Here is a 72,089-nt window from a genome sequence, read left to right on the forward strand (position 1 = left end):
GTGCATGATAGCCAAAGGTGCCCAAAACTCTAGTGGAATGAAGACGAGCAGCCATATGAGGGTCCTGATTTGAAAGTTTAAAATCTGCAATCTTGGCTCTGAAATCCTCAAACAAGAGGACATTACTAGATCTAATATCTCTTTGAATAACTACAGGGAAATCAACTTGTAACAAAGTAATAAATTCCATAAGGTAAGTTATGCTAAAGTATGGTTCAACATATCAATCAGATCCTTTCCCCCAAACCCAAAGATTAGACCTCTAGAGACCTGCATATTTTCCAAATCAAAAGAATGGACCCAACCAACTCTTGGTTGAATCCTATCCCTTGCTATGTCAAGACCATACAAAATTTCATTGGCAATCTGAATGTTTAGAAATAAAACATAAGTAGTAACAGTTTTTGAATAATCGCCTCAACTGCAACTAGTGAAGTGGATCAACACAACCTCATATCGCAAAATGCAAATTATTTGTTTCAATTTTGGTATTTGCCAATTGCAATCATATCAAACCATTACAAACAAATAATAATTAAACATCAAATTAATCATAGTATTCACTTTCACATTTCAATATTGTCTATTCAATTAAATGAAATCAGAATCAAACCATATCCCTCTTGTAAAAGCAATCAATTACAACAAAATTTCTAAAATATGAAACTCGAACAAAATAAAATTTCTATCTAATTGATTCAAAAAAAAGTAATGGCAAAATCGGGATAAGAGCGAGAGAGAAAACTTACTGACTCTAGCAGATCTTCAGGATTGGAGGGATGAAGAGCTTATCAAATCGTCTGAACTTTTATTGCCAAAACCGATCAAATCTGTAAGCGATTTCAACTAATCGTCAAGCAACGCTATCAAATATGCAAGCAATTTGAACTAATCTTCAAGCAATTCGATCAAATCAACAACCAACTCAAACTAAATCTAATTTCGATAACAGTTAACCTAATATTGCATATTGAAACAAATTCGCAAATTCAGAAGGAAAAATAAAATATATTAATGTTTAATCGAAGAACAAAATTGCGACATATTTTACGAATCGGAGTATGAATCACAAAATTCGAGCCAGAAAAATGCTAAACATCTACCGTTGTAGAATAATTGCCTTAACATAATTAATTTTAGGGAAAGAAAAAGAGATTCGTACCGTGAAAGAGATTTTTAGGGCAGAGAAAAACTTTTTTTTTTGAATCTGGAGTTAGAAGAGAATGGGAAATCAAGTTGATGTGGATCAAATTGCTTAAAAAGGAATATGAAGGATTAGAAGAAACTGGGGAGGTGAAGACGAAGCATCCCTCGGACCCTCACTATCTGAACAGGGAGTGCAAACACTGCAATTCATTAATTTCGCCATGTTTGTTAGTATTATTAAAGGGCAAGCAACTTATTTCGCCCTCTTTGTTAGTGCGGAATATCAAACACGGCAATAAAATAATGTCGCCCTATTTGTTCATATCAACAAAGACAATAAATTTCGCCCTGTTTGATTCGTTCTAATAAGACAATTTAGTTATCGCCTTGCTTTTTACAAAAAAGTCGCCCTCCTTGCTTCTGATTCTTGTAGTGCTTAGAAGAGCCTCCTTTTAGCTTTAGAACAACCTTTACACTGACTTTTAGATCTTTCTCTTTCCTTTAATTCCGGCAGAGTTTCCTTTGAATTCCTAAGTTTAGGCTTGGAATACGGTAAAGACTGCGGTAGTATTTGAGGTGGTCTGCATGCTTATGCGGACAAATTTCTGCTTAACAAGAGTTAATACGGCAGAACTATTATGAATACAGGATGGGACTTCAACAGGGATCTTAGAATACCAGAGAGGGTAGAAAGATTTCAGAATACCGGAGAAGAGACTGAATTGATGATGAAAAACGGGGTGCAGAATGACCATATTTATAGTGTAGGTAGTCGAAATAAGATAAGAATTCGACTTTTGGTGAAAATCGAATGGATGCGCCAGAAAAAAGTGGCGCATGCCACTGTAGCGCTAGAAATTTCTAGGGCAAAAAAGATAGAGTTACAAAGAGTTTGAGTTTAAGGGAGAATCAAATAGCAGCGTCAGAAAAAAGTGGCGCTGGCCTTGTGTGCGCTGTAAATTTCCAGCGCATGTTCAGCAAGCGCTAGAAAATTCTAGCGCAGGCAGATCTGCAGATTTTCAGAAAATTCGGTCTTTAACAACTTATAACTTCTTCATACCAACTCGGATTCTTAGAAATGTTATCTTGCTGGAAAGATACGGAATCCATCTTTCCAATGATATCAGTCCCGGATCAATGACCTTTATAAATCTCAAGTTATTTCCCAAAGAGTGGAGGTTGGTCCGTTTTGCCAAAGCCCAAGTAAAAGCCTTATAACTTTCGTTTTAAATCGGATTTGGGCTTATGATAAGTCTATGGAAAGATTATTCCAGGACCTATACAATCATGTGATGTGCATGATCCAAATCATAATTTAAAAGACAGACTTTAACTTCGTAAGGACGTATCATTTGCTAAATGGGCTAACGAGCGTACTATAGGTGCTCCCAAGCTTGTTTAAGTAACTTGGGTTAACATTTACATGTATTGTGCCCAATAAGTATGAGTTTGTGAAGTGTTATTATCCGAGCTATGTTATTCTAGAGCCTGAAGGTAAGCATTAGAACATTGTGGCGCATAAATGTGTGTTGTAATGCGGACAATGGTATTCTATATTTCTAGCGATGCAAACACATATTAAGCCGTACCGGGAAGCGAATTCAACTAAGTTAGTGTCCGGTCTATTTATGGAAGTTACTATATTTAGTAGGTTCTGCTGCGGATGGTCTTTTCAGTCAGTCGAGTGTCGTTCTTCGGCTAATCAGAGTGCATAGTTGACAAGTGGGTTATAGTTTCCTCATTGAACACACTGTTAGGTTATGATACATATGAAAAACATAAATCATGCGGAAAAACCTTAATGCCAGGAAACATATTATTTACACATAATCAGTTAGCATAATTTAGATGCATACACTTTGTAGCGTGCCCTCCCTAGCTGCGCCCAAACCGAACAAGAACAAGTCTTTAGGACTCCAAGTGTTGTCCCTCCGTAGATAGTCCACAGCACGTCCGGATCCGCCTTAAGATTGACCAACTAGAATCGCCCTTAAGGTACTATTATTTTCGGCTAAATGGGCAAGTAATGTGACTGATTTTTCTGCTCAAAAATCACAGCTTTTATTGTATGAATACTTGTTGAAAACTCGTGTATAAATTTATGACCCTAGGCATATATTTATAGAATCATGGAAAAGGATTTAGAATCCTGTTAGAATACTAATTAATTAATTGGAATCTTTTTAGAACTCTAAATAATTAATTTCTATCTTCTAGGATTAGGATTTAATCATAGCACGAATTCCGATAGCTTTAGGATTCGTAAAGCACGCACACGAGCACGAGCACCGCACAGCCCGCACGCATGCCTCGCGGCCCACGCGAACTGCACGTCGCCTTGGCCCAATGCTCGCAGCCTACCTGATCCGTCCGCGCGCCATGCCTTGCAGGGCCTGGCCTTGCGCTGGGCCTGGCGAGGCTTTGGCGTGTGGTTTTGATGCGTATGGCTTGCTGGGCGACGGCCTGGCTTCGTGCTGGGCCTTCGTCTAGCAAGTCTCGTCCGATGCTAATTCGTACGATACGCTTCCGATTAAATTCCCGATTCCGGAATTCATTTTCGATACGAATTTCCGATTCCGGAATTAATTTCCGTTTCGAACAAATATTTAATATTTCCGTTTCCGGAATTATTTTCCGATTCCGATAATATTTCCGATTCTGACAATATTTCCGTTTCCGGCAATATTTTCGATTCCGGCAATATTTCCATTTCCGATAATATTATCCGATACGTACCATGTTTCCGTTTCGGGCAACATCTACGACTTGGATAATATTTATATTTCCGATACGATCCATATTTCCGTTTTCGGCAATATCATCGTTTCCGGAGTATTCATTTACTTGCCTTTGACGATCTCAGCTCCCACTGAAACCAAGATCCGTCGATTCCGAATATCCATATATGGAGTATTTAATGCCATTAAATACTTGATCCGTTTACGTACTATTTGTGTGACCCTACGGGTTTAGTCAAGAGTAAGCTGTGGATTAATATCATTAATTCCACTTGAGCTGAAGCGGCCTCTAGCTAGGCATTTAACTCACTTGATCTCACTGAATTATTAACTTGTTAATTAATACTGAACCGCATTTATTAGACTTAACATTAAATGCATACTTGGACCAAGGGCATTATTTCCTTCAGTCTCCCACTTGTCCTTAGGGACAAGTGTGCATTTCCTAATTCCTTTGTCGCTCGATGCTTGCTCTTGAACATAAGGTAAGAGTTGTCATCCTTATTATGTCCAGAGGTGTTTCTCGGTTTCATAGTTCAACTGATCAAATAAACAGATAATCATAGCCTATGATTCATCTGAGCACGGCCATGCATTTTACAGTTTCTAGCTCTCCGAGTGGCATTGTACAACTTTCAGCATCTCATCCCGATTTATGGGAGGACAATCCCAATCTTGCAATCTTGAGATTAGACTTCGTTTGATAGGTGATTACCTGAGCGTTGCCTTTATAGCCTCCTTTTACGGTGCGACGGTTGACAACGTCAAAGTAAGCAGTTCTCAAACAAGTAATCTCAAATCACTCAGGTATTGAGGATTTAGTGTCTAATAATTTTAATGAAATTTACTTATGACAGATTTTCATCTCTTACAGTAAAGTTTCATAGGTCTGTCCGATACTAGTCTTCCCAAAGTAAGTATCTATGCAAATGATTACGACATTTCCATGTCCACATAGTTCAAGAAACAGAACTACTAGTCATCTTGCATTCTAGTCGTCTAACATTTTCTACGCGTCCATATTTATAGAAAACTCCGACCAGGGACCATTTTCAACTTTTGACATTCAAGTTCACTTGATAGACATTTATTAGTCACAGGACTAGTCCTGACAGTCTATCTTGAATATTTCGTCAAATTGAAGGGACTCATCATTTAATACTAAACCAAGATTAAATGGAATATGAAAATACATTTCATATATGATAAATGTTCAACCCCAATGTTCTACAACCATGGGCCTCAAACCCATCTTTAAAACAGTTCATAGAATTCAAAGCTATGCTTGATTTCCAGTGCTACAACGTGAGTGTTGCTTCTCACTTGTTGCACAGGTTTAGTTATCATGCTTTGCAAATCTTAATATCCTTTTCATCGAATGTTCTTCGAGATAGGATGATAAGATCTTTTGAGTTTGTTTATTATGTGATCTAGTCTTTCTTACTTCGATAGTGGTTCTACGCATTTTGCAATGAAGAACCATCAAGTCAGCAAACATGTGATCCACCCAAGTTCAGTGAAGAACTCTTTAACATAAACAACCCTGTTTTATTGCTTCTTAGGCAATAAGTACTTTTACTTCAACTGTATAGGTTGCTAGTGATGCTTTGGTTGGATTTTACTTATCCGGGCAGTTACAGATATGCGAAAGACTTTCCAACTATATCTTAGAACATAGAAATTAATATTTAATATCCCACGCAACAACTCATGGTCTCCAATCCATGTTGCCATTTCAAAACACGATGCTCTATAGCTCGTCCTTGCCAATGGTTAACTCCAAAGGGTCTTGCTTGATCCTTTGGCAGTGTTTATGCGTGTAGCATCAATATTTAGCATATCTTTATTTTCTTGAATCAAGAACTATTCTTATGTACCTTTTCAAGTACCATAAAATTTTCTTGATCTCAATCTAGTTGATCTTCACTTAGATCAATAGAGATTGGTATATGTTCGTTATGCCTAAAGCCATACGATACATTTTTTTTTTTGGCGATCCTCATATTATATCATACATGATAAATTCTTTTGCAGAATTATTCTCAATTGAATTCTATTCATGTAACTTTAACTCATTCAATTTCAGTAGATACTGAATCCAAATAAATTCTTTGACATATAATATAGGTGAAGAATCTCATTAGATTCTTTGATGTTTAACTTTGTAAATGCTTATACATAGTTCAAACATTCATTACTTAGATTTATTCATATGGGTCGAATATCTCCAATGGAGTCTTTCGTGTTTGATTTAGTAAATACCATTACTTAATCCAAAACAATAATATAAGGGAAAATTTGGTAATATTAATCCAACCTTTGACCGATTTTCTTTTATTAAGCCCACCTACGACATATTTTTTAATAATCTCACATTTATTACCCAACAACTTTTATTGGGCCCAACATGTCATAAAACTGTTGTAAGCGGCATTATTTCTCTACATGGCAGTACTCTCTCTCGATATATTCAGTCATCATCATCAATTCATCACCATCTCGTTGACTTTTTCACCGATTACCGGCCACTTAAGCCCAATAAAAGTCGTCGGGTAGTAAAGGTGGGATTATTAAAAAATATGTCGTAGGTGGGATTAATAAAAGAAAATCGCCCAAAGGTTGGATTAATATTACCAAATTTTCCTAATATAAGATCTTTATAAATAGATCTTAATACCCATTATGTACTAAGTTTCGCCTTGGTCCATCATTGATAAATAATTTCAAATCTAAGTCATTAGCATTTGAATGTTATTTCACAATAGAGAGATATGTGTGTGATACACATAGGACCAATTGAGTTTTACATACTCCCACTAAACTTCTTATATATCTATAAGAATCATGTACATTTTATGAAACTAAAATACTTATTAGTTTCACTAAAATATAGTTCCAATTCCCAATTGCTTGCTTAAATCTGTACTTAGATTTCATAAGCTAGCTTTCCTTTTCAAGCATTTATTTGGATCCACAAATCCTATGACATGCCATGTACATAGTTTTCTTCCAACATTTTATTGAGGAATACGTTTTGTCATCCAATTGCCATATGTACCAATATGCAATCATTGCTTGAATTATAGACTTAAGCATTACGATTTTGCATGAGGTTTCAACACAATCCACACCGTGAATTTGCTTGTAACCTTTAGCAACTAATCTAGCTTTGTGTTTGAACACAATTCCATGTTTGATGGTTTTTATCCTTAAAACCAATTTGGGTGTAAACCATTCTTGCAAATCAACAAAATGTTAATTTTGTCATCAAAACATTGAGTATGTTTTATGGCCTCTAACCATTTAAAACATTGAGTCTATATATGGCCTCTAACCATTTTAGGGAATCTATATTTCGTCATAGCTTTTTTTTTTACAAGTCACAAACTCATTAATCTACATGATAATAGTTTGACTGCAAGTTGTAGGTTTCTTCACTATCTAATAGAAGAATCTCATAGCTTTAGTGACCTGAACTCCATGTTTCTTCACTATCTAATAGAAGAATCTTATAGTTTCAGTGACTTGAACTCTATGCCTACTTGGGTATAGAACATCAAACGATAGAATATCAACAGCCACTTGAAAGTCCTTTGAATATTCTGTTCTCCTTGAAACACTTGTAAAGTCTTCTAAGAGATGTCTATTCTTTAAAGCCACTTCTAAAGTCCTTAAGGAATATGTGTTCGGATTTTCTGAGGAACTTTGAAAAGCCTCCGGAATGTCCGTTTATGTTTGTTGTTCGCCACGAATACTTTCGAGGTCTATTTTCTCCCACTTGTCATTTTGGAAACGAATCTCCAAAAGGACATTATTTCGAGCAAACAAACATTATGTTCTCAAAAATTCGTGGTAGAAACAATATCCTTGTGTCTCATTTGAATAAATCACAATGAAACATATATATATATATATATATATTCATGGGCCTTAGTTTGTTGAATAACAAACGCTAAGCTCCCACTGAGTTTAGGAACTCTTTAGATATATTATGAAAAGATATTCTGAAATTACTTTTCAATAGCTTTGACGAATTTGGTTTAGTTTGGTGGTAGTTGAGCATTTTGTTTAGAAATTATAGGAAAAGTCTTTATGATTCATCATTGATTGAATTAAGTACTAGTTGACTTCGATCAATCCAACTTAGATATGCCATATCTTATGGAGCTAGATCGTGAAAACACAATAATTGATGATCATTTTTGGACTCAAGTAATCACTAACATGATCTATCCTAGATCTTTATGATTTCTTACCAAGTGGATTTTATACTTCTGAATCTTTGAACTTAGCCAAACAGATTCAAACTTATATCACTTTGAGTAAATAAACCTATATTCACTCAAATCTATGTGAAATAATAAAGTCATAAAATCTTTCTTTAGCTTTAAACTCTATTGTCTAGGCGTTCTAACAATAGTTCATATCTTTTTTTTTGAGAAAAACAATAGTTCATATCTTTTGTTACTTTCAACAAGTAAGACTAGCTTGTCTTGAATTGATCCAGAAATCTACCAACTTTCAAAAGTCCATAAAAATAGAGCTTTTGAATGTTAACTTGTTGACATGGTCTAAGCAACAATGCTAAAGGTTTGTGGAACTCAAATCAAGAGATTGATTTGAACCTTAGTAAAGTTTTTATTGTTAAAGAGTTTTTTGTTTTAATCAAGCATATTGACTCAACCCGTAAATGACCATTTCATTCAAATAAACAAACAAACATTGTTTTTGTTTTTCTTGAATGCGAGTCTTTCTGTGTTTGAAGCAGAAATTTAGGTATGCTGATTATGGAAAAAAATAGCCATTAAGTTCCAGCCTTTGAAAGGACTTAAAACAAACTAGATGACCCTACAACTAATGTAGCATTGCCATGCTCCATTTCCCACTTGTAGCCCATTAGTGTAGCCTAGCTTCCATTGTTTGAGTTATTACCGGAGTAAGAATCGCAAGCGGTATATGATACCAAGGAAGTTTGATTGCTAGGTCACTTCTCTTTAAACATAAACTTATAGGTAGAGACGGAAATCGTAAATTCCTTTCATTTGTTCCTTGTTTTCCTATTTCTTGTACCTTTTCTTATAGCCTTAAGAATTGAATTCTCTAGTGTTGACTTTTATACTTTGTTTAGACATGTCCAATGTCACTCCAACAAAGTTCTTACCATTTATGTTGAATATTCTGTTTTAACTAGATGATCTTACCAGAAGCTTCTAAAGTTCTCTAAGAATCCATCTATTCGAATGTCTAGGGACTAGACTCATTCGAGAATTAAATGGAAAAAGATTTTAGGTTGTTAACCATTGGTAAAGCTGAGCGTTTAAACTCGATGCTTTATGATCTCAAAACTACATTGTATTTTGAATTCACAAGCACCAATCGGTTCGCCATTCGACTTTGATACTCGAAAACAACCATAAAAGTCGCTAAAAGAAACGTACATTTTAAATTGCTCATTTTCTCTCATTTCCGTGAATCGTTCTTAGATTCACTACCAATCGAGGAAATTTACTGTTACCTTTCTAAAAGGATTTACTGCAGTGCAAGATATTTAATTATAAACAATAATTAAAACATACATTGAAGCATGCAAAGTCTAAACATTTATCATGAGTAATAACTTGAAAATTAAAGCAATCATGCAATTTGAACAAGTTATTGGCATTTTATTCGAATTTATTGTTCGGGCAGGTGTGACTAAAATGATTCCAAGATCCTTAAATCATTGAAGAATTAAGCATATTATGTATTTTGACTCAATTCTAAAATATTTTAGGTAAGCAAAAACCTTTTGCTAATAGTCTAGAAACTACTCTTGGTTGAGAGGTACGTCTAAGAACTTATTAGGTAAACCTATCGATTTTGCCACGACATAAAAGGACTCCTTATTTATATCATTGAGTTTCACCAAAACTAACATGTACTCACAATTGGTTGTGTACCTTACCCCTTTAGAATCAATAAGTAACACCTCGCTATGGCGGAAAACTATTACTAAGATTGATGTAAAGGTTATCCAAGTAAGTGTTATTTTGGCATAGCACCTTTTAACTCAATTTTTAAGTTTAGAACTTAAGGCTCTTACTATGTTGGTTAGATTTTAAGTGAACTAAAATCCTTAATCATGCAACATAATCAAGCCACAATCTCATGCATATTTAAGACATATTTAAAAGCAATAAATAACTTAAAGCATGCATAAGATAAATGTGATCTAGTATGGCCCGACTTCATCTTGAAGCTTCAACTTCAAAGTCCGTCTTGAAAATGGATTGGAAACTCCGTCTTGAATTTCACCGTGGGAAGCGCCATTTTCTTCAAATAGGATCAGCTATAATTAAACTAATTACAACTATTTGATGGTACGCAGACCATATTTGAATTGAAAAAACAAATTTTGATGAATTAGACCAATTACATTCAAATTAATGGTACGCAGACCATATTTTCTATCCTATTTGGGCCATACTAGTCACTTCATAACCTGCAAAACAGTACATATACAATATATACCATTCACCCATTCATTATCATGAATGGCCCACATAGCTGGTTAGTAAAACACATTGTTATGCATTACATAAATATTTGCAGCAATTAATCAAGGGCACCAATAATCTACCAATTATTCAGTCCTTATTAATTCTAATCAAGTTGTTTAACCTTAAAGGATTTGTAGACCTAATCAAGAGTTTATTACTAAAGGCTCCCACTTAAACCAATAACTTTATATGCTTTACTAATTTTAAACATAAAAATGTATTTCTAGTCTAACCGGAAACATACAAGTTTAATGAAAATTTAAAGCTCATATAAAATTATAATCGAATCCATTTAATTTATTTTCAGTTGAATTTAAGAATTTAAATTAATTCAAGGTTTAATTTTAGTAAAATAATTAGTATAAATAAAAATTTATAATAATTAAAATATTCAAAATTTAAATCCGAGAAAACAATTTAAATTATTAAATTTAAAATTAATTAAAATTATTTCCGAACTGAAAATTCAAATTAAAACCAAAACGTGTCAATCGTCGCAAGACGAGGCACTTGGGCTTGCGCCCAAGCCCCATCGAGCCTTGAGGCCGCATCGCCCCTCGACTGACCGTTGCACAAGGCACGAGAGGCAGCAGCCACGCGCAAATGCAGCAAGCCAAGCCACGCTTGCGCGTAGCCTGCTCGTCGCATCGCATCGCAGCAGCTCTCCCTCGCGAGGCATCCCTCGCTGCACGCGAGGCAGTGCACGCTGTGGCGCAGCTCGCTTGCTGCCCACACGCGACTGCTCGCATTGCCTTGTCCCTCGCCCATCGCTCATCGCATAGCACACACGGCCAACACCTTTGCCTTGCGTGTGCGCCATTGCTATGTTGCTCGCTGCATTCGTACCGCACGGGCGACGAGCTCCCTTGCTCGTCGTCGCGTGCCCGCACTATACAACACCCCTTAAGGGTAACACGTAGCGTCCTTTGCTTTGTGCGTGCAACGTTTATGAGCGTTTTTCATAAAATTTAAAATTTTTAATTTAAAATTATCGACAAATTAATAAATCATATTAATTTCATAATTTTAGGGCGAAAAATCGAAAATTTATTAATCATTTAATTTCCGATTAACATGGATTCAAATCTAGGTCATAAAAATTTAAAATTTATCACAAATTAACAATTTTTATGGTGGTTTTTAATCATGGATACCTAATTAAATTGTCAATTAATTATGAAAATTAAATCAAATTCTAAATTATTCGAATTTCAACAAATTAATTACAATTACAAATTAGGTTATGATACATTTGAAAAACATAAATCATGCGGAAAAACCTTAATGCCAGGAAACATATTATTTACACATAATCAGTTAGCATAATTTAGATGCATACACTTTGTAGCGTGCCCTCCCTAGCTGCGCCCAAACCGAACAAGAACAAGTCTTTAGGACTCCAAGTGTTGTCCCTCCGTAGATAGTCCACAGCACGTCCGGATCCGCCTTAAGATTGACCAACTAGAATCGCCCTTAAGGTACTATTATTTTCGGCTAAATGGGCAAGTAATGTGACTGATTTTTCTGCTCAAAAATCACAGCTTTTATTGTATGAATACTTGTTGAAAACTCGTGTATAAATTTATGACCCTAGGCATATATTTATAGAATCATGGAAAAGGATTTCGAATCCTGTTAGAATACTAATTAATTAATTAGAATCCTTTTAGAACTCTAAATAATTAATTTCTATCTTATAGGATTAGGATTTAATCATAGCACGAATTCCGATAGCTTTAGGATTCGTATAGCACGCACACGAGCACAAGCACCGCACAACCCGCGCGCATGCCTCGCGGCCCACGCGAACTGCACGGCGCCTTGGCCCAATGCTCGCAGCCTACCTGATCCGTGCGCGCGCCACGCCTAGCTGGGCCTGGCGAGGCTTTGGCGTGTGGTTTTGATGCGTATGGCTTGCTGGGCGACGGCCTGGCTTCGTGCTGGGCCTTCGTCTAGCAAGTCTCGTCCGATGTTAATTCGTACGATACGCTTCCGATTAAATTCCCGATTCCGGAATTCATTTTCGATACGAATTTCCGATTCCGGAATTAATTTCCGTTTCGAACAAATATTTAATATTTCCGTTTCCGGAATTATTTTCCTATTCCGATAATATTTCTGATTCTGACAATATTTTCGTTTCCGGCAATATTTCCGATTCCGGAAATATTTCCATTTCCGATAATATTTTCCGATACGTACCATGTTTCCGTTTCCGGCAACATCTACGACTTGGATAATATTTATATTTCCGATACGATCCATATTTCCGTTTCCAGCAATATCACCGTTTCTGGAGTATTCATTTACTTGCCTTTGACGATCTCAGCTCCCACTGAAACCAAGATCCGTCGATTCCGAATATCCATAGATGGAGTATTTAATGCCATTAAATACTTGATCCGTTTACGTACTATTTGTGTGACCCTACGGGTTCAGTCAAGAGTAAGCTGTGGATTAGTATCATTAATTCCACTTGAACTGAAGCGGCCTCTAGCTAGACATTCAACTCACTTGATCTCACTGAATTATTAACTTGTTAATTAATACTGAACCGCATTTATTAGACTTAACATTAAATGCATACTTGGACCAAGGGCATTATTTCCTTCACACACCGCTTTGGGCCTAGGGACAAATGTAGGCCTCTATAATTATCCTCCACTTTGATTGAGTTTGGGCAAGACGATAATCAAAGTATTGGTAGACGGAGTGCGTCTGGGAACTTAGTCTGATTAAGACTAATTGAGGCGAGGGTCTCACGAGCCCCCGAGTGATAACATCTGACTTAAGGGTAATAAGTTGGATACCAATAGTTCCCTCACGAGTCATTGGGAATCTACTGACCTGAACTAACTTCTCATAGAGTCATTGAAGACGTTCAGAAGATGAATGGAGTTTTTAGAAATACTTGACCTAATTTTTGATGACAAGATACGGTATTTCAAAAAATAGAATACAGAATAATGATCTTTTACTAATGGGGAAGGGATAGACCTCAAAACGGGAATGGGAATAAAGAAATTTTCTACTAATGAGGAATGAATAAACCTCTACTGGGAACGAGGATCGGGACCCCTATTGGGAACTAGGATTGGGACCTCTATTGGGAACGATGATTGGGACCTCTACTGGGAACGAGGATTGGGACCTGTACTGAGAACGAGGGTTGGGACCTCTACTGGGAACGAGGATTGAGACCTCTACTAGGAACGAGGATTGGGACTTCTACTGGGACGAGAATTGTGACCTCTACTAGGAACGAGGAACGGGTAAACCTCTATCTGGGAACGGGGATCGGGTAACCTCTAACTGGGAACTTCTTGGATTTTTTAAAATTCAGTAATTTTTTTTAGAAAACCGTTACCTAAAGTGGGGTACGGTTATTTCCCGAAAATATCGTTGCATGATAGTGGGCTTAACGAATAATTTAATATTTTCTGAAAATAATAAAATATTCTTTTGAAATACCGTTACATTTTCCGTAGGAAGGAAAATAGAGTGGAGTTTAACGGTTATTTGGCGTGCGAAGGGTGAAATGGCCCGACAGTTTTCTGAATGAGAACAGTTATGCCAGAATTTTATGGCGCGTGCTTTAGTTGCGCTTGAATTTTTCAGCGCGTGCATTTATGCGCGGGAAATTGTTGGCGCATGCATTCTTTACATATGGGAAACAACAATAGCTTCTTTTCCGTTTATATAAGGATTGAGGTATAACCAGCCGAATAAGATTGACATTTGGAGAGATCGAAGTTTACTGTGAAGCAACCAGCAGCGCCAGAATCTAAAAGCACTTTGATCAGGAGCGTTATTATTTTTTGGCGCCAGATGTGATTCATACTGAGTCATTAACAGCGGTTTAAAACTTTATCTTTGTCGTGATTAGGTGAGAACCTAACTGTAGCGCCAGAACTTTCTGACCCTGGCTTTGGTGTGCTGGAATATTAGTGGCACATGTGTGCCTAGCGTTAGAAATATCTAGCGTTGGTGTTTCACTTTGAATGTGACAACTAATATGCCATATCATAATAATTTACTTTAATTGAAATTGGTGATATTTTAGTCAAGTAGGTATGTCAAATGAAAAATTCAATTACTTAATATTCAGGTCAAATTAGCATATTAAGCGTATAAAATTATAATACGTAGTAGGACGAAAATCATATTAAATGTGTATATAACTGATTTATTTATTATGCATTCGCTTTATGAGTAGAAATATATCAGTTAAATATTTTATATAAAAAATGATGAAACAATCGTTATAGATAAATCTAATCTAGCTAGTTGTATAGTAAAGGCTAGTCAACTAATATATACCTAAAGCAAACATATAATGCTCAAAAGGACAGTGTCTACACTAAATTAAATGAGTATGTGGTCCTTATGGACAAATCTAATATATATATATATATATATATATATATATATATATATATATATATATATATATATATATATATATATATATATATATATATATATATATATATATATATATATATATATATATATATATATATATATATATATATATATATATATATATATATATATATATATATATATATATATATATATAGGAAGGTTCATGTGAGAACACCCCCTCTATGTGAGAACACAATCTTATGTGAGAATAAATCTGGGCCTTTGGATATTTTCTAATCTAACATCTCAAAATCAAGGGTTTAGTAATGGTATTTTTGTAAATTTATTGAACAATTACCCAGCCATTTTCCTCCTTCACGCTCACTGCTTCTCTAAAATCTACAGACCTCTATTTTCTCTCTCTTCATTGTGCCGCCATTAGAGGCTTAGAGCTTCAATTAAGGTTTGAGTACACTTTACTTTTGGCCTAATAGGCGCAATTTCACCCCAGATTCTCAAATATATTCACCACATTTCCAGATTTCGTGAGTTTAAAGGTATTATTTCATTTTTGTTTAATTTTTCAATTTTTATTTTCAGGATTATATGTGATTAATTTTGTGATTTTAGAACGATTTTGTTGAATTTGATTGTATTTTGGAACAATTATGTGTACTTTGATTCAATTTTGTTCATAAATTTTTGTTTTTTTATTTGAATTCGATCATATTTTGCTAAATCGTATTGAATCCGAACACGGATTTGCGAATTCATATAATTGTGCGACATTCGAAATCATGTTGTTCTTTGATTCGATTATGTAAATTGTTTGATTATTGTTGTGTTTTTCATGCTTTTTAATTTCACATTAATCATTATTCTATCTGTTTATGCTACGTAATTAGAAGTTTTCATAATCCACTATCGTTAATCGTTGGATCTGGTGCGTTTTCTGATTAATATGTTAATAGTTTAATGTTCTGGATAATTGTTCATTTTGTTCTGAATAATTGTTTTAAATGTTCTGAATAACTGATGTTTTTTATTTTTGAACTAAAATGAAACTGACAATGTTGATGTTTTGAATAATTGCTTATGATGTTCTGAATAATTGATCTTCTTGTTCTGCACTTTTATTCATATGTTCTATGTTATCATTATATATATGTTATGAACTGCTTTCTCACATTCTTTTGTATCAGTTATGCAAAGGACGCGAGGATCTTTGTTACCATGATATCTGAAATTTTCCGGAAAAAGTAAAGTGAACTTTATAACTTTTTATAACTTGATTTGAATATTTAGATTACCATTTTTATTTCTTCCATGATCTGAATAAATGTACATCATGTTCTGAAAAATATGCATGTTCTAAAAAATATACAACATGTTCTAAACTTTACACAACATGTTCTAGGAAACTTTGCATTGTGTTCTACACAATATGCTTAATGTTCTAAACAATATACATGATGTTCTAAAATATGTACAGAATATTCTAATTTATAGTAATTTTATTATTTTTTGTTTAGTTGTCTTGACACTAAATCCTTTTTATTTTTGTTATTTCAGGACTTCATCGAATATGTTTCTTCAAACAATACTCGATTTCAATATTTGTTGTGCAACTAGAATTGATGATTTTATTTGTTACATCTTTTTTTTTACTTTTGAAGAATTATGTAATGATGTACTCTTTGTTATATCATTTTTTATATCTTATTTTTAGTGTTACATCTTAATTACTATTCTGGATTAACACAGTGTTACGATTCAAATTGTTATATAAATTTATATGTTGTATTCTAAAGGTATTTTGTTTTGCTGACCATGTTCTAAAATTAAACACCTTTTGTTCTATATATTGTTGATCATGTTCTAAATTTTTACATATTTTGTTCTACATAGAAAATAGAATATAGTTTTTACTAATCTTTTGAACATAGTTGAGCTAGTAGATTTGCAAAGTATATGACTTCTTCTTTAATCGATTCATTAGCATGTCACATCAAAAGTAAATCGTGAAACTTTCAAACAGTTAAATCTTCAAGCAAATGAATGTATTACAAGTTGATCAAAACCATCCAAGATAGAAATTAATTCAACCATTGATGCTAAAAAATATGATCCCCTCAAATTTGATTCTCTGTTGCGCATTTACTTTGACTTTGAAATAAAATTATGTTCGAATTGTCATATAAATTTATATGTTTTATTCTAAGCGTGTTTTGGTTTTGTTGATCATGTTCTAAAATTAAACAGATTCTTTTCTACGTATTGTTGATCATGTTCTAAAATTTTCATCTTTTGTTCTACATAGAAGAATAGAATATACATTTTTTACAGATCTTTGAACATGGTTTAGCTAGTATAATTGTGAAGTACTTGACTTCTTTTTAATGGATTCATGAGCATATACATTACATGTTTATTCGTCAAATTAAACTTCAAACAAGGTTAAAACTTCAAGAAAATGAATTGAATCTATTACAATTTGATCAAAACCATCCAATATAAAAAATGTCGGTTTACTAATTTTACGAACTCAACATAAAGTATTTACAAGAAATTCAACATTTGATTTTACAAAGACATTATGATCCCGTTAAATTTGATTCTTTGTTGCCCATTTCCTTGACTTGGAAACCATAACACGATGCTCATCATTTTCCTTGTGCGTCAATATCTTACCACATTACTCAACCATCAATCTCTTCATTTTCTCAAACTGCAATGAATAAAATTTTGAATATTAGAAACAATAAAATAGCATATGTTCTACATTTACAAAGTAGATGTTCTGAATTCACAAAGTAGATGTTCTGAATGCACAAAGTGGATGTTCTGAATTCACAGAGTGGATGTGGTGAATTCACAAAGTGGATGTTGTGAATTCACAAAGTGGATGTTCTGAATTCACAAAGTGGATGTTCTGAATTCACAAAGTGTATATGTTCTACATTTACAAAGTAGATGTTCTGAATTCACAAAGTAGATGTTCTGAGTTCACAAAGTGGATGTTCTGAATTCCCAACCTAAATGGTCTGAATTCTAAAACATATGTTATGAGTTCCCAAACTAAATGTTTTGCATCCCTAAGCTAAATGTTCTGAATTCTCAAACTAAATGTTTTGAATTGACGCAAATACACATGAAAGATCGAGCACACACACATGCAAGTAACATACACAATAAGCGTAAATACAACCAACATAGATTGAAAACATCACAATCTCGTATGGGTACGTGGATAAGTATCATGCTTTGAAACGATTTAGTACAATTTATATTAGAAGAACCATATAAGGTTTATCATTAAATATAAAATAAACATACGTCGTCCTTTTTCAATCATTAATTAATATTGACATTGCTTTTCATTTCACCATTCATATTGTTTGTTCTGTTGTGCTCTATATTCTAAAAGTTAAAAAAAAAATCTCTAAGCATGTATTGTATTTATGTATATTTTAGGAACGCAACAAGCTATCAGAAAAAGAAATACTCCCAAATCCAAGGGTTATTGGTAAACAAACTATTAACAATAACCAAAACAATGTTGTACATAAGCTAACTAGAATAATTGTTAGACACAAGAAGCCAACAGTACAAGAGTTGATTTGATGTCACAAAGTCACACACAAGTTTTTAAATATGGTAAGTGTAGCCAGATAAGATCTAAAGTCTTCTAATATCTTCCATTTCTCAACACCTGAACCATCACTATCCCTAATTTTTGAGGTTTAAAAAAGTAACTTTCATGTTCTAAATATTACAAAATTTTGTTCTAAACAATGAAACTGTATGTTCTAAATTGTTAAACTTTCATGTTCTAAGGAATTGAGATTATAAAATATTACCCAATATTTTCAAGGATGTCCTTCAAAAGTGATTCTTCGACAATTGGGCTACCAATTCCCTCTGGCTCCGATGTTTTAGCGTGTTTAATCTCATTTCCTTCCTTTGAATATTCCCTATCTAAAAATTCAGAACATATAAGTATAATTTTTAGAACATCATGATTTTTTTCATATAATCAGGAAATATATTTTGAAAAATTCACAAATTAATTCAAAAATTAAAAAAATTAGAAGTTAATCACAGAAAAATTCAGAAAACATGAATAATTAATCACAAAAATTCAGAACAAACTGATTGTGATTTCAGAAAATAATCAGAAAAACTGAGAACAAACTGATTCCAAATTCAGATAAAATAAAACAACAAATACAACATCAAATAATACAATTTGAACATTCAACCAACTCAATTGCTTGCGATTTTTTTGTAGTTTTCAATTCAGAAGTAGTGTTTTCATCTTCATTCTTGCGCACTTCATCCTCACTTCGAATATGAACCTTTTTCCTTAAAATTAAAAATACAGAAAATTAACACAAATCAATGATTAAAACTTGTAGTATATTTCGTATTTTTTGTAGAAATTCTTACCTTTTTCTTATTCCATAGGTTCTTCACTTTGATTTGTAGCTAGCTTCTTTTTCTTTTGTCATCTTCAATTTTGAATTTCTAGGTTTTAATTCACGCAGTTTTTTAAGAATAAGAAGAATTATAGATGAAATCGGCAACAATTTGGTTTGAAGCAACAATATGCAGCTGTAATTGGCAAGAAAACGATGAGAAATCGGAGATGTTCAAGCTTCTATGGAGGTTTTGAGGAGAGAGGAATGGCAGTATTGTTGAGAGAGAGAGAGAAAGTGGTAGAAACTAATTTTGGAGAGAGAAAATAGCGTTTCATCATTAAATGGGAAGGTTGAATTACAATGTTTCCATTAGTTGTTTTAATCCTAGCTTTCCGACTGAATCTAATCCGTAGGATTAGATTCATTCTCATATATACTAGTATACTCACATAGGAACCTATTTTCACCGGATCCCTCCCCTATATATATATATATATATATATATATATATATATATATATATATATATATAAAGGGGAGTTTTTTGGAGAGATTTCAGAGTGCCACATAGGATTGCCATGTCATTAAGTGTAATTTAAAATAAATATTAGATAAAAATAAAAAATAACTTTGAGATAGTTTATAATCCATCTACAAATCTGAGTCCAACAAGCAAAAAGATAAAATTTTGTAAAATAAACAAAAAGATAAATTTTATAAAATAAACAAAAAGATAAAAATTTGCAAATAAACAAAAGATAATTAAAATTTATCAGATTTTCAATATACTTTTTTTTTTATGGTCTATATATAAACCAATGAATTTAATGGGGATTTCGAATTGCAATTATGCTAGAATCCCAAGACCAGGGGTTCCGTCAAAAAAAAAAAAAAGACCAGGGGTGACAAATATGTGACAAGAATAATACAAGATAAAAGTCATATAACCCATTCCCTACCTAATATTTAGTTTGGCGCATCAGATCCATGACTATGTCGCTGCTGCAGATGATTTTTCTTCCAATTTGTACTACTAATTCAGGCTGAATTGAGGGATAGTAATTAAAAGCATTGAATCAAGGGTTTTGTGTTTCTTCGAAGCTGTAGAATAATCAATTGATTCAAGATCAGATTCTGATAGCTATATGTCTATTTCGTTTTTCTTTCTATATTTTTGTTTATGTTTTTTTTTAATATTTTAATTTTTGTTCAAAGTAAGTTGAGTTAATATTACATTTATTTGTTCATAGTTCACTACTACATTAATGAGCAAATGCAACGGTAATTTCCGGTGCAATAGGCCCCAAAAACCGTTGCATTAGACCTAATGCAACGGCTCCTTACCGTTGCATACGCTGGCATTGCATAAGGGCTAATGCAACGGCTATAAGTACCTGATGCAACGGTGTGCCACTACTTTGGCTAACCTTTGCATTTGTTGTGTATCTGATGCAACGACAGTGTCACAACGGTTAAATGAGATATTTACGACGGATCTTACCTAATGCAACAGCTGGTACAATTGTACTCATTTGGACCTAATGCAACGGCTGGTACAATTATACTCATTTGGACCTAATGCAACGCTTATATTTTTTTATAAAGTAGAAATACATTAATAAAAATATTTTAAAAACGATAATGATATTCCATTGAGATTGGAAATGTACATACAATCTAACATTTCCCTTCAGTGGGTTTACAAAATGAATTGCTACTAAATTAGCTACGAAAGGAAGTTCCAACAGAGAAAAGGCCAAAAAACTAAGCCCAAGATATAATACTTCATACATTTTTGAGATTTACTATCATTTGCCATAAAACTCAAGTGAAGCCCGTCATCATTTTGTAATAGTTGTGAATTCCTCTATCTCCAAACCAACATGCCTCCATTGAATGCTTTCTCTACCTAGCTGCCAATCAAAATTGCAATATAATCAAATGATATTGTATTCTACTCCGTATTAATAACATGAAAATTACAAAGTTCATAAATAAAAAAACTAAGTTTACATATTTGGAATGAAATTAACACATTTCCATCATTAATCCTTGGACAAATAAACTGATAAGAAAATAAAAAATACCTTTTGTGGTAAAAGTGGATAAAATAAAGTTAATAGTTACATATCATTGAGGTGGTAGAATGATATTAAAAGCATTATAATTACATAAATAACACAACTCATTGAGGTTTTGTTATGAGTCAACTTTTTGATATCTATTCAAAGGGTAAAGTCATGGCACAAGCCTAAAAAAATATAAGCAACTCATAGCTCTTAAGTTGGAACCATGTAGATTCCTTCCCAAAGTCATGGTAACATGAATTTCCTCCATAGAAAAACAAATATATACATATATACTCCAATCCACATAAAAAGGCTTAAAATCTCATACCATGCATATCACATCTGTAACCAGCAAAAGCAACTGAAAGAATCCTATCTCTCTCTCTCTTCAGATATGTGTCTACCCTGAATTCCCTTGCACATTTATGATAAAATCCAGGAAGGAGATGCAAACACTAAATGTTATATATTAGTCAAAACGTGCAACGAGGAGAAAAAAAAACATCTATTTCAGCAACCTAACACCATGAACCTGTGAGAATAACCCATTTCAGCAACCTAACACCATGAACCTATGAGAATAACCCATTCCAGCAGCTCAATTGGAATACCAACTCCATATTTGCACACAAAATAAATTTTGCAACCCAATCATACAACAGAACTAGGCCAAGTTCATCCTTAATCGTAGTGCAAACACACTTAAAACGGCGAAGTAATGTCATTTCAGTTCAGAAATTCTAATGAACAAAAACTGAGATAAAGAATATACAATTAACCAACAGTTCAAGCACATAAGACTACCATCAAACTATTCTCATCATCCACACATCCCCATTTAGCTAATGAGCACTACGTTTAGAGTCAATCGAACGAAAGAGTATCAAATTTCTACCCCACTAAATGCCCTGTTCTAGCTCTAAATGCAAAAAAAAACTTTGAATACATAATTAGAATTCACAAATTCTTATTTACAAAGGGTGTACAATAAATATTGTACACCGGAGTAAAAGTTAACTCAAAATGTTTAAAAGTTAAGCTTATATATGTAAAAGTTATCTATTTATTAGTGATAATTTTTTTTCATTTTAGTAAAGCATATTTCTTCAAAACTACTAATAATGTATAAAATTAATCATTTAACCATTTCTATCAACTTTTTTTTTTACTATTATAAAAGTTAATAAAAAATAGGTTAAAGTTACAAAAAAATGGTTAAAAGTTATCTTGGTGTACAATAAATTTATTGTACACCTTGTGCGCGCAAGACCTTTTGATTATAATTTGCTTATAATAAACTTCTTGTTTACACTTATTATAGTAGGCATCCAAATCCCACATTTAGAAGCACTCTCCTGTATATACCTTGACATGCATCATAGAAAATATAGAATCATCATATTTTCCAATGAAGCATAACTATTTCTAAATAAATCATTTACAATCAGAATCATAATCAGAACCGAGAAAGTGAATGAGCAATCGAAAGACAACATTTCAAAATCTATTATACTCAATGTTCACTTTTACTCTATGCAATCAATAAAAACCACTAAAGTATGCAACTACTAGCTATTTTAACCTTAGCTGTATAAAAAATATGAAGATATATTTCTTCTTATATGCATAAAACTATCATTTTTCCAAGAAATTTTACTTGGATCTTTAATAAAAAAAACTAGTAATTATTTTGCTAGTGGGTATGGAAGAGTTGGTAGAAGAGAGGTGGTGTGAAAGGCCCATTTCTTCATTGAAACTCCAAAATTCAGAAGTGAAAACTCTACCATTTCAATTCCAACAATAAATTCAACTATTTAATCAGATTTTTCCCATTGTCAAAGATTGTAAGATTCAATTTCATATTTTTTGTATATCCACATCACTCTTCTCGCTCAAACCCTAAATTTTCATCAATCAAATCCAAATCTACTCTGATTTATAACAACAATTACATAAACCATTATGGACAAGATTTAAACTAAAATTTGAAAAATTGCCAAGAAACGAATTTAAATATGGGTACATAAGGAAGGAACTAGAACAATCTTCCTTAAAGATCTTCCTCAAAAAGAAAGAACTTGGCAAAAAGACCAAAAATGGCGAAACCACTTACCGACCGTGAAGCAACCACATCGAATACAACCAGAGATGAGGCTTGAACTTTCGGCTCCCTATTCCCCAACCAGATCTACTCCATCAAAAAAACAATAAAGAAGAAAAAATCGATGCAGAAGATTGAATTGGGGGTTTAGGTTTAGAGGAATGGGAAAGGAAATTAGGGTTTCTCTCTCCTTTTCTTTTTCTCTCTCTTCGGGAACTGGGTTTTGAAATAATTTGGGGAAAGTGTTTGGGTGGGCTAGGTTTAAGATCAATTAGTACGAGTGTGTGACAAGCTAACATAACCGTTGCATTAGCCTTATCAGATGGTAGCCGTTGCAGAGGTCGTTGCATTAGCCACTCTATTACAACGTTTCAGAAAAATTGGACTATACCGGTGCATTAGGCGCATCTATTACAACGGCTTTTGAAAAAATGTTGCATTAGTTGTGATTTACCCGTTGTATTTGGTTAAAAATGTAGTAGTGGTTAATGATTATTGTTCATTGTGTAGGATACTACGTAATGTTGGTCGGGAGTCGTGGCTAGAGACTCAAAGCGGAATGTGATATTTGCTAAACATCCAGAAGAATGTGTATCATGTTGCAACCAATTAATTATGCTTACTTTCTTAACAAGTTTAAAATTTTAGTACTAAGTACATGATAGTTCTCCATATATTAAACACATTTTTGTGTTGTATACCATCAAGGCTTAACTTATATGAGTAGTCTTTTAAATTTTACGGGTTTCAACCTTGAGAACTTAACTCGACAAAAATATTCTATTATTTTTTTTAATGGAATCCTATATGCAACAATTTATAGGTATTGTTGGGGTGTTAAAATGGGCCCACCATTTTAACCCAAAAGCCAATAAAATCCACTCAAGCCCAATATCCCTTACAAGGCCTCAAAGGCCCAACAAAGGCACTATATATACCCCTCAAAGGGCAAGGTAAAGAGGTGATTCTCTAACCCTAGAGAAGCCACCCTATTCTCTCTCCCCTAAACACCTCATTTTATACATCAATTGTACTGACTTGAGCGTCGGAGGCTCCGCCTCGGGGACCCCCCCTTTGGCCCGGAGTTCATCTTGCAGGCACCGTACGTGATCGGAACTCAAGACATCAAGGACGCTCCTTCCATCGTTTCAACCCCGGAACAATTTACATGCACCGTACGTGATCGGAACTCAAGACATCAAGGACGCTCCTTCCATCGTTTCAACCCCGGAACAATTTGGCGCCGTCTGTGGGGATCGAGAGCAATAACCCATGAAAATCTACATTTTCATACTATTATGTTCAACCGCAAAAATGGCCGGAAATCTGAAATAGCCGACCAAAAATTACTGTTTGTCAACAAATTACGTTATAATGGGTAGTGTGGTGACAAATAATGTTGCTACAAATTGTTGCTACAGATTGTTACTACATTTTGGTGGCCCAGTAGCCTCAAGGCCAAGTAAAGATGCTTTCCCACTCTCCCAGATCTGCAAACTCATTTTCAGAATAAAGAGGATTCATTTTGCTTGAGTACAGATTTTTGGAGCCAGTAACAGCTCACGCGTGAAAGTTATGAATTTGGAAATAAAGCAAGTTTCCACAACTCAGACTCAACTGAGCCCACAATCACCTTGCACGATTGGTAACAACAGCATACATTGGCATGATGGCACTACATCACTTCCGAAGGTAAAAATCCGAAGGATAAAACCGAGCCGAAGGTAAAAATCCGAAGGATAAAAACCGATCCGAAGGTAAAAATCCGAAGGATAAAACCGAGCCGAAGGTAAAAATCGAAGGATAAAACCGAGCCGAAGGTAAAAATCCGAAGGATAAAACCGAGCCGAAGGTAAAAATCCGAAGGATAAAACCGAGCCGAAGGTAAAAATCCGAAGGTAAAAATCCGAAGGATAAAACCGAGCCGAAGGTAAAAATCCGAAGGTAAAAAACCGAAGGTAAAATCCGAGCCGAGATTACAACTCGAACCGATGTTACAATCCGAGCCGATTTTAGAAGCACGTTCTTAAACAGATCTCCGGATTTGAAGAGCGAGGTTAAAAATCGCTCCGAGATTACAACTCGAATCGACGTTACAATCCGAGCTGAAGTAAAGAAACCGCTCCGAGATTACAACTCGAATCGATGTTACAATCCGAGCCGATTTTAGAAGCACGTTCTTAAACAGATCTCCGGATTTGAAGAGCGAGGTTAAAAATCGCTCCGAGATTACAACTCGAATCGACGTTACAATCCGAGCCGAAGGTAAAAAGCCGCTCAAAGATTACAACTCGAACCGATGTTACAATCCGAGCCGATTTTAGAAGCACGTTCTTAAACAGATCTCCGGATTTGAAGAGCGAGGTTAAAAATCGCTCCGGGATTACAACTCGAATCGACGTTACAATCCGAGCCGAGGTAAAGAAACCGCTCCGAGATTACAACTCGAATCGATGTTACAATCCGAGCCGATTTTAGAAGCACGTTCTTAAACAGATCTCCGGATTTGAAGAACGAGGTTAAAAATCGCTCAAAGATTACAACTCGAATCGATGTTACAATCCGAGCCGAAGGTAAAAAGCCGCTCCGAGATTACAACTCGAACCGATGTTACAATCCGAGCCGATTTTAGAAGCACGTTCTTAAACAGATCTCCGGATTTGAAGAGCGAGGTTAAAAATCGCTCCGAGATTACAACTTGAATCGACGTTACAATCCGAGCCGAGGTAAAGAAACCGCTCCAAGATTACAACTCGAACCGATGTTACAATTCGAGCCGATTTTAGAAGCACGTTCTTAAACAGATCTCCGGATTTGAAGAACGAGGTTAAAAATCGCTCAAAGATTACAACTCGAATCGATGTTACAATCCGAGCCGAAGGTAAAAAGCCGCTCCGAGATTACAACTCGAACCGATGTTACAATCCGAGCCGATTTTAGAAGCACGTTCTTAAACAGATCTCCGGATTTGAAGAGCGAGGTTAAAAATCGCTCCGAGATTACAACTCGAATCGATGTTACAGTCCGAGCTGAAGGTAAAATCCGAAGGTAAAAATCCGAAGGATAAAACCGAGCCGAAGGTAAAAATCCGAAGGACAAAACCGAGCCGAAGGTAAAAATCCGAAGGATAAAACCGAGCTGAAGGATAAAATCGAGCCGAAGGTAAAAATCCGAAGGATAAAACCGAGCCGAAGGTAAAAATCCGAAGGATAAAACCGAGCCGAAGGTAAAAATCCGAAGGACAAAACCGAGCCGAAGGTAAAAATCCGAAGGATAAAACCGAGGCGAAGGTAAAAATCCGAAGGACAAAACCGAGCCGAAGGTAAAAATCCGAAGGACAAAAATCCGAAGGTAAAATCCGAGCCGAGATTACAACTCGAACCGATGTTACAATCCGAGCCGAGGTTAAAATTCTGAGCTGAAATCGACTTTCACTTGGAAGTGATCAAAATCAAAACCCAACCCATTTTTCAAATAGAATTGGGTCTGGGGGGCATTTGTTGGGGTGTTAAAATGGGCCCACCATTTTAACCCAAAAGCCAATAAAATCCACTCAAGCCCAATATCCCTTACAAGGCCTCAAAGGCCCAACAAAGGCACTATATATACCCCTCAAAGGGCAAGGTAAAGAGGTGATTCTCTAACCCTAGAGAAGCCACCCTACTCTCTCTCCCCTAAACACCTCATTTTATACATCAATTGTACTGACTTGAGCGTCGGAGGCTCCGCCTCGGGGACCCCCCCTTTGGCCCGGAGTTCATCTTGCAGGCACCGTACGTGATCGGAACTCAAGACATCAAGGACGCTCCTTCCATCGTTTCAACCCCGGAACAGGTATGATTAATTTTATATTTATCTTTTGCATAAAAAATTTAGTATCATCCAATTACAAAAATTATAGGATACAAGTTTCACGAAATCGTATAAAGTATTTGTTTTTTTGTTGTTGTTGAAGAAGGGAGGCAAAGACATTTGTGGTTAAACAGTTGGCATCAAAAAAATTCAAAGAAAATGCAAAAATATAAAGATTGAATCATGTTGTAAATTTAATTAGATGTTGTAAATTGTTGTTGAATATATAAAAGAAACAATCATTGCTCGTATCATTTGAAATGCATATTTTCTAAATACAAACCATATGATCGAATAATATTGGGTTTCACATCGGCCAATAAAAAAAATAGAGCAAACGGCATAATATACATGGAGTATATAGATTAGTGAGGATCAATTTATTCAACATTTGATTTTATTAATTGGGTGCTAAATTTTAAATTATAATCTATACTAATATATTAATAGGCGTTGAGAAAAATGTCTATGTGTCACGTAGTACTCTTCCATTTGCGCCACATCATTCACTCATCAAATGATATGTCATATGATGGACAACCAAAAATCAATACATACAATGAGATTCGAACTCAAGACCTCAAGTGTAGATAATAACTCTAATTACCATCTTAACCAACAAACAATTGTGATTTATTTCTTCACATTAATTTATAAATGAATGCTAACATGAAATCTAAAATAACTAAATTTTTATGTGGCTTTTTATTTTTCTATTAACTATTTTGGGAAAAAAATAATAATTAAAGAATTAGAACAACCATGAATAAACATGATGTCATAAGTTTCATAAGCATCAATTACATAAATGTCTTGCATATCTGAGTTTGTGCTTATTAATTTGAATCACTTAGTTCCACTAGAAAACAAATTATACAAATTGTAAGATGACGTAATTGAATAATTATTTTCCATGAGAAACGACGTAACGTGTTTGTGTAGTTGACGAACTTGATGGATGTTTTACATTTTATGGTATACACGTATGTTATCAAATGTTGTGCTCAAGAAAAATCTAAATTAATTTTAACTATTTAATGTAGCAATCGGGGCATCGCCCGAGCCACACACTAGTTGTTTGATGAAAATCCGGAATTATCATATTTAGTAATTCGGAATTTTTAATAAAATTAAACCCGTGTATTGCACGGACTTCAAAACTAGTATTAATGTAAACCCTTAAATCTACCCTCGCTTGAATGAATATTTTGTTGTCCTTGATTAATGTAAACCCTTGAATGAATATTTTGTTGTCATCCTTGATGATGTTTACCCGCCACATTCCCCATCCCTGCCTATTCGAAGCGGATGCGAGACAGGCCTCCATAAAACTCTAGAGACTAGAGCATGTTACATGCATCCGGGTATACGGTACTCCCTCTCACTCTTTTTTCCTTACATATGAGGAGAAAATTATACGGATCGCCAATAGACACAAAAATATCCTTAGATGACGCTCGAATACATCTAATAATTTTCAATGAAACTCGTCCCCTAACATCCCTGGGATAAATATAACGTAAAGCCTTAAAATATGGTGAGAAAAAAGAAAAGAAAAAGGAAGATGAGAACATTGAGAAGGTAGTGACGATGGACAATTGTGGATGAAAAGATGACAAGTATACGCAAAATGGTTAAATAAAGCCAATAATGTCATTCCCATAATAATTCCAATATATGGCACAACTTTCAGTTATCGTTACACGTAATAAGATAAACCCTTTACACTTTTTTTAAATAATAAAAAAATAAAAGAGTTTAATAAAATTGGGTTTTCTTAATTGCATAGGATAACTTGATAAGAGAAAGGAGTGGGAGATCCATTTTAGTTCAATTTGAACCTCGTTTGATTCTTATCTTTGTCAAATTCATGATTGAGTATATGATTATAATCGGTACAGAGTTGAGGTGATTAAAATTCGGACTGGGCTGAGTTGGGTTTTAAAACAAAATTATGCCCAAATCTATAATTTGGTGCAGATTTTTTGGGGCTGGGATCAGATTTTTGTCTAAAAACGCATATGTTATGCTAACCAACCCACATTTTTTCTGGTCTGGCTGGATCGGGCTTGCAGACCAGGCTATAGATGATTAGGTCTAGAAACTAGAACTATAGAGAGACCTAAACGCGGGGTAATATTATATAAAAGAAGTTTGATTTAAGTTAGCTGTCATTCTCATTCACTCATCTTGTTAAAATTTTACTGTTTAAACTAGTTAACCTCCACAACTTATACTAATTAATATCGTGATTTACATTTAGACACTCCCCTCCGTCCCAGATTAGTTATTACACTTTCCTTTTTCGTCCGTCCCAGATTAGTTGTTACACTTCTAAATTAGGAATGACCCTACAATTATTATATTGTCTCTCCTCCCACTAAATTCTTTTTTGTCCCCACGCCCTCCCTCATTCAATTAAAAAAATACTCCACTAACTCCTATCACATCTACTTTTTTAATAAAATAACAATGGAAAAATTGATATTATCGGTCCCAACTATGGCCGATTTACTTTAAAAGGTCCCAACTTTTGATTATGTCAGGGTGGTCCCAACTATAGAGAGTGTTTTCCAAAAATGGTCCCTTAGTTAAAATTAAGTGCTAAATAACTTAATTAACACTCATATCTCTCGTGCAATAATCATATTTTTTAATTAAATGAAGTAAATGGAACAGTATGATATGCTTAAATCAACTTAATTAATAGTTTAATAAACCAAAGGACCATTCTTGGAAAACACACCTTAAAGTTGAGACCACTCTAGAATAATCAAAAGTTGGGACCTTTAAAAGTTAAATGGCCATAGTTGGAACTGTCAATATCAATTTTTCCAATAACAATTGATAACCAAACAACCACTTATCACCTAAAACTTTATGCAAATGTAAGTGTAACAACTAATTTGGGACGGAGGGAGTAATAGCCTTTTGCTGGAAATTGGCAACAAATTATATAGATTTACAATGTGTAATATAAATATATAATGCAATCAAAAGAAGTTAGAGTATCTGTTTATGTTGTGATATGGTACCACGCACCCTAGTAATTCATTCAATATAGGTTCATTGGTATTTTGTTGTCATCCGCAAGGATGTATCATATATTTCGTGTCAACCATGCTGTCAAATGATGGAGTGATCGTCTTCTTCTATAAATTAGGCATGTAAGAAGAGAACCCATTACATTGCCATCCAAATTATTCATCATATTCTTCATATCCTAAACTCTATCTCCTATTCTCCTCCCTTCCATTTTTACTTATTTTTTAAGTCCAGCAGCTAGCAATGGCTTCAACTCTCACAGTGTCTTCAATGGTAAACATCCACAATTCTTTAGTAATTTTCAATTTTCTTCATTTTCACTAGAAGTTGATCTTAATTAGTGTTTATAAAATAGCAAACCAAGTGTGACTTTTTGAGTAAGTCGTTGATCATAAATCACCCGTCGTTACTAATGAGGTCTTAGTATAGTGGTTAATACTGAAGATTTGTGTACAATTAATATATCTAAGTTCAAATCTCCCTCCCCTATTTATAATCTATATTGTGATTGTGGCTCATTAGCAGCAAAAACAAAAACAAATCACATATTTGCTATTTTAAATTTTATTGTCAACTTTTATACAACGGGATTATTGTCGTTTTATTGCTTATTTAAAGGGCAAATAAGTAAAGGGTAAATTATTTTTTACCACCTAAAAAAATTAAAAAATTATTTTTTACCATCTAAAAAAATAAAAATTGTCTCAATTCCTTTATGTTCTTCCCATTTGGGAAATGGTGTGGAAATTAAGAAAATGAAATCTTGTAATGATTGGTTGTAAGAGTAATGATTGAATGTAAGAGAAAGTAATAAAGTAGTAAAAGAAAGTACTAAAGAAATGAAAGAAAGAGAAGATATTTTTAATAAAGTAATAAAAAATTATAAAAGTGGAGTTGGGTGGGTGAATAGGAAAATGTGAATGAATTAAATAAGGGATGGTGGAGAATTTTATGGTAAAAAGGTATGTCCAAAAAAGGAAATGGGAAAAACATATAGGAACGCCCGAAATAGAAACGAGAAGAATAAAAAGGAATGGAGGGAGTACCACCTAAAAATAAAATAAAAAGTAAGTTTTACCACCTAATAAACGGAAATATGGACGGAAACGTTATGTGATCTCATTTCAACGACTATATTTTTATTTCCTTTTTTCTCCCACGATTTTCATGTATATAAGTTACGATTTTCCCATACTTTCCATTAATTCACATAATTTTTTCATCTATTTTGTAGTTAAGAGGTGGTAAAAGACAATTTTTTTTTTAGGTGGTGAATTTTTTTTAACTCCGTATTTTTTAGGCGGTAAAAAACAATTTGTCAATTTTTGAGGTAGTAAAAAACAATTTAACCATAAGTAAATGTGCAAAAGAAATAGTCTTAGATTGTACTCCCTCCGTATTTATTTAAGGGATACACTTGGTCGGGCAGAGGTATTAATAAGAAGAGTTGAATGAATAAAATAATAAAACAAGTGGGGTTGGATAGATATTTTACTCCCTCTGTATTTATTTAAGTGATATATTTGCCTTTTCTGGCCGTATTTATTTAAGAGATACACTTGCCATTTTTAGTAATTTATCAACTCCACCATCTAATTAAATAATATATCTACAACCCACCCCCACCCCATCTCCTAAAATGACATGGTCCCCACTTGTTTTATTTATTAAAATATCTACCCAATCCCACTTGTTTTATTACTTTATTTCATTCATTTCTTCTTCTTAATACCCGTGCCCGACCAAATGTATCTTTTAAATAAATATGGAGGGAGTAATAAGTAAACAAGTGAGGACCATGTCATTTTAGGATAAATTGTTTTTTATTACCTATAAAAATCGAAAAATTGTTTTTTACTAGCTAAAAAATTAAAACTTGTATTTTACTACCTAAAAATAAATTAAAACTTATTTTTTACCACCTAAAAGCGAAAAAATAGATGAAATCTCTACATAATTCAATTTCCCTTCAATTTTTTACACTCTATGTGTGATTTTATTTAACTCTTTCACCATTCTCTATTTACTTTCATTAAATTTTGTCAATTTTGTGAGTTAATGGTGGTGAAAAATTATGTAAATTCATGGAACATAAGGAAGTTGGGTAAGAGAAGAGAGTTAAATACATGAAATTGTAGAAGAATAGAACATATAAGAAATATTACCGTTATTTTGGCCCACTAAATAACATTTTTATATATTTTTCCAATTTCCAGATGGTAAAAAACAAGTTTTAAATTTCTTTTTGGTGGTCAAATAGTAGTTTTATTTTTTAGGTGGTAAAAATAAATTTTCGATTTTTTTAGGTGTTAACAATTTATCCTTACTTTTACAAAGAAAAAAATATTCTAAAAATACTACTCACTCTGTCACTTAATACTCGCAGCGTTTTAACTTTTTACACTTCTCATATAATTCATTTTGATCCTATTTTATTTCTATTATATGAAAACAAATGTTATTATATAATATATTGTTGGTTTCATCTTAATATATATTTTCAAAATATTAAGTTTTTATAATATATAGTTTATTGGTGGTCAAAGTTATGCATTAACAAACGTATCCAGTCAAAACAGTGCGAGTATTAAAGGATTGAGGGATATAAATGAAGAAAAAAAATTGGTCAAAGATAAATCCAGATGTTGTTCAATTTCGATCTATTACACTTTTCACTACACTATTCGTTCTTCAATGTAGCAAAATTTTCCAAATTTGATGAACATTTTGAAGTGATACTTTATGTGATGTATATAGATAATGGAGGAAGAAGTTCAATTCGAAGCAGAGGTAGCAGAGGTGCAATCATGGTGGAACACAGAGCGGTTCAAGCTAACACATCGCCCGTACACGGCACGAGACATCGTCTCCCTTCGCGGCACCTTGAGGCAGAGCTACCCCTCGAATGTCTTAGCCAAGAAGCTGTGGCGCACCCTTAAGAGCCACCAAGCCAAGGGTACTGCTTCTAGAACCTTTGGTGCATTGGACCCTGTACAAGTCACTATGATGGCAAAACACCTCGACACGATTTACGTGTCGGGGTGGCAGTGCTCCTCCACTCATACTTCCACCAACGAGCCCGGTCCCGACCTCGCTGACTACCCCTACGACACTGTCCCTAACAAGGTAGTGTTAGATATAGTCTTCGTTTGAAAATGTGGGAAGAAATATAATATGAAGTATGCTGATTATGCTTAAATATGTTTGAATATACGTTTGTGCTTCATATATATATATATTGAATATATGTGCCTAAGTTATCAGCTCAAGTTGGGTTGGGCTTGGTGTGCTAATATTGGGTTGATACTTAATAATATGGTTATATATTATTAATTAAGACTAGCATTTTGCACTTGTACAGGACACATGCACGGTTTAATCTAATCTAATATATATAAAGGGAAGTTTTTTGGAGAGCATTCGTAGCGCCATGTAGGATTTCCACGTCACCAAATAAAATTATAAAGATTAAAAAGATTAACAAAATGATAAGTCAATGTAAATTTAATCTAAATAAATAAAAAAAAACCAATGTGAATTTAATCTAAATAAAAAAATTAAAAAAAAAGGAGTTTGCTATAGTCCATATCCAATTATATTGTCCTATATATAAAACTCATTACGAAAACTTACGTACTAGGTATTACTTAGGCTGTGGTTTAGGGCCTTAGGCGTACAATTGATATCATCTAACGAATATAAGTTTGTAATATATATCAAACAGGTATCATTTATTTGCTATATGATATCCTCCATTAAACTATTGATATCCTATATTCGAATTACGATATCATGTGGTCATATATTTACATGATGTCCTATGTTGTTTAAATGATATCTTTATTCTAGTACATGATGTCCTCTTTTACAATATGGTATAAAGAGTACGTTCAACCCTCAGCTCCCTTGCTTTCCTCCTCCTTCAAGGGATTTCAAACATACATTACCCAAACGATGACGCCTTTGAAAGATGTATTGTCAATTTTCCACTTCTTCGGGAATTAAGTATTCATGATTATGTTGAAGATAAACTGCTGTGTGTAGTTACCAATGCACCTAAGCTCAAGTACTAAAAATTTATCACATTATAAAGATTGAAGTATAATGTTTGCCGTTACTAGATCACTAACCGAGCATTCGTGGATGAAATTCAAAGAATATTAATAATACTTCTTGTTAGATAATGCCTTGAATCGGTGAAACCCCTTACTGCAACGCCCCAGCACGGGAACTAGGGTTATCTATTTTAGGCCTATTTTCTGGGTTTTTCCGCATCTGTCTAGAGAGTACTATATAAACACTTTAGGTCATAACCTAGTCGTATTTTGTAATCTGTACTCCTCAAGACCAATAAAACTTTCCTCCCTCTGCCTGTGGACGTAGCTACACATTGTTAGTGAACCACGTTAAATCTCTGCGTTCTTTAATTACGTTATTTAATCTTTCTTTGCATATATCCATTATAACACTTCTAAATGCAAATTTGTTAAAAGCAGTACATTAAAATACAGGTAAAAGTTCATATCATATACGGAGTATGGAGTATATATTTTCATCAAAGTTTTTTCTTATGTAGAGTAATTTTTTTATTTATCTTTGGTATTACAATTAGGCCATTGAGGGATATCATAGACGGAGTATAAGAGCTTTTATAAACTTATACTCCTGTATAAAGTATAAATCATTGTATTTTAACTATTGGTTTTTACCGTGCATCGCACGGGCCTCATACTAGATAATAATACAATTAGCTTTAATCTTTTATGGTTATTAATTAAATTTTTTAATAGGATATTATCAATTGACATTTATCTAAATTTTTTTAATAGGATATTATCAAATAATTTTCCTATTTAATAATGCAAAAGATTAATTTTGATACATTTTTTCATATTTCTCACAAGAAAAATAATCTCACATGTTCATGAGAATGAATGAATTTGTTGTATTCCGCTCATATGATTAGGAATCATGCAGTAAATTGACTTTGAATGCCATCAACAATATAGTGGGGGCCAGAGGCGGACCTACGTACTTCTAGAGGAGTCCAAAGGGACCCCCATTATTTTTGAAAAAAACTGTAAAATTGATATTGGGGGTAATTAATTACTATTGAAATAGTTAAGTTATGTATGATTAACTTACATATATGACAACGAAATGTACTTGAAGCATAATGGTTGCTTGAATGCTATGTTACCCATGTGACCAGGATTCGGATCCTTTTAAGTAAAGTTTATTATGATTATTTTTCATTTTTTTTGTCTTTTACTTTGTCCCTTTCGTTGATCATCTAAATTCTTTATGTTTGTTTTTCATCGTTTTTTTTTTCTAGAATGTTTCATGATTTTGCTTTTACAAAAACACAAGGAAATAGTAATGTTATTTTTTCTTCAAAAATATTTTGTATTTTTCTTAAGATATACTTCTAGTGGTAATTATTGTAATAAAGTAAATCTCATTTTAAGTATATGAAAAACTCGTTTTTCATTTTAAATTAAAATCGTGCCAAGTTATTGTTTGCAATTATTACTAGGTGTTGAGTTTTATTGCTATGAAAATCCAAAATTAAAGTTCATAAATCCTCCACATATTTTATTATGGTGTTTTTAATATTTCGAGTACTTATCTTTTAACTTTAACCCTCTATAAAGAGTAAATATGAAAAATTAGAAAGCAAATCATAAATTTTTTTTGGACCCCTATTTATAAATTTCTGGGTCCGCCCCTGGTGAGGGCTAATATTACCTAAGAACAAAGGTTAATTAATTCTAATGTAATTTATGTATTATAACAGGTGGAACAACTCTTCTTTGCACAACTATATCATGATCGAAAACAAAGGGAGGCCCGAATGAGCATGTCTCGCGAGGAGAGGGCTAAGACGCCGTATGTGGATTACCTTAAGCCTATTATAGCTGATGGGGATACTGGCTTTGGTGGTGCTAGTGCTACTGTTAAGATGTGCAAGCTTTTCGTGGAGCGTGGTGCTGCCGGTGTTCATATAGAGGATCAATCTTCGGTGACAAAGAAGTGTGGTCATATGGCTGGTAAGGTTTTGGTGCCTGTTAGTGAGCAGATTAATAGGCTTGTGGCTGCTAGGCTTCAGTTTGATGTGATGGGGGCTGAGACCGTTTTGGTGGCTAGGACTGATGCTGTTGCGGCTAACCTCATACAGTCTAATGTTGACACTCGTGACCACCAATTCATCTTAGGGGCTACCAACCCGGCTCTTCGTGGCAAGGGCCTTGCTACTATTCTCTTCTCAGCCACCAATTCAGGTAATTAGCAAAAGGTGACTCTTTACAATATACTTCTTACTACTTTCATTTTATAATTATCTTTACGGTTATTATTCGCATATATATTCAAATAAAAGAGTAGGAGTTTGTAAAAAGGTGGGTGAATATAATAAAATATGGATAAAATAAGATAAAGGTGTAAGAATGTGTGTAAGTGTAGGAAAAAAAGAATAAATTAATAAAAAGTTGTAAATGTTGTGGGGTAAGGAGAAAATGGTAATTTTTCATGTCAAAAAGTAGTATAACAATGTAAAGACAATTCTAAAAAACAGACTAAAATAGAGAGTTTAAATATCATTTTGAAACGGAGGTAGTAATTATCAAAAGATTTTGCACGCATAAAGTGTACAATAAACTATTGTACATCTAGATAAATTTTATCCATTTTTTTGTAACTTTTATTATGTTTTTATTAACTTTTATATTATTGAGGAAAAAAATTAATGAATAAGCATTTTTAAAGCGTTAAAAGAGTGTCTTTATAAATTATTAGTGATTATGATGTAATACATTGATTTTTATTTAAATAAAATATATTACTACTAAATAAAATAGATTACTCTTACATATAACAGGGTAACTTTTAAACATTGTGAATTAACTTTTACTCTGATATACTATATTTATTGTACACCACCTTATAAGAATTTGTATATAACCAACTGAATTCGGTTCTGCAGGTAAGGCAGGTCCTGAGCTGCAAGCACTGGAAGACGAGTGGCTTGCAAAAGCCCAGCTCAAGACTTTCTCCGAATGTGTAAGTGATGCAATAATCAAGGGGCTAAATGGAGTGGGGGAGGTGGAGAAGACTAGGCGACTTAACGAGTGGATGAACCACTCGAGCTTCGATAAGTGTTTGTCAAATGAAGAAGCCAAAGAGGTTGCATCAAAGTTAGGTCTCCAAAACCTGTTTTGGGATTGGGATTTGCCAAGGACTAGGGAAGGGTTCTACAGGTTTAAGGGGTCTGTTGATGCTGCCATTTTACGTGGATGGGCTTTCGCTCCTCACACGGATTTAATCTGGATGGAGACCTCGAGTCCTGATCTTGTGGAGTGTACTGAATTCGCAAATGGAATGAAGTCGACGCAGCCAGAAATGATGTTAGCGTACAACCTCTCGCCTTCGTTCAATTGGGATGCGTCTGGTATGAATGATCAACAAATGATGGATTTTATTCCTAAGATTGCTAAGCTTGGGTTTTGCTGGCAGTTCATTACTCTTGCTGGTTTTCATGCTGATGCTTTAGTCGTTGACACTTTTGCTAAAGATTATGCTAAGAGGGGTATGCTTGCCTATGTTGAAAGGATTCAAAGGGAGGAAAGAAACCATGGAGTTGATACTCTCGCGCACCAGAAGTGGTCGGGTGCCAATTACTATGATCGTGTGTTAAGGACTGTTCAGGGTGGTATCACCTCAACGGCGGCCATGGGAAAAGGCACAACACTCTCTCTCTCTCCCTACTCTACTCTACTCTTCGTTTTAATTTTGACATTTAACCAAATAACTTTGAACTCGAGTGATCAGTTTGCAAATTTAGTGGTAGTCATTTCTCGAGTTCAAGGTTACATTGGAGGATGTCAAATTAAATAAGTTTGATTCTTTGAAAAATGCCAAACATTGGAGGACATGGTTATAAAGATGGTTGTGGGGGAGGGTCGGGATTTGGGCCGAGCCCACAACAATGAACCTAAATGAGCCCGACTGATACCAAGCCGACTACTAATGGGTCGGGCCGAAAATTTCAAAGTGGGCCACAAGCCCATGTGTCCTCGTGCAGGGTCGGGCCAAACCGTCGTGGTTAAGCCTAATTTTTTTAAATTTAGTGTGCTTTTTTGTTTCGAGGTCTGGTCGTATTGTGGCTTGTCATGTTTTTTCCAAAAAAAGTTGTGGCCTAGGCTCGTCCTATGACTTCGTGCCCATGTCAAACCGTATTTTTTCACGCAGGAAAGGCCATCTTTACATGGTTACTCTACTTAATTTCTGTAAATTTTACAATTAGTGAGTTGACAATTAGTTTTGTTCTCATTGCCGATGTTGGAAATGGCAGGGGCTACCGAGGAGCAATTCAAGGAGACGTGGACTAGGCCAGGAGCAACTTCAGATATGGGTAATGGGGATGTAGTGCTTGCTAGGCCAAGAATGTAAGCCAAGGGGTGCAGCAGGAAAAATATCTTTAATTTCCAATGTTTGGTGTTACTTTGTATGTTTAAAATGTAAACTGGAAACAAAACCCATGTGTCATCATTATTTTTGTTTACGCTGAAGCCAATGACACGATGAGTCAATGAATTTGAAGTCCTGTGTCACGAAAGAGCATAACATATTAATGTTACCAAGTATTTGGAAAACACAACAATTGGCCTATCCGTAGGCGTTTCCTGAACACCGTGATTTGTTCGAACATGATATAATGTATAAGTAACATTTTTTACTAGAGAATTCGTATGGAAGTTCCTCTCTCAATTACGTCAAAATTAGATTCTATCTTAACTCTGTTTTTTTTTTTGGCTCGGAAGACTGACACTGGATGACATTGGTCATTGGGTCAAGAGGGGAACAATTCATTTGCCTCGGGGTTTAGGTGGTCTTGGAATTAGGAGTTCTTCTTGTTTGAATAAAGCTCTTTTAATGAGACAGGTTTAACGGTTGATTAACAACAAACAATTAATCTATGCTACCCGGAGTTGTTGCACACAAATTCAAATGCCGCTTAAAACAAGAATACCAATAATTCTTAGTGGTCAATGCTTTTCTTAGGGTATGCGTATGTGTAGAGGCTAGCAACAAAATTCTTAAGGAGTGTGTCTGGAAAGTGGGGAATGGGAAGTCAATAATGGCTGAAAGAGATAAATGGGTCAACGGTGATGTACCTATATATCTCCAGTTCTAATGTGACCTTAAGACAAGCTAAAGATTGGAAGGTGCATCATTTTATCCTTTCATTGGGTGTCGGGTGGAAATGAGAGATTAATTCTTGCTACGAATTCGAAGATGCGAAAAGAATTGTAGGCATGGAACTCCATCTACCAAAATGGAAGATTTTCTATACTGGAAGTTCCAAAAATCTGGGAAATTCACAGTCAAAATTGTTTACGCTATGCTGTTAGCAGATGACATGGAACAAAACATGAGCGATCCTGCTTGTGGTTTCTATAAGATTTTATGATCACCTTCGTGTAATTATAACGTGAGGCTATCTATTTGTAATCTCTATTCTATAAAGGAAGAGCTGGGGGAATTTTAGTAATCACATTTTTAGTGTCCCCCTATTTAAAAGACTAAACTACCCTTCACACTTTTACAGTTTCATTTAACTCAAAATCTGATTATTTATTTATTTAAAATCTAATTAGTTACTGATTTAAAATGCTGAATAATTATTCATTTTAAAAACTAAAAACTTATTAAATAAGGAAAATTCATTTTTAAAATTTATTCAGAGTTACGGAATCCATTGACTCGACGTTATGAGTTATCAAAAAAGGGAAAAAAAATATCTTGCGGTTATTTAGTCAATTAACCCCACCAATCAAGTAATTCGTCAATTAACCCCACCAATCAATTCATTCAGTCAATTAACTCCACCAATCAATCAATTAACCCCACCAATCAGTTACTTAACCCCACCAATTATCTACTGATTCAGTCCATTAACCCTACCGATCATATAATTCATCAATTAACCCCATCAATCAATTCATTCAGTCAATTAACGCCATAACCAATCAATTAACTCCACCAATTATCTACTAATTCGGTCAATTAATCCCACCAATCAATAAATTAATCCCACCAATCATATAATTCGTCACTTCCATTTTCGTCACTCTGGTCTCTATATATACGGAGTACTAATGTAAGAATAGAGATGATATATATTCTTGCACACATCGCGTGCATATAGAGATGGCAATGGATATAGACCCTATCCAGATCCTGTGGATCCAGATCCATCTTACAGGATCTGGATCTTCAAAATTTGGACCCTGCGGATCTGGATCTTATTTTTGAGACCCAGATCCGGTCCAGGTCCTACTCATGGATCTATTTTAAAATAAAATTTTATTTTTAATAAAAAATATGTATAAAATAATATGAGTTTGATTTTTTTTTTTTTCATAATTTTGATATTTATTTTCTTTATTCCGTTAGAATATGTAACGCCCCGACCTCTAATTCAAGTATTAAAGCATACTTAGCAGCGGAATCATCCTAATTCGGTCGGGACATTACTGCTGTAACTCCCTCTTAGGAATTACAAGGCAACCATTCTAATAAGTACTCCAAAACTCCATAATCCTTTTAATTTCTTAATCAAAGTACATAACTTAATCAAGAGTCATACTTAAACTTGTTACAACTTAACATTAACTTAAGTGAACATTGCTATAGGGAAATCCTCGCCACTACTCGTTTCTGTGGTCCCCAGCAGTACCTAAAACAGAAAACAAAACGGTGAGGCGAAGACTCAATAACGAGTTACCCTAGGATCATAACATCATTTCAATTCATTTTATTTAATAAACAGGGATAAAATATAGTAAAATATTTAATAAAACATCACTTCAGAAACATAATTTCAGAAACGTCATTTCAGAAACATCATTTCAGGAACATCATTTTAGGAACATCATTTCTTTAACCTTTTTCCTTTTAACAATATTATTCTGGTCGTCATGACTTTACAAGAAAACATGGTAGGACGTCTCCTACGAACAGGGGAAGCCAGTGCTTCATAACAGGGGGAGCCTGGGCTCCATAACAGGGGAAGCCAATGCTTCTTATCAGGGGGAACTTTGGTTCCATATCAGGAGAAGCCAGTGCTTCTTATCAGTGGGAAACCTTGGTTCCATATCAGGGGAAGCCAGTGCTTCTTATCAGGGGGAGCCTGGGCTCCATATCAGGGGAACTTGACCAGTTCTTACACTTTCATTTATCATGTTTACGTTTCTTTTAATGGAACATTAATCAGGAAAATCTCATTCATTCAAGATATTTCAATAAAACCATTAAATCTCGTTATTTCATAAAATCATTCTTTCAGGAATAATAATTCATTAAATCAATACTTTTCATAAATTTGCATCATCATAAAACAATTCAATCAAATCATACTTGTAATCCCGCAAATCATAAAACATCATTATAAAACATCAATCGTTCATAACATCATTCGTACATAAATACATTTCAAAGGGATTGCGGGTACTAGCAATAACCGTTACCTCAACCGTGATTTTATACTTCCCGTTTGAAGGATCATTCTTCCTGAGCTCCGAGTCCAATTTCTTTCAAAATATTAAATTATTGAATTGGTATCAAAACGATAAATAATCTAAAATTGATATTTTATAAATATTAAGTTTATAAATTATGAATTTATAAATGATGATTTTAAATAAAAATATAATTTCATAATTAAATAAAAATATTATTAATCGACATTTTAATCCAAAATATTTATTTATATTTCATAAATCGGTTTTCGTAAAAATATTATTAAAATTCTATTTTGTTAAGTAAAGCTAGTAATTAGTAAAATCGATTTTCAATAATTAAACCTGAAAAATGATAACAATTTTATTAGTAAATAATTATATCATAAAAATTATTAAAACATAAATATTGCTAAATTGAAAATATGAAGTTAAAAATTCAATTTCGACATTTAATAAAAATATTATTACATAATTTAATGAAAATATTATTAATCGACATTTTAATCCAAAATATTTATTTATATTTCATAAATCGGTTTTCGTAAAAATATTATTAAAATTCTATTTTGTTAAGTAAAGCTAGTAATTAGTAAAATCGATTTTCAATAGTTAAACCTGAAAAATGATAACAATTTTATTAGTAAATAATTATATCATAAAAATTATTAAAACATAAATATTGCTAAATTGAAAATATGAAGTTAAAAATTCAATTTCGACTCACCAAAAAGCCCAAGTAGTTAGATTTTTGGCCCAATTTAATTATGGGTTTAAGGAACAAAACCAAAGTTTCAAAATGAAACTGGCTTGGTTTTCTAGAAAGGAAAGCACGAACAGGGACGGGAAGAGAGGAGGAAAGATAAAAGGAAGGGAGGAGGGAGCTGGCCGGGTTCGGGTCCTGGGTGGCGCAGCAGCACCAGAGCCGCGCCATGAGGCGCCGATGATGGTGGTTATGCAGCGACGACACAAGTAGGAAAGGGGAGGGAGGAGCTGGGCGCGGGTGAGGAAGGAAGGCAGGGGCGATGCGAGTGAGGAGGAGTGAAAGGCGAGGGGTGTGAGGGTGGTGATCGGCTGAAGGTGGCCGAAACCTGGGTAGCACGGCGGCGCAGAAATCGTCGGTAAGGCGACGATGGGGGTGGTTTTCACGGCGGCTAAATCAACGAAGGAGAGGGGAAAGGGGCGAGCAGAGGAGAAGAAACAGGGGAGTTTGAGGGGCGGTTTTCGGGTCGGTTCTGGAAAGAGATGGAGGCGGTGATGGGTTTGTGAGTTGCTGCAGGTGGCTGGGAATGATGGTGGCAGTAGGTGGTGGTGGTGATAAACGGTGGTGGTGAGTGTTGATGGTTCGAATCAGAGAAGAGAAAAGAGGAGGAAATATTGAAATTGGTTTTGGTTTTCCATGTTAGAATTCCCATTCTGAAATGTTGAATTTGTAAGTAGGAAGAGTGATGAACAAGGAGATGTCCTTGGTTTCCAAGGCATGCATTTGGACTGATTTCAAGGGAAAGGAAGAAAGGAAGGAAAAGTGCTCCTTCTTGCTTTGTACGTGGAGAGCAAGGAGAAGAAGTGAAATGGAATCTTGCTCTTCAAGGGCATTTTTGTAATTTCACAATATTAGGCCAAAATTCAGAAAATTGATTTCTATTTTTAGGAAATTAATTGGAATAGAAATGTTTAATTAAAACTAAGTTTCGAAATAATCTTTTATAAAAATATCGTTAATGAAACATAAATTTAGTTATCGAATAAAATAAGAACGTTTTCGAAATTATCAAAAATCCAAAAATAATTAAGATTTAAAAAGGTCGTTAAGCTCGTAAATATAAAAATTAAATTATAAAATCCGAAAAGTAAATCGTGTAACAAGTCTTAAAATTTCAAGAGAAATAAAACTTCGTTAATTAAAATAAAGTTCGAAATTAGGATTTAAAACGATTTTAAGCTAAATAAAAATAATTAAGAATAATTAATCGAGTTTTAAAAATTTGGGGTATTACAGAATATATTTTGCATCATAGGGTGAATGCATAGTTTTAACTTATTTATTTTGTAAAAATTAGCATAAAAATAATATTTTTTGATAGAAAAAAAATTACATGCGGATCCAAATCTTACCCGCGGATCCGTTGGATCCAGCGGATCTGGATCTGGATTCAAAATTTTTGGACCCACGGATCCGGATCTGGATCCATGTGTTGAAAACGGATCTGGATCTGGATCTGGATCCAGTTGGATACGGTCCAAATCCTACCCATTGCCATCTCTTCGTGCATATAAGGCTAGTTTATTAATACCTCGGGATAACTAAGTGATACAATAATTACCCAAATATTTTTACAGAGGAAGTGCCTCCTTCCTCATGCATATCATAGCAAAACACATATAGGAAAAAGACAAAAACAAAAACAAAATTAAATGGTACTTTTTAAAAAGAAATAGTACTTTCTTAAAAAGAAATACTTTCTCCGATTTTTAATACTCGCAACGTTTGTGTATTTTACACTATTCACATATTCTATTTTGACTAATGTTGGTGATTTATACGTAAGATAAAACATAATCATGTAGGATCTTGTTAGATTCTTCTCAATTTATATTTTCAAAATATCAACTTTTTATACTTTTTGCTTAAAGAGAATTAAAGATATTAATTAATCAAAGTTTTGCATAGGCATGCGTGAAAATTATCAACGTTGCAAGTATTAAAAATCGGAGGAAGTAGTACTTTTTTAAAAAGATGGTACCTTTTTTAACAGAAATAGTACCTTTTTTTTTTACAGAAATGGTACTTTGTCATGTTTCACATTTTTTCGTTTTGTAGGGTGCTATATATTTGTAATACATAACGTATTGCTGCCTCAATATCAGATATGTATTACAAAATACATTTCAGCCAACAAAACGACAAAATAGGAAAAAGACAAACATTAAATGACAAAACACTAAAGGACAAAACACAACAATTAAATTGTGCTTTTTATGTGAAAAATGACGTTTGTAGGTAAAAAATGCGTTTGTTTTTTAAAAATGGCGTTTGTTTTAGATGAATGGTGTTTGTTTTTTGAAAAATAGCATTTGTTTTTAGTGCTTGTCTTTCCCCTTTAATTTTGTCGTTTTGTTGGCTGAGATGTATTTTGTAATACATATCTGATATTGACATCGCCGTTCTCTTATTGATGCTCTTGGTACTCCGATTTGTATTTGGAAAATTTCCATAAAGAAAATCAAAAAATTTCTTCAAAAACTCTGCTCCTTCCCCTTCCCCCCCCCCCCCTCTCTCAAAACAGAAAAAAACTTTCTCCGCCGTTTTCTCTGTCTAGAGTCTTAGAGCCATCAACGAAGATTGTCGAAGAACAACATGCTCCTTTTAGAGCCTAATTAACTTTCACTACACCACAAAAAGCTTTTAACAACGCTTTTTTCAAAGAATTACAACGCTTTATAAGAGTTGTTAATTATGGGTGATGTTAAAAGAATCACATCGCTTTTAATAAGCGTTGTTATAATGCTTCCCCATTTCCTAGCACTCTATATATAAGCTGTATAGATGCTCAATGTAAGGGAATTGTAAATTACTAATTGCTTTCTGTTATTTAACTTTTTATATGGGACTATTTATTCCCTTATTTTTATTTTAATAATTAATTAACCAACGACACCTGAAATCTACACTATTATTAAAACTCCAAGATAAAGGATGTCATCTCGTCACATGTCGCTTCCTATATAAGGATGACATGTCGCTTTGTCATCTTTTACATGGCAACTCATAGAATTTTCTTGATAGATCATGAAAAAATGTTAGTTATAGGTTTTGGACCCATGACCTCTCATTTGTTAGCCTCATACTTTAACCACTATGCCAGAACTCAATTTATTGTTTCTTATACGTTCAAAATTACACTAAATCAATGTAATTAGAAAAGTGATCTGAATATTTTCTTAATAGTCTCGCATCACTAATTATCATTGCTTTTACGAATAGCTACATTATAAAATTTATTATAGCATAGTCAAAGCAAGATACATTACAATCTAATAGATAAAATTAGACTCAAAACAAGTTACTTCGTATATAATAATCTAATTGATCTATTTCTCTACTATCCGGGGCGTCGCCCGGGATACTAACTAGTTTAATATTAAAAAATAGATATTCTAATGCAAAATTTTAAACCCATTATCAACAAAAAAGAATTTAACAAAATCCATTTCGTTCTCAAATTAAATATATCAAATAAACACTTCATAATTTTTTACCATATACAATACATATTTTTATAGACTAAGGAAAAGGCTACACATAAAACACAAAAATAAAAACATGACAAGCCCACTGAATTATTTGATTTGATCTTGATTACTCGACCACTATTAAAATACATCATCATGAATATACATATGTTTCCGATCGATGATCTCCTTGCATGAATCCAGTGTCATATTGTCCATAGTCAATGCCATTTCTTTGCCAAGAGCACTACAAAACCAATAAGGTCAATTAATTACCCGTCATTAAAAAAAGTATAATGTAATACACAAAGTTGTTAGATTTACCTTCTATAAGAAACTAAACTTCTAATCTTGTCAAAAAGATAGCAATTGCGTGAGCTGCTGTCAAAGAACAAACCAAGACATGTGCAATTACCAGTATATGAAGCCTGACAGCTGTCCCAAATCAGTTTTTATGAATGGTTGAGCAAACTGAAGAGTAAAGTAGCTTAGCCCATCCCCATAAATAGACCTGGTTATTGGACAGGGTAGTCCAATGGATATAGGGTTAGGGTCAAGTTAATAGGGTTTTTATTGGGCAGAGCTCTTATTGGACAGGTCCTTTATTGGACATGGTCATTATAGGGTCAAACTTATACTACAATTATTTTGAAAATTAAAATAGCAATGATACAAAAAATTACGTGTATAGATTCGTATTTACTTGTACTTGCACATGGCTCTTTTATTTTTCATTTTTCATTGCTCGTTTATTGACCCGCCCACTAATGACCCGCTATTGACCCGCGACCCGCTTTTGACCCGCCCATTATCGACCCGCTAAAAATGACCCTTTCAATACCCGACCCTCTTTTGTCCCGCACCGACCCTGACCCGCCCCGCCCGATAACCAGGTCTACCCATGAGTAACAAAATGGACACTGTCACTTGAGGTCCCACGCTAATCAGAAGTGTTGGGTTTACGATTTCGTTAGAGTAGTTTAGCTGCACACTGGCACCGGTTACTAGAACATGCATAATATGCTTCGCAAGGTTCATACAGTCCACATTGATCACTCGAAATTTTCATATGAGAACTGAAGGAAATAATGCCCTTGGTCCAAGGATGCATTTAATGATAAGTCTAATAAATGTGGTTCAGTAATAATTAATTATGTAAGTTAATAATCCAGTGAGATCAAGTGAGCTGTATGCCTAGCTAGAGGCTGCTTCAGTTCGAGTGGAATTAATAATATTAATCCACAACTTACTCTTGACTGAACCCGTAAGGTCACACAAATAGTACGTGAACGGATCAAGTATTTAAGTGAATTAAATACTCTCTTTATGAACATTCGAAAACGACGGATCTCGGTTCCAGTGGGAGCTGAAATCGTTAAAAGGAAAAATAAAGAATACTCCGGAAATGATGATATTGCCGGAAACGGAAATATGGATCATGACGGAAATATAAATATTATCCAAGTCGTAGTCGTTGCCGGAAACGGAAACATGGTACGTATCGGAAAATATTATCGGAAATAGAAATATTGCCGGAATCAGAAATATTGCCGGAAACGGAAATATTGCTGAAATCGGAAATATTGTCGGAATCAGAAATAAATTCCGGAATCGGAAATAGTAAATATTTGTTCGAATCGGAAATAAATCCGGAATCGGAAATATTAAATATTGTTCGAATCGGAAATGAATTTCGGAATCGGAAAACGAATCGGAAAACGGATCGGAAGCCCGACGTACGAAACGATCGACGGACGAGCTTGCGAGACGCAAGGCCCAGCGTGAGCGTCAGGCCCAGTGCCCAGCAAGCCAGCGCACGCGAGCAGCGAGCAAGGAAGGCCGAACAAAGCAGCACCCAACATCATGGGCCGCGTGCTTGCTGGACATCGCCCATCTCTTGGGCCGAGCCGAGCATCAGCGCCCCTCGTAGGCTGCGTGGTTGTGAGGCTTCGTACGACCAAAGCCTTGGTCAGTTAGGATTGCTTGCTTAAATCTCGTTTTCCTAATTCAACTCAAATTGAAAGTTTTTTTTAAAATCTGAAACACTTAGGTGTTTGATTAAACATTAAATTCTAATGATTTAATTTAACTAGAATCCTAATGGATTTAGTTATTGGAATCCTAGTAGAATTATAATTCCGTTATTTCCACCCTATAATACGTTGTTCATAATCACAAATTATATGGCAATTCAATAAGTATTCACATACATTAAGTTCAAGAGAATTTAATAATTTGCCTAACATAATAGTAAGTTTCCCGAGTGCACATAAAACCTTAGATAACATTCTAGTTAATTGAATCTAAGGCGGATCCGAACGTGCTGTGGACTATCTACGGAGGGGCGACATTTGGAGTCCTAAACATGTTCTTGTTCGGTTCGGGAGCAGCTAGGGAAGGCACGAATCACATTGCATGTATCCTAAGACTATGTGGCAATTAATTTGGATTCCTGGCTTTATGGTTTTTCCGCATGAATTATATTGTTTATATTTTTCATAACCTAACAATGGTATCACGAGCCTCTAATTAATACCATAATCAATTATAGTTAACATGGATAAATTATATAAATTTGCAATGAATTAAAGGAGTGATTAATTTCGTGTATTTAATTAATTGCAAATTCGTGCGATTATTTGATTATATGTTCGCAGGATTTTTCGGCAGTTTTGTCAATAATGGTCGGAATCTTATAATTTTTTAGTGAATTTAATTCGCATGTAAACGGCGTTTTAAAATTTTGACAAAAATCAAAGATTTGTCGCCTAACCCAGAATTCCCAAATTCGAAGCCTAACTATGACTTTTCGGAGGTTTTAGTTTTTCGAACGCAAAATTTGTAATTTTTATGATGTTAAATTAAATATTTGCGAATCTTGTATGTAAATCTTGAATCTATGATTGACCTACTGTATATGTTTAACAATTTTAACACCTAATCTTGTTAATTATACAACCTAATTTGTAAATGTAATTAATTTGTTGAAATTCGAATAATTTAGAATTTGTTTTGATTTTCATAATTAATTAGCAATTTAATTAGGATCCTATGATTAAAAACCACCATAAAATTTGTTAAAATTGAGAAATTTTAAAATTTTATGACCTAGATTTGGATCCATGAAAATAAATATCATCGAAAATTAATTGGAATAATAAATTTTCGATTTTTGACCAAATTTAATGAAATTAATATGATTTATTAATTTGTCAATTAAATTAATAAACTATAAAAATTATTAATTTTTATAAAAACGATCACCAATGTTGCACGCACGAAGAAATGGAAGCTAAGTGATACCCTTAAGGGGTGTTGCATTGTGCGGGCATGCGATGACGAGCAAGGGAGCTCGTCGCCCATGCGGTACGAGGCAATGAGCAACGAGGCATGCGCGGCAGGCAAGGGTTGTGCCGTGTGTTTTCTGTGGATGGTCGAGCAAACAAAGGGCATCGATGCAACGTAGCGCCAGGCACAAGGCAAGGCTGCAGCATACGAGCAAGGGAGCTCTCATGCCGCTGCGCATGCCACTGCCAAACGCACAAGCAGCCATCGAGGAGCGAGCAGCCACAGCGCAGCGAGCAGCAAGCACAACTCAAGGCCGTGCGCAGCGATGGGCATCACTCGACCACACAACGCGGGCCTGGGTGTTGTTTCGTGCACGCGGCCCATGGCGCTGCGATGGTTGTTGCTTGGGCGAGGCTTAGGATTTGGCCTAAGGCCTTGCTTAGTACGTAATGGCCGTTTTATTTATTTTCCGGTTGAAAACGATTTTAATTAAATTTAAATTCGTAATTTAATTTTATCTCGGAATTTAATTTTGATTAATTTAATTATTATAAATTTGTTTATACTAATTATTTTACTAAAATTAAAACCTTGATAAAATTTAAATTAATTAATTTTAATCAACTGAAAATAAAATTAAAGGATTTAAATATTATTTTATATGAGCTTTAAATTTTAATTAAATTTGTAAGTTTCCGGTTGGACTAGGAAATACAATTTTATGTTTAAAATTTGTAAAGCATGTAAATTTCTTGGTTTTAGTGGGAGCTTTTAGTCATTAAACTCTTGATTAGGTCTACATTCCTTTAAGGTTAAAACAACTCGATTAGAAGTAACAAGGTTGAATAATTTGTAGATTATTGGAACCTTTGATTAGTTGTTGCAAATGTTTATGTGGTGAATAATATGTTCTACTAACTTGCTATGTGGGTCATTCATTGATAAATGAATGGGTGAATGGTAATTGTAAATGTACTGTTTTGCAGGTTATGGAAAGTCACTAGTATGACCCAAATAGGATTGAAAATATGGTCTGCGTACCATTAATTTGAATGTAAAATTAGTCTAATGCACCAAAGTTTTTATTTTAAATATGGTCTGCGTGCCATCAAATAGTTGTAATTATTTTCAATTATTATCCTATTTGAAGAAAATGGCGCCTCCCAGGGTGAAATTCAAGACGGAGTTTCCAATCTATTTTCAAAGACGGAGTTTGAAGTTGAAGCTTCAAGATGAAGTCGGGCCATACTAGATCACAATTATATCTTATGCATGCCTTAAGTTATTTATTGCTTTAAATATGTCTTAATTATGCATGAGATTGTGGCTTGATTATGTTGCATGATTAAGGATTTTAGTTCACTTAAAATCGAACCAACATAGTAAGAGCCTTAAGTTTCAAACTTTAAAAATTGAGTTAAAAGGTGTTGTAGACACCTAAATCGTGTCTCCCCATTGGGATGATGACGATACCATTTTCCTTATTAGGAGGTTGGAGCAACTCCGTGCGGAAATCCCAATTGCTAAGTGTTAGGTTATGATACATATAAAGCATATATATTTCATGCGGAAAAACCATAAATCCTGGAATCCAAATTAATTGTCACATAACAATTAGCATAATTTAGGATACATACTTATGAAGCGTGCCTTCCCTAGTTGCTCCCGAACCGAACAAGAACAAGTTAACGACTCCAAGTGTCGTCCCTCTGTAGATAGTCCACAGCACGTTCGGATCCGCCTTAGATTTATTTAACTAGAATTGCACCTAAGGTTTTAAGTTTATTCGAATATAATAATAGCAAATTATTATCTTAGATTTTAACCTCAAAACTATATAAATACTTTTATTGGAGTGTGTATAAATTGTGAATGCCATCACCTATTTATAGGGTTGGAATAATGGAATTAGAAGTCTACTAGGTTTCAATAAATCTAGTCCTATCAGAATTAGACATTAATTAAAACTAATAAAGTTATTGTTTAATTAAACAACTAACTCTAGTAACTTTAGGAAATTAATATTTAATCTAATCCTAATCTCTTAAGAATTCGATGCATGCACGAACTCAACGCACACACGCACACCCAGCCCACGAGGGGTGTTGGACGCGCGCGCGCACGGAGCAGCTCGGCCCACAGCGCTGCGCGCAGCCCACTGCTTTGGGCGCTCCAGCTGCCTTGCGCGTTGGGCCTGGCCTTGCGCGCTGCTTGGCTGGGCCTGCGTGCCTTGGCTTGCTGTGTTGCGTGCATGGGCTTGCTAGGCGCATGCCTGGCTTCGTGCTGGGCCTTGCGTCTAGCAAGCTCGTCCGATGTTTATTTCGTACGACGCGCTTCCGATTAATTTTCTGATTCCGGAAATCATTTTCGATTCGAACAATATTTAATATTTCCGATTCCGGAATTAATTTCCGTTTCGAACAAATATTTAATATTTCCGATTCCGGAATTATTTTCCGATTCCGATAATATTTCCGATTCTGACAATATTTCCGTTTCCGGCAATATTTCCGATTCCGGCAATATTTCCATTTCCGATAATATTTTCCGATACGTACCATGTTTCCGTTTCCGGCAATATCTACGACTTGGATAATATTTATATTTCCGATACGATCCATATTTCCGTTTCCGGCAATATTATCGTTTCCGGAGTATTCATAATTTGCCTTTTGACGATTTCAACTCCCACTGGAACCGAGATCCGTCGATTCCGAATATCCATAAATGGAGTATTTAATTCACTTAAATACTTGATCCGTTCACGTAATATTTGTGTGACCCTACGGGTTCAGTCAAGAGTAAGTTGTGGATTAATATTATTAATTCCACTTGAACTGCAGCGGCCTCTAGCTAGGCATACAGTTCACTTGATCTCACTGAATTATTAACTTGTATAATTAATTAATACTGAACCGCATTTATTAGACTTATCATTAAATGCATACTTGGACCAAGGGCATTATTTTTCCTTCAGTCTCCCACTTGTCCTTAGGGACAAGTGTGCATTTCCTAATTCCTTTGTCACTCGATGGTTGCTCATGAACATAAGGTAAGAGTTGTCATCCTTATTATGTCCAGTGGTATTTCTTGGTTTCAGAGTTCAACTGATCAAATAAACAGATAATCATAGCCTATGATTCATCTGTGCACGGCCATGCATTTTTACAGTTTCTAGATCTCGGAGTGGCCTTGTACAACTTTCAGCATCTCATTCCTATTTATGGGAGGACAATCCCAATCTTGCGATCTTGAGATTAGACTTCGTTGAAGGAAATAATGCCCTTGTTCCAAGTATGCATTTAATGGTAAGTCTAATAAATGCGGTTCAGTGTTAATTATACAATTTAATAATTAAGTGAGATCAAGTGAACTGTATGCCTAGCTAGAGGCTGCTTCAGTTCAAGTGGACTAATGATATTAATCCACAGCTCACTCTTGACTGAACCCGTAGGGTCACACAAATAGTACGTAAATGGATCAAGTACTTAATTTTATTAAATACTCCATCTATGGATACTCGGAATCGACGAATCTTGGTTCCAGTGGGAGCTGAGATCGTCAAAGGCAAATTATGAATACTCGGGGAAACGATGATATTGCCGAAAACGGAAATATGGATCGTATCGGAAATATAAATATTATCCAAGTCGTAGATGTTGCCAGAAACGGAAACATGGTACGTGTCGGAAAATATTATCGGAAATGGAAATATTGCCGGAAACGGAAATATTGTCAGAATCGGATATATTATCGGAATCGGAAAATAATTCCGGAAACGGAAATATTAAATATTTGTTCGAAACGGAAATTAATTCCGGAATCGGAAATGTTAAATATTGTTCGTATCGGAAATGAATTCCAGAATCGGAAAATTAATCGGAAGCGCGTCGTTCGTATAAGCATCGGACGAGCTTGCTAGACGAAGGCCGAGCGCGAAGCCAGGCCCACGTCCAGCAATCCCAGCGCGCGTCACACTAGCCCAAGGCAATGCCAGGCCCAGCGCGCCAAGGCTTCGAGCACATGGCAGCGAGCTCGTATGGGCTGCGAGGCCTGCTGTGGGCTTTGCGTGTGCGTGGCATGGCCTGCTCGCATGTGGGCCATGCTCGTGTGCGTGTTGGAGTTTGTGCATACTTAGAATCCTTAAGTGATTAGGATTAGATTAATTTTCTGATTTACTAGTTTTAATGGAACTCTAATTCTAAAAGAATTAGGATTCTTAAAGTCCTAGTAGAATTCAATTACCATATTCCATACCCTATAAATAGGTGATCGTAGTTCACACTTTATAACGAGTAATTCAAGTATTCATTCAAGTTTTAGGCTTAAAACTCAGATACCTTTGGGGCAATTCTAGTTAATTAAACCTAAGGCGGATTCGGACGTGCTGTGGACTATCTACGGAGGGACGACATTTGGAGTCCTAAAGACTTGTTCTTGTTCGGTTCGGGCGCAGCTAGGGAGGGCACGCTACAAAGAGTATGCATCCTAAATTATGCTAATTGTTATCTGGCAATTAATTTGAATTCCTGGCTTTATGGTTTTTCCACATGATTTATATTCAGTTATATGTATCATAACCTAACAGTGGTATCAAGAGCCTCTAATTAATTCCATAATAATTGCTTAACATGGTTAAATTTATAAATTTGCAAAGAATTAAAAGGGGTGATTAATTTCGTAAATGTAATTAATTGCAAATTTGCGATTATTTAATTATATGTTCACAGTTTTTCGGCAGTTTCTTCGTTACTCAATGAAATCGAGTGATTTTTGTGTCAATTCTGTATGTAAAAGGCATTCTAAAATTTTGACAAAAAAAACATTTTTTCGGCCGAACCCATAATTCCCAAATTCGAAGCCTAACTATGACTTTTCGGAGGTTTTAGTTTTTCGAACGCAAAATTTGTAATTTTAAGATGTTAAATTAAATATTTGCGCTTCTTATTGTTAAATCTTGAATTTTTGATTGACCTACAGTATATGTTTAACAAATTTAAGTGCCTAAGCTTGTTGATTATACAACCTAATTTGTAATTGTAATTAATTTGTTGAAATTCGAATAATTTAGAAGTTGATTTTCATAATTAATTGACTATTTAATTAGGTATCCATGATTAAAAACCACCATAAAAATTGTTAATTTTTGATAAATTTTAAATTTTTATGACCTAGATTTGTACCCATTATGAAATTAATATAATTTATTAATTTGTCAATAAATTTGAATTAAAAAGTTTTAATTTTATATAATTCGCTCATGAATGTTGCACGCACAAAGAAAAGGAAGCTACGTGTTACCCATAAGGGGGTTTTGTATAGTGCGGGCATGCGACAACGAGCAAAGGAGCTTGTCGCCCATGCGGTACGAATGCAACGAGCAACAAGCAATGGCGCGTGCACAAGGCAGTGATGCCTGGGCGATGGGCGATGGGGGCAAGGCACGAGCCAGCGAGCAGACGCGTGTGGGCAGCGATGGGTGCTGCGCCACAGCGCGCGTTGCCTCGTCCAGCGAGTAAACCAGACGCGTCGAGTGAGGCGGGCTGCGCGCAGCGTGGCTGGGCTGGCTGCGATGCGTGTGGCCTGCTCGTGCATTGCTATGCGATCAATCGTTGGGGCGCTGCTGATCGCATCGTGACTCGATGGGGCTTGGGCGCAAGCCCAAGTGCCTCGTCTTGTTACGATTGATGCGCTTTGAATTTAATTTTAAAATTTCAGTTCGGAAACGATTTTAATTAACTTTAAAATTCGTAATTTAAATTGTTTTCTCGGAATTTAATTTTGAATAATCTAATTATTATAAATTCTAATTTATACTAATTATTTTACTAAAATTAAAACCTTGAATAAATTTAAATTCATTTATTTAATTCAACTGAAGATAAATTAAAGGATTCAATAAATAATTTATATGAGCTTTAAATTTTAATTAAATTTGTATGTTTCCGGTTAGACTAGGAAATACAATTTATGTTTAAAATTAGTAAATCATGTAAATTTATTGGTTTAAGTGGGAGCGTTTTAGCCATAAAATCTTGATTAGGTCTACCATCCTTTAAGGTTAAAACAACTTGATTAGAATTAATAAGGACTGAATAATTGGTAGATTATTGGAGGCCTTGATTAATTGCTGCAAATGTTTATGTGATGTATAATATGTTATACTAACCAGCAATGTGGGTCATTCATGATAATGAATGGGTGAATGGTATATATTGTATATGTACTTTTTTGCAGGTTATTGAAAGTGACTAGTATGGCCCAAATAGGATAGAAAATATGGTCTGCGTACCATTAATTTGAATGTAAAATTGGTCTAATGCACCAAAGTTTTTAATTTAAATATGGTTTGCGTACCATCAAATAGTTGTAATTAGTTTAAATTATAGCTTATCCTATTTGAAGATAATGGCGCCTCCCATGGTGAAATTCAAGTCAGAGTTTCAAATCCATTTTCAAGACGGAGTTTGAAGTTGAAGCTTCAAGATGAAGTCGGGTCATACTAGATCACATTTATATCTTATGCATGCTTTAAGTTATTTATTGCTTTAAATATATCTTAATTATGCATGAGATTGTGGCTTGATTATGTTGCATGATTAAGGATTTTAGTTCATTTAAAATCTAACCAACATAGTAAGAGCCTTAAGTTCCAAACTTTAAAATTGAGTTAAAAGGTGCCATGCCAAAATAAAACTTGGATAAACCTTTACATCAATCTTAGTAATAGTTTTCCGCCATAAAGAGGTGTTACTTATTGATCCTATAGGGGTAAGGTACACAAATAATTGTGAGTACATGTTAGTTTTGGTGAAACTCAACGATATAAGTAAGGAGTCCTTTTATGTCGTGGCAAATGAGATAGGTTTACCTAATTAGTTCTTAGACGTACCTATAAACCAAGAGTAGTTTCTAGACTATTAGCGAAGGCTTTGCTTACCTAAAATATTTTAGAATTGAGTTTAAATACATAATGTGCTTAATTCTTCAATGATATAAGGATCTTGGAATCATTTTATTCACACCTGCCGGAACACATAACTTGAATAAAATGCTTAATAAATGATAAATTATGAATGTTTGCTAGAATTTGAATTTATTAAGAGAAACTGTGAATGGTTATTTATTTGTTGATTCTTTTTCAATTGTAGTTTGCTATGGTAAACAACAATCAAAACATCATCATGGGTTCTGAGCTTATGTTCAAGCTGAACCTAACAAATTTTCTTGAGTGGGAAGCTAAGCTAGTTGAAGTAGTCAGACTCAATGGATTTGAGTATGTACTTTTCAATCCAATGTCAAGCTACTATGCCAGAGACATGACCCCTGAAAGTTATGCCGCCTGGGATGCGGATCTCAAAAAGGTTATGAGTCTCATGCTGAACAATATCCCTGATGAATGGGCTAGGAGGTTTGAAGTTTACGAACCTTTTACGCTCATCAAGAATCTGAGGGATATATGTCATGGAAACACGGAGGACAGGGACCTTAATGTCCATGAGTTGATTGAATCAATGTCTGGTCTAAAGGTCAGTTCTCATAACATGTGTTTTAGGATGGAGGTCCAAGAAACACATGTTCAGCTCCTTCGCACTAAACAAAGGGTAGGCGTCCCACTAAGGTTCCATGTGGAGCTTATGCTTTCATACTTTGATCGCCTAAGTCTGCTAGGAACACCAATAAGCGAAAGGATGGCAATCTCTATCTTACTCAATTCACTGCACAGTGGGTTTGGTCGCTTTAAGCAACTATACCTAAGTGAACCAAGAGAAGAAACAGTTGCAAAGTTTGTTCACCTTGTCAGAAAGGCTGAGATAGTACTCGACTGTGAAGCCAAAGATTTACTCAAGGCTAAAGGGAGACACTTCAAGAAAGGTGGAAAGTCCAAGGGCAATGTTGAGTCAGTTCCAAGAAAGAAGACAAAGCAGGACAAGTCCACATCAAGCTGTCTTTATTGTGATGGAATTGGCCATTACAAGAGAGAATGTCCAAAGCTTAAGGAAGATCAGAAGAACGGAACAGTCGTTCCATCTTCAGGTATTTTCGTTATAGACTGTATACTTGCTAATTCAACTTCTTGGGTATTAGATACTGGTTATGGCTCATACTTATATTCCAATTCACAGGGACTAAGAAGAAGTAAAAGGTTAAGTAAGGGTGAAGTCGGCTTACGAGTGGGAAATGGAGCACGGATTGCTGCATTAGCTGTAGGAACTTATTATTTGTCGTTGCCCTCTGGGCTAGTTTTGGAACTGGAAGATTGTTTCCATGTTCCAAGTCTTACTAAAAACATCATTTCTATTTCTTGCTTAGATGCTAATGAATTTTCCTTTTTAATAAAAGACAATAGTTGTTCGTTTTATTTTAAAGAGATGTTTTATGATCTGCTAGATTAGTCAATGGACTTTATTTATTAGATCACGACAAACAAGTTTATAACATAAATACCAAAAAGACCAAAAAGAATGATTCAGATCTCACTTGTCTGTTGCATTGTCGATTAGGCCATATTAACTTGAAGCGCATAGAAAGACTTCAAAAGGAAGGAATTCTAGAACCATTTGACTTAGAGGATTATGGTAAGTGCGAATCATGTTTACTTGGCAAAATGACAAAGCAACCTTTCTCTAAAGTTGGAGAAAGAGCAAATGAACTATTGAGTTTAATCCATACAGATGTATGTGGACCAGTGAGTACAAATGCTAGAGGTGGTTTCAGCTACTTTATCACTTTCACTGATGACTTCAGTAGATATGGTTATGTCTACCTAATGAAGCATAAGTCTGAATCCTTTGACAAATTCAAGGAATTTCATAGTGAAGTAGAGAATCAATTAGGCAAGAAGATTAAGGCACTGCGGTCTGATAGAGGCGGTGAATATCTGAGCTATGAATTTGATGACCATCTGAAAGAATGTGGAATTCTATTAGAATTGACTCCTCCTGGAACACCTCAATGGAACGGTGTGTCGGAACGGAGGAATAGAACCTTGCTAGACATGGTTAGATCATTGATGGGTCAGGCCGAACTTCCAATAGAATTTTGGGGACATGCACGAAATACAGCTGCACTCACTATAAATAGAGCTCCGTCTAAAGCTGTTGAAAAGACTCCATATGAGTTATGGTTTGGAAAGCCTCCAAAAGTGTCTTTTCTTAAGATTTGGGGATGTGAAGTATACGTCAAAACGATTAATTTCAGATAAACTTCATCCAAAATCTGACAAATGTATCCTTGTGGGCTATCCAAAGGAAACAAAGGGGTATTACTTCTACAATACATCTAAGAACAAGGTGTTTGTTGCTAGAGATGGTATCTTTTTGGAAAGAGATCAAATTTCCAAAATGACAAGTGGGAGAAAAGTAGACCTCGAAGAAATTCGAGTCGAACAACAAACTCTAGAGAATGCTCAAGATGACATTCAGGTTGAAACTCAGAGATCTTTAGAAGAATTTGGTGAGAATCAAGGACCATCTAGAAATGTAACCCCGCGTAGATCGCAGAGATATAGATCTCAACCGGATGGGTACTTAGGTATTTTGACGAACGAGAGCTATGAAATTCTATTACTTGAAAGTGATGAACCTGCGACTTACAAACAAGCTATGACAAGCCCTAGCTCCAAGCAATGGCAAGAAGCCATGCAATCTGAATTAGACTCCATGTCTGAAAACCAAGTTTGGGATTTGGTTGATTTGCCAGATGGCTACCAAGCCATAGGAAGCAAATGGGTTTTCAAACTGAAAAAGGACAAGGATGGGAAACTTGAAGTTTTCAAATCTAGATTGGTTGCAAAAGGTTAGAGGCAAGTCCACGGTGTGGATTACGATGAAACCTTTTCACCAGTTGCAATGCTAAAGTCTATTCGGATAATGTTAGCAATCGCTTCATATTACGATTACGAAATATGGCAGATGGATGTCAAAACCGCTTTCTTAAACGGCATTTTAACAGAAACTGTGTTTATGACACAACCTGAGGGTTTTGAGGATCCAAAGAATGCTAAAAGGGTATGCAAGCTTAAGAAATCAATCTACAGATTGAAGCAAGCATCAAGGAGCTGGAATATACACAAAAATAGGCGAAGAGACCTGTCAAAATATGCCAAAGAAACCTCCTTTGGACAGGTCTCTATCTCACAGGTCTCTTTGATAAAGAGACCCCCTCTAATAAAGAGGTCTCTTATTAAGAAAGAAAAGACCCTTTATTAGAGAGAGGGGGTCTGTTATACTAGTGATGCGAAAAATAATTTAATAGAGGAAAAGACCCATCTTTAGAGAAATGGGGTCTCTTTGCTAAATAAAATAGACCCATCATTAAAGAAAGGGGGTCTCTTTGTTAAATATATTCAGACCCCATATAAAAGAAAGGGGGTCTCTTTGATATTTAAACATTTTTTTTATTATGAAAAGTGGGAGACCAATTTTTATAGACAACGGGTCTCTTTTGACCTATATTTAATAAAAAAAAATAGCATTTATACACAAAAAGGGAAGCGTCAAAATAAATTATCATAATAATTAATATCACGTACAATAATTTACAACAACAATAAATCCTACATATATACAATTAAGCCTGGTTAAAACTTCAAATGGCATTAACCCTTTTCATACCATCTACATTTTCCTAAGTTGTCTCTGCTCCTGCATAGTATCTAATCCACAAGCACACCCTTGATCTCATCTACATTAGTTTGCAGAAGTAGGCACTAGGAGCTCAAAGAAACAACTACAAAGAAACTAAAGCAGGTGAGAGAGATTCGGAGGATCAAAAATTTACAAGCCATAATCATAAAGCCGGATATCACTGATTCACAAGCCAAAATCGTGCAACTCAGATTAAAAAAGCAGAACAAGAAGATAAACTGATCAGCACAAAATTGCAGAACTGAATCAGCAGTATAGAAACTCAATTTATGTTAGTAGATAAATCGATGTACACAATAAAATTCACCACCTGGTTTGAAAATAAGTTAGCTCATGCTCATTAAACGAAAGCGTAACACCAATTAAAAAAAACTCGGTGCAGTCAATTCACTACTTTACAAGCCATAATCATAATCCAAAGCTTTTCTGAAGCTGAATACAACATAGAAAAAAGTGCTTTCTCACACACGAGGTATAAATTCATGCATTCCAAACCAATACATAAAATGTGGACAAAGAAAACCTCTACAGAATAAGTTTCTGGTAACATGACTGAGACAAAAAGGAAAGGAAAAAATGTCTTTACTTAAGTTAAAAAAAATTTAGCAGTATGTTTAGCAAGCGGGAAGGTCATTCGACTAAGATAAGCAGCATGCTGACTTTACCTTGGCTGAATTAGTAGGTCCCTTTTCAACCAATCCCAAACACACAGTTGCTGACAGAAACCCAAGACATCGGTGTACCAAACAAAGAAGAAAAGCAGGAAAACATCACACTAAACAGACCGCATCATAAATTAAGCCTCTAAACAACTAAAACCAGCATAGATTTTACTTCAATTACTGGCCTAGAAAGTTTTAAAGTTCTTAAGAATTATGCCTTGTACGAAAAAGCCAGATACTTTGCTTGCATATGTTGTTAAAACCATAATTTTCCCAAGCAAATTGAAAAGCTAACCCAAAATTAACTACCTCCCAAATCTCAATCTTGTTGGTTCGACAGACATTCAACCAGGTATTCAGACAATTACAGACACCCATAACTTATAACTAACATTATGAAAGATAAAGGTTTCTGGACCAGATTCCAAAGTCAAACTAACATTTCATCTGCTTTTAGTAATAGATTATCCAAAAACAAGAGTGACAAAAGTTATGATGTTACGACAAAACTTGGAATCCTATAGGAGGAACATACATTCAACCAGGTATTCAAATACAAACTTGAACAATATTACTATCCATAATAAGTCGAGTTTTCTACGAGATTTCCTAAATACACATCCATTTATAACAAACAGAAAGACGCTAGTCACGCTACAAATATATCAGGCTGCAGAAATTATATCAACCCAACAAATAAAACCAGTCTTGAGCTCACAGCAGAATTCAGCACCAATGTAAGCAAATTGAAAAATCTGTTATCTTGGTTTTGGGGGGTACACCAAATGGCTTTCAGATTTATGTTAAAAATACAGATACTGGATACTGCTTACCATCAGACGTCTTCTAGTATACTGATGGCTTCCCTAAGTTTCTTTAGTCGTGTACCTGCACCTCTACTTGCACAGGAGTGCAATGTCTGATTGAACCTGTCACCAAAATCAAGAAAGCATTGTTAACGACGAAGAGATAATCTGACTGAAGAAAAGGCCAGGGGCTAAAATATGTTAAAGATTTAGCTCTCCGACGCCTGAGAATGACTATAAAACACATCTACAAGATGAAGACCAAGTGAAACTCTTCCAAACATTTTGAGTTCCATCTTGATTATCACAACAACCAATTCCCTAATAGGAACTACACCCACGCCGGTTATGACGTTCACAACAGTTGATACACCATCATATTAACTAGCGTAGGCATAAGAAGGAAGGGATGTATTCTTCATAATGGATAAAGTTATACTATAACTTCAAGAGAAGCAATGACAAAAACAAGGCAAGTTGGGTTTACCTTGACACTGAACTTCTTCTCTAGCTCCATGACCAACCCGATGTGAATTTTGCGCTTTTCTCAATCTGTATGGAACATGGACAACAGTAGGCTTCTTGTTTTTGAAATGTCAACCTGACTGCATAAAGGTAAAAGACAACCTTATTAAACCTCAAGGAAAGCCTAATTTTCATGGAATCAAACAAAAAACTATGTAGCAATTACGAAGCAAAGTTGATAAACAGATCCTTCAACTCATTTCCCATATCCTTGTTGTTGGTCTCAAGGTCAAATATTGCTTGCAAAATATAAATCCACATTTCTAGCTTTGCCACAAATTAATTCTCAGTTGATCACATCACAATTTCCAGAATTTACCTGAGCAAGATTCTCCTCAAGGTCAGTTGGGTCAACACCCCTTTATTTTTTAATCTTCCTCGAAGCAGTAAACATCTGGACAGTGTTGATTTACACACACAAAAACATTAATCAAATACTGCAATTTTAAATTTTAACGACAATGCTATCGTATTATCCAGTATTTAGTTGTTTATAACACTTGAATCCAAATGACACAATTCAGTACTGAACTAAACCTAAAAATCCGTAAAATGTCTTTAATTCCCAAACATTGAAAATGCATATGCAATATGGTATGCAACGAATTGGGGATCATCATACTTTTCAACTTTCACTACCATTAATCCCCAACTAAAATAGACATCCTTAATTTTCACACAAAAAACCTCAAATTCCAATCACTACACTAAAATTGGCAGCTATAGTATACCGTTGTGCCAGCCACAAAGACAATTAAACTAGTAACACTCCTGCCAACAATCAAGAAAAACTATCAAACTCCAGATTAAAAATTCAATCTTGTATTAAGTAATATCAGCAAAATTAAGCTAACGTTCTAACAAGGTTCATGCTTCAAAGTGACTTGATTTACCTCTCAGATTCATACTTTTGAACTTCTTTTTCTACTTATTCCTTTTCTACTAGATTGAGTGATTTTTGGTAGTTGGATTTGTTTTCATGAAAAACATATTAATATGGAATTTATGAGTTGATTAATGGGTCGTGTGAAATTGGGGAAATCAAATAGAAAAGGGTTTCATTCAACAAACGACACTTGCTGCACAAACAAACCGAAATTCAATCATTTTCCCATTAGTTCCTCAATTACCTTCAAACCACGAAACTTTAAACCAATATGAATTCCTAATTCAACTCAAACCCGCTTGAAGATCAATTCCTTAAAACCCTAACCTCACACAACATACCCGTACAGTAAAACAAACCCTAAATTCCGCAAAACACAGAACATATAAGAAAAAAGCAACACAAATGCGGCAAAATCAACAAAAAGTTCACACGAAATCAACAAAAAGAATAACAAAAATCAATGATTGAATCTAAAAAATTACCAACCTGGAAATTATGAGAGCAGTGAACTTTTGTAGCTCGAGAAGGTTGATGCCATAACTTCTTCAGGTACAGATCTGTGAGATTATCCAGTACTGAAGAGCCTACATCGACGAGTTCACTCTCTTGCTTCTCTGATCGAGAGGGGCGGTGGGGAAATTGGGAGAGGAAGAGAGATGGAGAGGAGAGAGAGTTTTTTTTTAATGAAAAATAGTTGGGAAAGAGACCCGGTAACACAAATAAGGGTCTTTCCCTTTTCTGCATTTGTTTGTACATGGGCCCATTTAATATAAGAGACCCGTTATTTAAATTAACGGGTCTTTAGTTTATTTCTCTTTATTTTTCGGAAATGAATGGTGGGCCCTTTGACATAAAAGAGACCCGTTAAATCAAATAACTGATCTCTGGTTTCTCTCATTTTATTTTCAGCGGAAAAATGGTGGAACCTTAGTTTTATTAGAGACCTGTTAACTTTAAAATTAGATCACTTATATTAAAGAGACCCGTCATCTCGACTATAGGGTCTTTTATTGAAGATCTCTTTGCCCATTTTTGTAGTAGTGGATGAAGCAGTCAGTGACTTTGGTTTCATCAAGAACGCAGACGAATCTTGTGTATACAAGAAGGTCAGTGGGAGAAAAATTGCTTTTCTAGTATTATATGTCGACGACATATTACTTATCGGAAATGACATTCCTATGTTGAACTTTGTCAAGATTTGGCTTGGGAAATGCTTTTCGATGAAGGATCTAGGAGAAGCACGGTACATACTGGGCATCAAGTTTTACAGAGATAGATCTAAAAAGATGATTGGAATCAGTCAAAGCACTTATATCAATAAGGTGCTTGAAAGGTTCAATATGGCAGACTCCAAGCGAGGCTACCTATCCATGTCTCATGGAATGACTCTAAGCAAGACTCAGTGCCCAAAAACACTAGATGAGCGTAGACGAATGAGTGGGATTCCATATGCATCATTGATTGGTTCAATAATGTATGCTATGATATGTACACGCCCGGATATTGCGTATGCACTCAGTGCTACGAGCAGATACCGGTCAGACCCAGGAGAGGCGCATTGGACTGCTGCCAAGAATATTCTGAAGTACCTGAAAAGGCACAAAGATGATTTCCTGGTCTATGGTAGAGATGATGAATTAATTGTTAAAGGCTATATGGACGCAAATTTCCAAACCGACAAGGATGATTTCAGATCACAGTTTGGGTTTGTCTTCTGCCTCAACGGAGGTGCAGTAAGCTGGAAAAGTGCTAAGCAAAGCACCATTGCGGATTCTACAACTGAAGCGGAGTACATTGCTGCACATGAAGCAGAAAAGGAAGCTATATGGCTAAGGTTGTTCATAGGTGAACTTGGTGTAGTCCCCTCCATTAGAGGACCAATAGCTCTGTATTGTGATAATAATGCAGCTATTGCATAGGCAAAGGAGCCTAGACACCACCAGAGAGTCAAGAATGTACTTCGTAGATTTCACCTTCTACAAGAGTTCGTTGAAAGAAAAGAAGTCGAGATAAACAAGATTGGAACTGATGACAACATCTCAGATCCATTAACTAAACCTCTGCCGCAGGCGAAGCACAACTCGCACACTACAGCTATGGGAATCACGCATATTGGAGATTGGCTTTGATGTCCTTATTTAATGTTTTAAAGTTTTAGAGTTTAATACTTTGTAAAACGTTATTGGTTAACCATTCACATTAACGAATAAAATTCATTTTTCCATTTAATTTGTGGTTTATTAAATGATGAGTCCCTTCAATTTGACGATATATTCAAGATAGACTGTCAGGACTAGTCCTGTGACTAACAAATGTCTATCAAGTGAACTTGAATGTCAAAATTTGAAAAAATGGTCCCTGGTTGGAGTTTTCAATAAAGATGGACGCATAGAAAACGTTAGACGACTAGAATGCAAGATGACTAATAGTTCTGTTTCTTGAACTATGTGGACATGGCAATGTCGCAATCATTTGCATAGATACGTACTTTGGGAAGACTAGCATCGGACAGACCTATGAAACTTTACTGTAAGAGATGAACATCTGTCATAAGTAAATTTCATTAAAATTATTAGACACTAATCCTCAATACCTGAGTGATTTGAGATTACTTGTTTGAGAACTGGTTACTTTGACGTTGTCAACCGTCGCCCTGTAAAAGGAGGCTATAAAGGCAACGCTCGGGTAATCACCTATCAAACGAAGTCTAATCTCAAGATCGCAAGATTGGGATTGTCCTCCCATAAATCAGGACGAGATGCTGAAAGTTGTACAAGGCCACTCGGAGAGCTAGAAACTGTAAAATGCATGGCCGTCCTCAGATGAATCATAGGCTATGATTATATGTTTATGTGATCAGTTGAACTCTGAAACCGAGAAACACCTCTAGACATAATAAGGATGATAACTTTTACCTTATGTTCAAGAGCAAGCATCGAGTGACAAAGGAATTAGGAAATGCACACTTGTCCCTAAGGACAAGTGGGAGACTGAAGGAAATAATGCCCTTGGTCCAAGTATGAATTTAATGGTAAGTCTAATAAATGCGGTTCAGTGTTAATTATACAAGTTAATAATTCAGTGAGATCAAGTGAACTGTATGCCTAGCTAGAGGCCGCTTCAGTTCAAGTGGATTAATGATATTAATCCACAGCTTATTCTTGACTGAACCCGTAGGGTCACACAAATAGTACGTAAACGGATCAAGTATTTAATAATATTAAATACTCCATCTATGGATATTCAGAATCGACGGATCTTGGTTCCAGTGGGAGCTGAGATCGTGAAAGGCAAATTATGAATACTCCGGAAACGATGATATTGCCGGAAACGGAAATATGGATTGTATCGGAAATATAAATATTATCCAAGTCGTAGATGTTGCCGGAAACGGAAACATGGTACGTATCGGAAAATATTATCGGAAATGGAAATATTGCCGGAATCGGAAATATTGCAGGAAACGGAAATATTGTCATAATCGGAAATATTATCGGAATCGGAAAATAATTCCGGAAACGGAAATATTAAATATTTGTTCGAAACGGAAATTAATTTCGGAATCGGAAATGTTAAATATTGTTCGTATCAGAAATGAATTTCGGAATTGGAAAATTAATCGGAAGCGCGTCAGTCGAATAAGCATCGGACGAGCTTGCTAGACGAAGGCCCAACGCGAAGCCAGGCGCACGTCTAGCAAGCCCTGCGCGCGTCACAACAGCCCAAGGCAACGCCAGGCCCAACGCAAGGCCAGGCCCAGCGCGCCAAGGCTGCGAGCACCTGGCAGCGAGCTCATATGGTCTGTGAGGCCTGCCGTGGGCTTTGCGTGTGCGCGGGCATGGCCTGCTTGCATGTGGGCCATGCTCGTGTGCGTGTTGGAGTGTGTGCATACTTCGAATCCTTAAGTGATTAGGATTAGATTAATTTTCTGATTTACTAGTTTTAATGGAACTCTAATTCAAAAAGAATTAGGATTCTTGAAGTCCTAGTAGAATTCAAATACCATATTCCATACCCTATAATTAGGTGATCATAGTTCACAATTTTTATAACGAGTAATTCAAGTATTCATTCATGTTTTAGGCTTAAAACTCAGATTTTTATTTGCCATAAAATCCGAAAAACACATAGTACCTTTGGGGCAATTCTAGTTAATTAAACCTAAGGCGGATCCGGACGTGCTGTGGACTATCTACGGAGGGACTACATTTGGAGTCCTAAAGACTTGTTCTTGTTCGGTTCGGGCGCAGCTAGGGAGGGCACGCTACAAAGAGTATGCATCCTAAATTATGCTAATTGTTATGTGGCAATTAATTTGGATTCCTGGCTTTATGGTTTTTCCGCATGATTTATATTCAGTTATATGTATCATAACCTAACATTCGTTTGATAGGTGATTACCCGAGCGTTGCCGTTAGCTTACTTTTACGGTGCGACGGTTGACAACGTCAAAGTAACCAGCTCTCAAACAAGTAATCTCAAATCACTCAGATATTGAGGATTAGTGTCTAATAATTTTAATGAAATTTACTTATGACAGATTTTCATCTCTTACAGTAAAGTTTCATAGGTCTGTCCGATACTAGTCTTTCCATAGTAAGTATCTATGCAAATGATTGCGACATTGCCATGTCCACATAGTTCAAGAAACAGAACTACTAGTCATCTTGCATTCTAGTCGTCTAGCATTTTCTATGCGTTCACCTTTATAGAAAACTCCGACCAGGGACCATTTTCAACTTTTGACATTCAAGTTCACTTGATAGACATTTCTTAGTCACAGGACTGGTCCTGACAGTCTATCTTGAATATATCGTCAAATTGAAGGGACTCATCATTTAATACTAAACCAAGATTAAATGGAATATGAAAATACATTTCATATATGATAAATGTTCAACCCCAATGTTTTACAACCATGGGCCTCTAACCCATCTTTAAAACAATTAATGGAATTCAAAGTTATGCTTGATTTCCAGTGCCACAATGTGAGTGTTGTTTCTCACTTGTTGCATAGGTTTAGTTATCATACTTTGCCAATCTTAATATCCTTTTCATCGAATGTTTTTGAGACAGGATGATAAGATCTTTTGAGTGTGTTTATTAGGTGATCTAGTTTTTTTTACTTCAGTAGTGGTTCTACGCATTTTGTAATGAAGAACCATCAAGTCAGCAGACATGTGATCTACCCAAGTTCAGTGAAGAACTCTTAACATAAACAACCCTGTTTTATTGCTTTTTAGGCAATAAGTACTTTTACTTCAACTGTATATGTTGCTAGTGATGCTTTGTTTGGATTTACTTATCCAAGCAGTTCACAGATATGCGGAAGACTTTCCAATTGTATCTCAGAACATAGAAATTAATGTTTAAGTTTCCACGCAACAACTCATGGTCTCCAATCTATGTTGCCATTTCAAAACACGATGCATACAGCTCGTTATTGCCAATGGTTAACTCAATTCAAAGGGATCTTGCTTCATCCTTTGCCAGTGTTTATGCGTGTAGCATCAATATTTAGCATATCTTTATTTCCTTGAATCAAGAACTGTTCCTATGTACCTTTTCAAGTACCATAAGTTTTTCTTGATCTCAATCTAGTTGATCTTTTCTTAGACCAATAGAGATTGGTATATGTTCGTCATGCCTAAAGCCATACGATTCATTTTTGGCGATCCTTATATTATATTATACATGATAAACTCTTTTGCAGAATAATTCCCAATTGAATTCTATTCATTTAACTTTAGCTATCTAATTTCAGTAGATACTAAATCCAGCTAAATTCTTTGACATATAATATATGTTAAGAATCTCACTTAGATCCTTTGATGTTTAACTTAGTAAATGCTTATACATAGTTCAAACATTCTTTACTTAGATTTATTCACATGGGTCGAACATCTCCAATGGAGTCTTTCGTGTTTGATTTAGTAAATGCCATTACTTAATCTAAAACAATATTATAAGATCTTTGTAAATGGATCTTAATACCCAGTATGCACTAAGTTTCGTCTAGGTCCACCATTGATGAATGATTTCAAATCTAAGTCATTAGCATTTGAATGTTATTTCACAATGGAGAGATATGTGTGTGATATACATAGGACCAATTAAGTTTTTACGTACTCTCACTAAACTTCTTATATATCAATAAGAATTATGTACATTTTATGAAACTAAAATACCTATTAGTTTCACTAAAATACAGTTCCAATTCCCAATTGCTTGCTTAAATTTGTACTTAGATTTCATAAGCTAGGTTTCCTTTTCACGCATTTATTTGGATCCACAAATTCTATGATACACCATGTGCATAGTTTATTCTAACATTTGATTGAGGAATATGTTTTGTCATCCAATGGCCATATGTACCAATATGCAATCATTGCTTGATTTATACACTTGAGCATTACGATTTTGCTTGAGGCTTCAACACAATCCGCGCCGTGAATTTGCTTGTAACCTTTATTAACTAATCTAGCTTTGTGTATGAACACAATTCCATGTTTGATGGTTTTCATCCTTAAAACCAATTTGCAACCAATTGGTGTAAACCATTCTTGCAAATCAACAAAATTTCAATTTTGTCATCAAAACATTGGTTATGTTTTATGGCCTTTAACCATCTAAAAAATTTGAGTCTATATATGGCCTCTAACCATTTTAGGGAATCTATATTTCGTCATAGCTTTCTTATAAGTCACAAACTCATTAATCTACATGATAATAGTTTGAATGCAAGTTGTAGGTTTCTTCACTATCTAATAGAAGAATCTCATAGCTTTAGTGACCTGAACTCCATGTTTCTTCACTATCTAATAGAAGAATCACATAGTTTCAGTGCCTTACTTGGGTATAGAACATCAAACAATAGAATATCAACAGACACTTGAAAGTCTTTGAATATTCTGTTCTCCTTGAAGCACTTGTAAAGTCTTCTAAGAGATGTCTATTCTTTAAAGCCACTTCTAAAGTCCTTAAAGAATAAGTGTTCGGATTTTCTGAAGAACTTCGAAAAGCCTCCTGAATGTCCGTTTATGTTTGTTGTTCGCCTCAAAGACTTTCAAGGTCTATTTTCTCCCACTTGTCATTTTGGGAACGAATCTCCAAAATGACATTATTTCGAGCAACCAAACATTATGTTCTCAAAAATTCGTGGTAGAAACAATACCCTTGTGTCTCATTTGAATAAATCACAATGAAACATATATATATATATATATATATATATATATATATATATATATATATATATATATATATATATATATATATATATTCTTGGGCCTTAGTTTGTTAAATAACAAACACTAAGCTCCCACCGAGTTTAGCAACTCTTTAGATATATATTATTGAAAAGATATTCTAAAATCACTTTTCAATAGCTTTGACGAATTTGGTTTAGTTTGGTGGTAGTTGAGCATTTTTGTTTTAGAAATTATAGGAAAAGTCTTTATGATTCATCATTGATCGAATCAAGTACTAATTGATTTCGATCATTCCAACGTAGATATGCCATATCTTATGGAGCTAGATCGTGAAACACACAATCATTGATGATCATTTTTGGTCTTAAAGTAATCATCGTCATGATCTAACCTAGATCTTTATGATTTCTTGCCAAGTGGGTTTTATACTTCTGAATCTTTGAACTAGCCAAATAGATTCAAACTTATATCACTTTGAGTAAATAAATCCATATTCACTCAAAACCATGTGAAATAATAAAGTCATAAAATTTTTCTTTAGCTTTGAACTCTATTGTCTAGGTGTTCTAACAATAGTTCATATCTTTTGTTACTTTCAACAAGTAAGACTAGCTTGTCTTGAATGATCTAGAAATCAATCAACTTTCAAAAGTCCATCAAAATAGAGCTTTTGAATGTTAACTTGTTGACATGGTCTAAGTAACAATGCCAAAGATTAGTGGAACTCAAATCTAGAGATTGATTTGAACCTAGTAAAGTTCATTTTGTCAAAGAGTTGTTTGTTTTAATCAAGCATATTGACTCAACCCGTAAATGACCATTTCATTCAAATAACAAACAAACATTATTTTTGTCTTTCTTGAATGTGAGTATTTCTGTGTTTGGAAACAGAAATTTATGTATGCTGATTATGGAACAAAATAGCCATTAAGTTCTAGCCTTGGAAGGACTTAAAACAAACTAGATGACCCTACAACTAATGTAGCAATGCCATGCTTCATTTCCCACTTGTAGGTCATTAGTGTATCCTATCTTCCATTGTTTGAGTTATTACCGAAGTAAGAACCTCAAGCGGTATATGATACCAAGGAAGTTTGATTGCTAGGTCACTTCTCTTTAAACATAAACTTGTAGGTAGAAACGGAATCGTAAATTCCTTTCATTTGTTCCTTGTTTTCCTATTTCTTGTATCCTTTCTTATAGTCTTAAGAATTGACTTCTCTAGTGTTGACTTTTATACTTTGTTAGAAATTTTTAATGTCACTCAAACAAAGTTCTTACCATTTTATTTATGTTGAATATTTTGCTTCAACTAGATGATCTTACCAGAAGCTTCTAAAGTTCTCTAAGCATCGATCTATTCGAATGTCTAGGGACTAGACTCATTCGAGAATCAAATGGACAAAGATATTAGGTTGTTAACCATTGGTAAAGCTGAGCGTTTAAAATCAATTCTTTATGATTTCAAAACTACATTGCATTTTGAATTCACAAGCACCAATCGGTTTGCCATTCGACTTTGATACTCGAAAACAACCATAAAAGTCGTTATAAGAAACGTACATTTAAATTGCTCATTTTCTCTCATTTCCGTGAATCGTTCTTGGATTCACTACCAATCGAGGAAATTTACTGTTACCTTTCTAAAGGATTTAATGCAGTGCAAGATATTTAATTATAAACAATAATTAAAACATACATTGAAGCATGCAAAGTCCAAAACTTTTATCATGAGTAATAACTTGAAAATTAAAGCAATCATGCAATTTGAACAAGTTATTGGCATTTTATTCGAATTTATTGTTCTGGCAGGTGTGAATAAAATGAATCCAAGATCCTAAAATCATCGAAGAATTAAGCACATTATGTATTTAGACTCAATTCTAAAATATTTAGGTAAGCAAAGCCTTTGCTAATAGTCTAGAAACTACTCTTGGTTGATAGGTACGTCTAAGAACTTATTAGGTAAACCTATCTCATTTGCCACGACATAAAAGAACTCCTTACTTATATCGTTGAGTTTCACGA

At 34.7% G+C, this 72,089-nt stretch overlaps 1 protein-coding gene and 1 long non-coding RNA gene across 3 annotated transcripts; one reads left to right on the top strand and one right to left on the bottom strand.

Moving 5' to 3' along the window:
• Nucleotides 1-20,839: 20,839 nt before the first annotated feature.
• LOC110795413 (uncharacterized) lies at nucleotides 20,840-23,997 on the bottom strand. The gene is made up of 2 exons (XR_002535272.2): nucleotides 23,395-23,997; nucleotides 20,840-21,125 (listed from the first exon to the last, which is right to left on the bottom strand). It is a non-coding gene; the product is annotated as an uncharacterized lncRNA (long non-coding RNA).
• A 6,267-nt stretch (nucleotides 23,998-30,264) lies between these two features.
• LOC110795414 (isocitrate lyase) lies at nucleotides 30,265-38,877 on the top strand. Of its 2 annotated transcripts, XM_022000426.2 has the most exons (6): nucleotides 30,265-30,552; nucleotides 33,037-33,405; nucleotides 36,077-36,560; nucleotides 37,262-37,726; nucleotides 37,887-38,017; nucleotides 38,630-38,877. In XM_022000426.2, the coding sequence occupies exons 1-5, from the start codon at nucleotides 30,523-30,525 to the stop codon at nucleotides 37,970-37,972; spliced, it is 1,434 nt and encodes a 477-aa protein (XP_021856118.1). In that variant the 5' UTR covers nucleotides 30,265-30,522; the 3' UTR covers nucleotides 37,973-38,017; nucleotides 38,630-38,877. The 2 variants fall into 2 exon arrangements, with proteins under 2 accessions (XP_021856118.1, XP_021856116.1); XM_022000424.2 differs by having other exon boundaries at nucleotides 30,268-30,552; nucleotides 37,262-38,017.
• The last annotated feature ends 33,212 nt before the right edge of the window (nucleotides 38,878-72,089 follow it).

Source organism: Spinacia oleracea, chromosome 2 (genome assembly GCF_020520425.1).
Source record: "Spinacia oleracea cultivar Varoflay chromosome 2, BTI_SOV_V1, whole genome shotgun sequence".
In the NCBI taxonomy this organism is placed as follows: Eukaryota; Viridiplantae; Streptophyta; class Magnoliopsida; order Caryophyllales; family Amaranthaceae; genus Spinacia; species Spinacia oleracea.

Coding starts and splice junctions, on each gene's coding strand:
- LOC110795414 (XM_022000424.2), top strand. CDS start 30,523: ATGGCTTCAACTCTCACAGTGTCTTCAATG. Junction 30,553..33,036: donor CTCTCACAGTGTCTTCAATG/GTAAACATCCAC, acceptor TGATGTATATAG/ATAATGGAGGAAGAAGTTCA. Junction 36,561..37,261: donor CTTCTCAGCCACCAATTCAG/GTAATTAGCAAA, acceptor TCGGTTCTGCAG/GTAAGGCAGGTCCTGAGCTG.